At 42.8% G+C, this 72,089-nt stretch overlaps 5 pseudogenes; all 5 read left to right on the top strand.

Moving 5' to 3' along the window:
• Positions 1 to 37,804: 37,804 nt before the first annotated feature.
• On the top strand, positions 37,805 to 37,923 carry LOC128651083 (uncharacterized; annotated as a pseudogene).
• Positions 37,924 to 38,254: 331 nt separating this feature from the next.
• On the top strand, positions 38,255 to 38,372 carry LOC128651078 (uncharacterized; annotated as a pseudogene).
• A 352-nt stretch (positions 38,373 to 38,724) lies between these two features.
• LOC128651008 (uncharacterized) lies at positions 38,725 to 38,843 on the top strand (annotated as a pseudogene).
• A 352-nt stretch (positions 38,844 to 39,195) lies between these two features.
• LOC128650909 (uncharacterized) lies at positions 39,196 to 39,314 on the top strand (annotated as a pseudogene).
• Positions 39,315 to 68,773: 29,459 nt separating this feature from the next.
• On the top strand, positions 68,774 to 68,892 carry LOC128651089 (uncharacterized; annotated as a pseudogene).
• Positions 68,893 to 72,089: the final 3,197 nt, after the last annotated feature.

The following is a 72,089-nucleotide window of genomic DNA, read 5'->3' as shown; positions in this document are numbered from 1 at the left end:
TGATGCAATCAGCCAATAGGATTGAGCTTGCTTTCTATTGGTTGTTCCAATCAGACAATAGAATGCGAGCTCAATCCTATTGGCTGATCCAATCAGCCAATAGGATTGAACTTCAATCCTATTGGCTGATCCAATCAGCCAATAGGATTTTTCCTATCTTAAATTTCTTAGAATTCTATCTTAGAATTCTATCAGCCAATCGGAATTCAAGGGACGCCATATTGGATGACGTCATTTAAAGGAATATTCATTCGTCGGGTAGTCATCGGTCTGGATGGATGCTCCACATCGGATGTCTTCAAGATGGACCCGCTCCGCTCCGGATGGATGAAGATAGAAGATGCCGCCTGGATGAAGGCTTCTGCCTGTCGGGAGGTCCTCTTCTGCCCGGATAGGATGAAGACTTCTGCCCCTCTGGAGGACCACTTGTGCCCGGCTGGGAGAAGACGTCTCACGGTAGGGTTATCTTCAAGGGGTTAGTGTTAGGTTTTATTAAGGGGGGATTGGGTAGGATTTAGAGTAGGGTTGGGTGTGTGGGTGGTGGGTTTTAATGTTGGGGGGGTATTGTATTTTTTTTTACAGGTAATAGAGCTGATTAATTTGGGGCAATGCCCCGCAAAAGGTCCTTTTAAGGGCTATTTGTAATTTAGTGTAGGGTAGGGATTTTTTTTTTTATTTTGGGGTCTTTTTATTTTAGATTAGGTGTAATAAGTTTAAAAAACTTGTAATTATTTTATTATTTTCTGTAATTTAGTGGGGGTTTTTTTTTTGTACTTTAGTTAATTTTAATTGTAATTAATTTATTTTAATTTAGGCAATTTATTTAATTATAGTGTAGTGTTAGGCGTAATTGTAACTTAGGTTAGGATTTATTTTACAGGTACTTTTGTATTTATTTTAGCTAGGTAGTTATTAAATAGTTAATAACTATTTAATAACTATTCTACCTAGTTAAAATAAATACAAAGTTGACAGTAAAATAAAAATAAACCTTAAGCTAGATACAATGTAACTATTAGTTATATTGTATCTATCTTGGGGTTTATTTTATAGGAAAGTATTTAGTTTTAAATAGGAATAATTTATTTAATGATAGGAATATTTATTTAGATTTATTTAAATTATATTTAAGTTAGGGGGTGTTAGAGTTAGGGTTAGACTTAGGTTTAGGGGTTAATAAATTTAATATAGTGGTGACAACGTTGGGGGCGGGAGATTAGGGGTTAATACATTTAATGTAGGTGGCAGTGGGGTCCGGTAGTGGCGGTTTAGGGGTTAAACATTTTATTTAGTTGTGGCGGGGTCTGGGTGGTGGTTTAGGGGTTAATACATATAATGTAGGTGGCGGCGGTGTCCATGAGCGGCGGTTTAGGGGTTAAACATTTTATTTATTTGCGGCGGGGTCCAGGAGCGGCGGTTTAGGGGTTAATACATATAATGTAAGTGGCGGCGGGGTCCGTGAGCAGCGGTTTAGGGGTTAAACATTTTACTTAGTTGCAGTGGGCTCCGTTTTACTTAGTTGCAGTGGGTAAATAGTTTAGTTTAGTGTGGGTGCTTAGTGACAGTATACCAAGAAAGCTGCGAATAAGCCGAAGAGCAGCGAGATTGATGACTATTAGTTAACAACAGTCCGCTGCTCATCACACCGTACTTGGTGCGCAGCTTCTTGACAGCTTTTTTGATAATTTTGGCGATCGTATTCAGGTCCGCGGCAGCTATGTTAGGCGAACTTAGGTGAGCGTATTGGTGCCGTTGAATGCAAGAAAGTCGACGGCTTGATAAGTAGGGGCCCATATTTTTTTTTAAACTTTATATAGCGAATCTAAACCAACACAACATGATCATCATCCATCACTGTATAAGGTAAGTGGCGCATATCTGTTTAAGTCCCACCCACCCCAAACCCATTGTACTAGTGATGTAGCAATAAATGTGTGGAATATTGAATTGTCAGGGTTCAGAACCACCACTGCAGCCTCCTCTGGGGCAATTGAATTACAGTAAAAGCTGCAAAATAAATAATAAAACCAAACTGCATAGGCTCTTTTTCCTTACTACACATATATTTATTGGAGAAGTCTCTCTCATTATATACAGTGATTCTAAACACCATCATTCAATCAGATAATTACTTGGTTGTGTTAGTTTTAAACCTTGTGCTTGTTTAGCTGCTGATATAAAATCCTCTCATCATCAAAAAGAGATGTATATCATTATACTTAAGGATTACTTTCACCTAGATTGCTTAACAGGCATTTATTTTTTTAAAACCAGGGGTATTGGTAGTAATCAAGAAGACACTTCAGGTCTCTAGGGTCAGCAGCAAGCGGCCAAGATTGCAAGAAATAAAGCCCATGGCATGGCTGCAGCCTGCCCAGTGCAGAAAAACAAATAGGCAGTAATTGAAATTGATTCAGATTTTCAGCCATTGCTAAGTAATTATAGAGCTTGATGAACCATCCAACCATTATGTAAATGCTATAATGTAATCCACTGGATTATTATATCGACTACTGCCTGCCTGGTGAATTATTGTGATCTGTGATGATCATGTCATCATGTTTGCTTTGCTAATTGCTTTTACATAACATTACTGTACTCACTCACCAGTGACAGTAGACAAACACCGACCTCCACCACCAGCCTAGCAGCAGCCTAAGTAATCTTGCTGCTTCTCAGCACTCCCTGACTCTGACTCTCACGAGTCACTGCAATCTTCTCTCGTCACGTGGGCTGTATGCAGCTGCAATTATATGATGCGCAGCTGCTGGGACTGACTCTCTGGGGAAGAAGACGGAAGTGATGAGTCAGGATGGAAGCGCTGAGCGGGAAATTTGGGGGCGGGCCGACAATGGCACTGATCTGATTTGATCATCTGCGAGTGACAGAGGAAATTAACACACACCCCCCTGATCAGCCGGCCGGGCGGTATTTCTATCAGACTGAGACGATTCACTCACAAACCAATTGCTTGGAAGTCAATCCAGGAATTAATCAATTTTAATTTAGCAGCCAGTCATAATAGCACATAAGCATTGTGCAAGCACACTGTGTCACTTATTATTTTGACTGTGTCAACATTAATTAACTGTCCCCTGCTCTTCTCAGCGGGCCAGCGGTGGCCCATTTCCACACTGTACAAAGAGGCTCAGGGACAATTGCCCCCCCCGCCCCCCGGCCCAGTCCGCACCTGCTTTAAGTCCTCTAAATTACACGAGGAACAAAAAGGGATTGGTGGTTCCACATTGGCATCAAAACATAAAGAACAAGTGACAGCTTGCAAAGACTCTTGGTCCATCTTAACTTTACAATAGGTCAAAAAATTTCCAAATAAAGAAAACCCAGATACTGTCTCTTTAAATGTTAAAACTTTCACTTCTTTACTTTTATTAGCGTATGTACTATAAATTTGGAATAGCCCTGCAGAACACCTCTACACCTCAGCAGTACTTTGCTGAGGTGCCTACCTGTCTGGAGAAGCGACCCTCACTGTGTAGACAGGAGCATTAAAAAAACAGGACTCTGCATCCAAATTAGTTCCCAGAGATGCGCAGCAGAATACAAACAAGCGCAGTCTTACTAAGTGCGCAGATATGACGAACAGGAAAGGAGGCCAAAAGAGTGCGCAATACTTTCCCCTAGAACCGCCCATCGCAGGCGTGCCAAATTCAGCCATCTCCCGGTCGCCTGTATAATTAAAAGCGTCGGGAGATGAGAACCACCAATGGCCAATGTGTCCAGCCCCAGTGCCTGCACCTTTACTGTCTAATAAAGTGCCCATATTCCCATGAGTCTCTTTATTACCCCATTATAAGTAAAGTGCCTCTGTCTCTGAGAACATTCCACCAGATACTAAGTCAGCACTTACCTCCTCATCTGCCCGACAGTGAAGCCAGCTCCCAGGTTTAAGAGGTCCTCTCCCTCCTATGGACCTGTGACAAAGAAAAAGACTGAGTAAGATCCCTCAGTTTTTTAGAAGTAGGGCAGCATCAATATGGGAGGCGCAGTGAGAATTATGTCCCACAAGTTCCCATCGCTCTAAAGCCACCACTGCTCTACTGAAGAGACTGATATGGACTACGGCTACACCCTAGGACAAAGCAGCACAATCTTATACTACTTTAAAAATAATAAACTCTTGATTAAAGAATCTTTTTTCAACACCTAATTTACCATCTCCTTGCACTTAACGTAGGCAAAGAGAATGACTGGGTTGGAAGGGAAGGGAGGTGATATTTAACAGCTTTGCTGCGGTGCTCTTTGCTGCCTCCTGCAGGGCAAGAGTGGTATTCCCAATAGTAATTAAGATGATCCGTGGACTCATTGTGTCATTAAAAAGAAATGGGGGTGTGGCTTTGGTACCAACCCCTATTTAAGAGTTTTGTATGTTCATTATGTGTACTGACATGATTAAGGACTGAGGTCCGAAACGTTGTTATTCTGTGCACCTTGGTGTTTCATTAAATTTCTGCATTTTTTGGATATGGTGAGTGCTGCTGCATTTTGGACTGTGTCACGACACTACATGTATCCAGAGGCCAAACAAAAATAGGGTGGGGGCATCTGCGGAGTATATTAAGCAAGTGAAACCACACTGTTATGGAGGAATTCCAAAAACTCTTAAGATCGCTCCTACAGGACCTTGAGGTCAAATCAGTTTGAAGATCTTATAAGGCTCGGCAAAGTGTGTAGAGGAGTTGCTCCCTTACTGGATGAAAACCTGCCTTCACCGGATAGCATCCCTGTCCCCTCCTCTCAACGTGATGTACAGACCCAGAGGGAGATCCTGTCTGAGGGACAAGGGGGGTTTTCCACTGTGCAAACATAGGGAACAGATGTATGTTACCGGCAACTGCAAAGATCCACAATAGCTCAACCTCACCCGACTGGGCCCTTTGCTGACACCGGGAGTGATGTGGCCGGCCTCCCTGGCTCAAGTGGAACACTGATACCCCAGATCGGCTTCCCAGGAAGTGGGATACAGCATCTAAGATTAGCCTCCTACACCTTCGTGATGAGCAGCCACTACACCCGATACTCACCCTACTAGTTTCACTACTCTCATGCCTATTGAGATAAGTTATGTCTACTTTTGAAGACATCCTATTATAATATATATCCCTATCTGAACCTCATGTCTCACATTAGGGCAACCCCTCTTTATCTGATATTCCCCAAGGCTTCCTTGATAATAACCTTTACTAAATATAACAAGATGGACTGACAAAATCCTTATTATCCTGCTAACCCATATTCACAGTAGCTACACAAATACCCTCCTTTATATAGCCACACACACCTTAGTGAACCCATCCAGGAGGTAACTTTTTCTGTCTAAAGACCTAAGTGACAAGAAAGTTCCCAGCTATGTATAACCAGCTTCCCTTGTCTGATCTCTGTGAATTTGGGCACATATGTCATCATGTTTAGAAGGATGTCCATGTATTAGGGCTACCCTTTACTCAATGTCTGGAATATTTTTCTGCTAAGGGCGGGCTTACTGCCTTTTTTACTCACATAAACTATCTCTCAGGGGCCCTAAGAATCTGGACTTAACTCACCTGTAGGCCTATTACTCCATGCCACATAAATACCTAGCAGATACACCTTATCCCCTACTCCTTCGCTTTAAATGGCCCCACTGTGATGGAGAACTCCTATACACCCCCCACCTCACTACCATTACAGGACCTTACTCCAAACCTCAACATAATCCCAACCTCTTTGTCCCTATTTGGTACCCATCTATCCTAGCTCATCTACTCATTGCCTCAGGTACCCTCACCCGCTCCTTTTATTAATCATGAACTTCTCCCATAGGACTCCTCCAAATGTCCTTATCCCACCACTACTAGACTTGACCTCTCGTATAAGCCTCTTCACACCCGTCTCATAATATTAACTAATCCCCCAAACCACTTTACCTCCCCCCCCCCCCCCTTACATAGAGCGGCTCTCGTCCGCTGTACCATTCCCCGCTAACTCCTATTATTAGCCCAGGGGTGACAGTCTTTACCAATTAAACTCCTCCCTAAAACCATTTACCTTTATTAGGGTCAAAAAGTGATCTCCCATATTAGGTTTGTTAATGCTTACCCTATGAAAAACGAGATTCCACTACAGCAAGACCATTTGCATATTCATCGATTGAAATTAGAGTTGACTATTAGATGTGCCTTCAGCACTTCTATAATTGAAAGTGTTTTTTCCTTTTTATACTCTGATATACAGGTACGGTTTGATACACAAAGATGTTTAGTTATACTTATTTCTTAAGAAGATGTTGGTATAGTCTTTCATTATTGTTATAGACCTACGAACCTGTTATGTAGCGAATTACCTATCATATCTCATTGTATATACTCTGTACCTTACATCTTGTTGTAAATGGACTAAGGCTTTATATTGTATCTGGCAAGTATCTCAATAAAAATTGTTTATAAAAAAAAAAAAAGTGAGTTAAATGGCGAAAGGTTTTGTCTTTGGCTCTTATACATTGTTTTCGTTTTCCTGTTTTCTGTTTTTAACCTTTGGTATATTCCAATTTTAATGCTAGGATATGCTATATGAATGCACAAATAACATAAATAGTAAACTAACAAAGTAACTAGTAATTGTAGCTCAGAGAACGTTTTTGCATTCAAGTAGCCTAATTTGACAAGTTTAACCCAGAGTTGAGCTTAATCATATGTGCTTATGGATTTTTTATTTTTCTGATTAGTATGGGAGAGAGGGAGGGTGGAGCTCGAGGGAAAGGGAAGGGGGGTGGATATGTGTTTTTTCTAGGGGAAACAGAACAGCCTATGTTTGGGCCGTTTTTCAGTGTTCTGTTTGATTGGAGGTCCACATCTGGAGCATCGCTTCGGGTGTCCCAATTTTTCAAAGTGCGTAAGTAGTGATATCTTTCTAGTTGCAAGGTCAGTGACATTTTAGTTCTCCACTCCTTAACAGTGGGAATATTGTTTGTTTTCCAACTGGCTGGTATGAGGCTTTTAGCACAGGCCAGCATTAAAACTAGGAGACATTTTATTCAGTTTGATTAGTTTCAGGTGTTCTAGGGATGTCGGTTTCTAAAATCTTATTCATTTCTGACCATACTGCTTTTTAGTAGTTCTCCACTAGGGGGCAGTCCCACCATATTTGTATTAGGGAGTCCTCTGCTCCACATCCCCTCCAACACCTGCCTGATGTTGTGGGGTAAATCTGTTTCAGCCTGGCTGGTGTAAGAGACCACCTGCTCAGTCGTTTGTAATGTGATTCTTGAGTATGAGCTGAGACTGAGACACTTCTTCCTAGTTTAAACAAGCGTCTCCATTCCTTAGATGTACAGGTAATACCTAATTCCTTGTGCCATTGGATGGTGTATATAGGGAGCAAGTCCTCTGAGGGTGTCAGCCGGATCTTATAAATGATGAAAATAAGGTGTTTAGGCATATGAGCCATGGTGCAAAGTGTCTCAAATGCGGTGGCGCATCTGAACAAGTGTTTTTTACTTCTGTGTATACTAAGGTAATGTTTAATTTGTGAACATGCGAACCATGATGCTGCGAGGGTAGGGTGATCGAGTTGTAATTCTTGTGGCGTTTTGAGTCTCTCTGCTTCTGTTACTGTATAGATGCAGTTTGTTGGAAAGATCGGCAGGGTCTGTGTTGGGTTGATATGTAGAGGGAGTTTGTGATTGCCATATATTGGTGTCAAAGGGGAGTGTGGGGTAGAAATGTGGAAGCTTCTGTGCGTTACTTTGTCCCACTCTGTAAGCATTTCTTCCAGAAGTGGGAAGTCTGAGATGTTAGTGGGTCTGTATTGTGCATTTGTCCATAATAGTGCGGCTAGATCCCTGGAGTTAAGGATCATGTTGTCTATGTGTTTCCATGCTTTAGGTGTTTCACTGTGGCACCATTCTTCTGCTCTTTGGAGCAGTGTGGCTCGCCTAAGTGATTTTTTTTGTTATTTGATCGAGTTTGGCAGTTAAATGGTGGCATGAAATATACCAAAATGGGCCTAGATCAATACTTTGGGTTGTCTACTAAAAAAAAAAAAAGATATATACACATGTGAGCGGTTATTCAGGGATTCCTAACAGATAATACAATGTATATTTTGCTATTTTTGAAAAAAATGGTTTGGCAACAGCAAAGTGCTACTTGTACTTATTGCCCTATAACTTACAAAAAAAGCGAAGAATATGTAAACATTGGGGATTTCTAAACTCAGGACAAATTTAGAAACTATTTAGCATGGGTGTTTTTGGTGGTTGTAGATGTGCAACAGATTTTATAATTTTTTATAGTAAATTATGATATAATGGTAATAATGGTATCTTTAGAAAGTCCATTTAATGGTGAGAAAAATGGTATATAATATGTGTGGGTACAGTAAATGAGTAAGAGGGAAAATTACAGCTCAACAGAAACACCGCAGAAATGTAAAACCAGCCCTGGTCCTTAATGTTAAGAAAATTGAAAAAATGGTCAGGTCACTAAGGGGTTAAGCCGCTTAACTAGAAGTAAGTGGAGATAGAAAACATTTGCCTTTTTCCTTTTTTTAGTCTGTTTAGTCTTAAAGAATAGTTTTTTCTATGTGTTGGCATGAAACAAGACAATATTTTTACACTGCAATTGGAGATACATGGATAACAACTGTGACATATTACTATTCCCTTCCTGTAATGTAACTTTCTGTGATCTCACTGAATATGCAAATTAGTTGGCAGGTCTTGGAGAAAGGCATGCTGGGAGTTATAATATTTGAAATTCAGGATCACAAAACAGTTTTTACTGTCTGTTTTTTTCAGATGAAAATGGCCAGTTTAGCAAGTTTAATGTTGCTCTGATATAGGGGTGAAATAAAACTCTTTGGAGTCTCCCTAAGTTAAAAATGTCCTGGATTGAGGACTATAAATACCAGTTAGGTTACTAAGGTTAATTGGCCAGGTAGCTTTCCTGCATTCTTGACTGGCTCAGCCTGATTGCTGCAGTATGTTTGATTCCCATTAGCTGCAGTGTTTAGAGTAGGGCAAATAACCCCCCACTGTAGATAAAGTGGCTGTTGGGTCAAAATGTGATGTTATTTCTAGAAACCCCTCCCTGAATGTGTGCAGATTGGGTGAGTAGGTAACAGGGACAGTGTAGCACCTTAAGGAGTTAGCAGTATAGGGACAGATATGTTGAATGTGGCAGTCTAATGGGGTTGAAGTCCATGTCAAGATGCTTGAAAGTGGCCATTGTTTTATATATATATCTGCAGTGAGAGACAGGGATGCTGGGAAATGTAATATTTAACATTCAGCATAGCAATATGGAAGATGTAGTGGGAGGACCTTAGGATTTACCCTTAGAATGTGATCAGAGGGTGGGGCTGCTACACTGCAGAAAATCATTTCCACAGCTGGAGGGAGTAACTTACGCTAGTATATCATCTTGCATGCGTAACTAAATATTCAACAAATGTTGAATTCTCACGTAAAAATCGTAACAAAAAATAAATAAATTAAACCGACACTTCAAAACACCATTCCCACATCTCAATCACTAATAAAAGTTATTAACCCCTAAACCGCAATCCCCCATCACAATCACTAATAAAAGTTATTAACCCCTAAACCGCCATCTCCCACATCGCAATCACTAATAAAAGTTATTAACCCCTAATCCGCCAAGCCCCCAAAATGCAAAGTATCTAATTAAACTATTAAACCCAATCCGCAAACCCCCCACAACGCAAAGTATCTAATTAAACTATTATCCCCTAAACCGCCAACCCCCCCAATACCAAGTATTAAGCTAATAACTAAGCCCCATAACCTAACACTCCCTAACTTAACCCCAATTAAAATACACTGAAATAAAATGACAAATATATTAATTACCTTAAAAAAAATACAAAATTACATAAATTAAAAAAACCTCATATTACTAAAAATAAAAAGCAGAAGGAAATCTTGGTAACTATAGTCTGATTGGAGGAGGGTAGAATGTGAATCTAGAAGAGGGGGTCAGCTTGGAGGAAAAGAAATAGGGTTAAGAATGGAGGAGCAGTCTGGCTAGAGATGAAAAACTGCATACCCAATCAGACTACACCCCCCAATTCATTTCCTGCCTTAGACCAGCATGACTACTCTCACAGCCACAAATTTTAACTCCACTAGCCCCTCTTTTTTCCTAATGAGCCCTCTCATTCCAGGCTCCACACCATCACATCTCTATCCTGCTTCCTAACTCAGTTCCTCCTGCTTCTATCCGGTCTACTCAAACACCTCTTCCTTCTGCATGCACATTCTTTTCTCCCACCCCAGACTACTCCTGCCCTTAACAGACCCACTCCCACATCACCTAGCCAGACTATTGCCGCACATTTCACTTCCAAATCCACATCCTATCTTTCCTAATCCCACACCACCCAGACTTCTCCCACCTTTGCCACACATGACCTTTTATGTCGTCAAGCTCCGGCCCCTTAAACCAACAAAACACCCCCATACCATCCTTCCAACAACCACCCTCATAAATAACAGACAACAGACTTAGCTTTGGTACAAATTGGCCGCAGCCCTTTATTCAATAAAACTTTGTAAAAACTTTAATAACTCGATAAATAAAAGTGCAAATAACTGTAAACATTTTACACATCAACCAACAGCGGTGCTAGTCCTGATTTCCATATCTTTTAACTATGACCGTAACTCCTTTTAATGGACCCAACCATGGATCGCCCGTCAGCGATCATCCATATAAGTTTCTAAGGAACCCCGTGCCCTTAGAAACCCCCATCTTGAATTCCCCCATGGGAATGCAAAATACCACCACACTTAATCATTGGCCATAGTTTTCCTGTAATTTAAGGGCTAGCACCCCCGCCTTCCAACTGCGACAGAAACCTAAAATGATAAATAAAACACGCCTCTCACACAAATATCAGGGACGGGTGGGAGGGAGATGTTTTCTCTACTCCTACAATAACAATCTGCTGGTTTTCCCGCTCAACCCACATCTTTAACACTTTGCCTCCAGCTCCTCCTCTAACACCTCCTACCCCATACAGGGGCCTCTTCCTCCCCAGATCAAAGCTCCCTCCATCTATACTTTGCAGCTTCCAGGAGCCACTTGACCTTTTATGTCGTTAAGCTCCGGCCCCTTAAACCAACAAATCACCCCCATACCATCCTTCCAACAACCACCCTCATAAATAACAGACAACAGACTTAGCTTTGGTACAAATAGGCCGCAGCCCTTTATTCAATAAAACTTTGTAAAAACTTTAATAACTCGATAAATCAAAGTGCAACTAACTGTAAACATTTTACACATCAACCAACAGCGGTGCTAGTCCTGATTTCCATATCTTTTAACTATGACCGTAACTCCTTTTAATGGACCCAACCGTGCAAGTGGTTGGGCCCGTCGGCGATCATCCATATAAGTTTCTAAGGAACCCCGTGCCCTTAGAAACCCCCATCTTGAATTCCCCCATGGGAATGCAAAATACCACCACACTTAATCATTGGCCATAGTTTTCCTGTAATTTAAGGGCTAGCACCCCGCCACCGACTGGCCTGAAACCTCAGCCCAGTCCCGCCAACCCTCCAACCGCACACAGTGCCTCCTTAAAATTAAAGATAAACAGCTACAGACCAAAGTCATTCAAATGCACCCCATCGGGCAGATAGAACTCACCCACTCCAACCTCAGCTAAGTCTGAGCAGTGAACCATCACACCAAGTCTCCGCACAAATGCCCCCATGATCCTTTTTACTAGACCCCATGAATCGTCGATTAACATCCCCATGAACTTTCATTTATCTAAAGCATTCAACACTTAAAGAATACACAGACACCTTATGTTTGGTAAAATACTGGCCACCGCCTATTTAGTAAATAACAAGTTTTAAAAAACACCAAATACATAACTCTTTAACCATGTAAACTCAGTCAACTAAGAAGATGCTAGCTCCCAAACTTAATTCACTAATCTCCATTTACTTGTTGACCAGGCCGTATATAAATTCACCTGGACTTAATAAGTCCGTTATTTCTTTAAAAACCCCAAGCTCCAAGGAGCCCAGTGTCCGAGAAGCTACTTAACCTGCTCTCCCACCCCGTGGGGAGGCTAACCCATTCACTTAAGGCCATAGTCCAATTGCAGACGTGAGGGAACTAGCACCCGCCAAAGACAGACAAAACATAAAACTGCAAATAACGGGAGGGATGGAAGGAGGGAAACTTGTTTGCTGTCTAAGAAGTAATTTTTCGAAAATAGCCGCCCACACACTTGCCTTACATAGCCTTTCCCTGATACCCATTCTACTCCCCAAATATGGGCCTAACTCCTCCCAGGGGTAACAGGCTCCCCTCCCCCTAAGTTCCTTCATGTCCTGGGGCTGTGTTGACCCCATGAGTCATTGATTAACGTCCCCATGAACTTTAATGTCCCAAAAGCATTCACTTAAAGAATACACAGACACCTGATGTTTGGTAAAATTACTGGCCACAGCCTGTTTATTAAATAACAAGTTTAAGACACCAAATACCTAACTCTGTAACCATATAAACTCTGTTAACTAAGAAGATGCTAGCTCCCAAACTTAATTCAGTAATCTCCATTTACTTGTTGACCAGGCCGTATATAAATTCACCTGAACTTAAATAAGTCCATTATTTCTTTAAAAAACCCCAAGCTCCAAAGAACCCCGTGTCCAAGAAGCTACTCAACCTACTATCCCACCCCGTGGGGAGGCTAACCCATTCACTTATGGCCATAGCCAATTGCAGACGTGAGAGAACTAGCACCAACCAATAACGTAACCATGGCTAACCACCCGATGGATAAAGGCTGGAAAGGCTCACACAACCTCTCCAACTACCTCTTAATCTAAAACACCAAGCCTCTCTGATACAAGAACCTAAATCAATACCTCCGGCCTGGACCCCCGGAGACAGGAACAGATCAGCGTAACCCACCACCAGCAGCAATCCGCAATCACATCTGAGGCCCCGTACTCCAAACCATTCAAAAGTATTTTTGCTTATCAAAAAACCCTGGCTGAAGGCCCTCCCTCTCAACCACAGCAGCACGCCTGTACCAATAAATGAAAGAGTGGCCCACCACCCACACGTGAACCGTAGCTACAAGGACATGCCCGGGACGGCCATAAACAAATTAAACGCTCAAATTCTTAAAACACTCATGCGGGAGAAGATTAAAAGAAATCTCCACCTAACCACACCTTGGATAACCTGTTCCCCTAAACCCACAACCACAGCTTCAGTGGGTACCTCAAATCTAAAGGAGGGCAACTTACAATTTCACTGCGATCAAAACCCAACTCCCCTAGATCTTTTGCAAAAAACTGACCAAAATTGAAACTGTAACAGCACCCCACCATATTTGCGTACAAATAGTGAACCATCAGAGGCCTAAGCCGTACAAAATTACATAGGGCTGCATAAGGACAAGCATCCGCCCTATCAGGGAACAACTTCAGACTGCCCCTTTTCTTTCAGTTGGACAGTTGTAGATATCCTGAGGTAAAAGAGCATCTGCGAGCCCATGGCAATCACATCTTCAGAACCCATTCCGAGTGGGACCAGTTATTACGACTGATCAAGCTCCAATGGAGAAAACATGGAAATTAAAATGTATTCCCTATCCCTTCAATACCCCACTGGGAGTGTAATTGTCTTCTCCTAGCTGTGTTAACATATCTTGACCTTGAGGTGAAGGATGGGTGGGATACCACAGGCGAAATACAATATTACATACGCCAGTACCCGGGTAATGAAAATGCCTGCAAACCATGTAATAACTCCAGCAAGCAAAATGGATCATTGTAATCAAATTAAAGGGACACTCAAGTCAAAATTACACCTCATGATTCAGATACAGCATGCAGTTTCAAACAACTTTCCAATCTACTTCCATTAACAAAATGTGCACAGTCTTTTGATATTTACACATTTTTTGAGTCACCAGCTCCTACTGAGCATGTGCAAGAATTCACAGCATATACGTATATACATTTGTCATTGGCTGATGACTGTCACATGATACAGGGGAAGCGGAAACAGACACAACTTTGAATTTATTCAGCAAAATCTACTGCTCATTTGAAGTTCAGACTAAGTGCTATTGCATTGTCTTCTTATCATGCATTTGTTGATCATGCAAATCTACAGCGTCGACTGGTCCTTTAAGGGTGGGAAACCCTTTAAGTAAACTGTCCCATCAAGATATAACGTAAAATCATTAAAGTTGCAACAGCCAACATAAATATATGGAATACCACATTATTATTATTATTCGGTATTTATAAAGCACCATGCCATGATTACGGCCAGAGGGCTGAAACATGAAAACGTTGGTGCTTTGCCCTCTGCCATTGTGGGATGCTTCCTACTTTTTAACTTTTGAACAATAACAACTGTATTCATCAGCAGTGGCTCCCCTCTTTGATCTCATTTATAAAGCGCCAACAGATTCCGCAGCGCTATAAATCTAGGTGGTACACAAGGAGACATTTATAGGCATCAAATGGGTAGAGGGCCCTGCCCAAAGTTTAATGTTGCAGTCCGCACTTATTAAAGTGATCTACAAACCGCTGGGCTCATAGGATATAAAAGTACCCTATTAGTGTCCCGAAGTTCAACATAAAAGAATGGAGGAAGCCACCGGCAGTGCAGTTTTCTCTTCATTATGAAAGAGTGTAATATTTGCACACCCGTACTACCACCTATATAAAAGAAAATCCCCCATATCCTAAATTAAATGCTTCCTAGAAATAAAAGTCAAAACATTGAAAATAATTTTTCAACAAAATAATTTTTTAACCACATATACAATGCCTATATTAAACATTATAAATGATAGAAATATTGGTATGACCTCAAATAACCATATAACATACATATATATATATATACACAAACCTACATTCTACATAGGCAACAAAACAGAAAATTATACAAAATCACAGTTAGCTGCCACTAGATGGCAGACAAAACAAAGGGATCCCTGGAAATAAAAACAAAACTTTCTAAACTCTTGAGGCAGAGCAGGGAGTGTAAACCAGCACACCATAAGAGTTAGTAGTAAACATGCAAAATTACAATACACATCTATATACACATACACATCTATATATACACACATACACATATATATAGTCTGTATATCCCCTATGGGAGCAAACTTCTTCCTGAGAAGATAAAACACAACACCAAACCTCTTCTGAAATGAGATAACCCCCTAATAGCTAAGAGATCCCCAACCTGGAGTATCATTTACATTCCTTTTTTTTTTTTTTTCCCAAATGTATAACAATTTTAACCACTACCTGACTGACTGCAGAATGTTTAGGCAAAATACATGGAACTGCCACAAACTGTCAGACAAAAAACAATGGATCCTATGACATAAAGCAAAAAATCACTCTAAGCTCTTAAGGCAGAGCAAAGAGTGAAAGACAACACAGCAAGAGAATTAGCATTAAATAAGCAATTAGTATTAATAAACGTGCAAATTATAAACATTTATATAATATGAAAATCCCCTAAAGAACCAAACTTGTCCTTGAGGAGAGAAAAAACACAAAACCCCTCTGAAAAGAAAACAATAGTAGGCCCTAAACTTGCCACTGGCCTAGAACAGCAAGATTGCGCCAAAATACCAGCGGCGGGAAAGTTAACCCTACCATCACGTATACACATAGGGCCTCCCCTCAGACAATCATCAAGCATAAGCATAGAACTCTATTAGAGTGCATTTGAAAGATTCACTTTATCTTCAAAAATACAGCACTATGCTCAGACTAAATAAATTCCCTTCACTGTGTGTACCCTTATTCCTAAGTATAGTAGCAGCGACAAACATAAAAGGTGCCATATAAACACTGCAATGACAGAGGAAATTCTCTATAGCACATGCAAATGTAAGGGACATGTACCCAAAGCGCTGGTAACAAACATTAAAGGACATACCCGGATTCCTAAAGAACAAAGAATCTTACCAGACTCCACAATCATTAAACGGAACAGCGGTAAATAAAGGAGCTGTTGATGACCTCACAGTTTGCAAATATCCTTTCGCTCCATATAGGCAGGGCATCCATAAAAAAAACACCCCACAATTATTAGGTCAGCTACCTGACTCCATCGTTCGTAGGTCTCAGGCTGAAGAAACATCCAGTGACAAATCACCACCCGTGGTCTTTATCCCCTGACTGCTGCTACCATGTGGGGACCCGGTGAGACTTACAAAGTGAAAAACCCCTGCTGCCTTTTGGATGCAGACCGCTCGGCCACGCTTCCTCGCTGAACAGAGCCTCTGATGGAAACAAACAGATGTAACCCACATCTGAAGAAAGGCGCTCACCCCTTCCACTATTGCCATTATTAAGACCCACTTTTAAGCAAAATAAAAGCGCTAGCTATTTCAAATAAAAAAAAGGGGGGGGGGGTGGAACAAGCAAAATCTTACACGGCTGCATGTCTATTAACCCCTATGCTGGGAGGGGGAAAACAGCCAGCTATAGCACTCTCCTATGCAGCAGAGTGAAAAACATCTATGCATAAACACAATCCTGCCCAGCATACACAGCCCCACACCAAATCCCAAAATTAATAGTTTATTAAAGGTTCCCCTGACTCCAATATCTTAAAGGAGGGGGATAAACCCCTAATGTGCTTGGCTTCTAACTAGAAGGAACAAGCAATTACCTTAGGGGCTCCAGCTGCAGGACAGGAAAACCATCAGATGTTTTCTCTACTCCTACAATAACAATCTGCTGGTTTTCCCGCTCAACCCACATCTTTAACACTTTGCCTCCAGCTCCTCCTCTAACACCTCCTACCCCATACAGGGGCCTCTTCCTCCCCAGGTCAAAGCTCCCTCCATCTATGCTTTGCAGCTTCCAGGAGCCACTTCCATATACTAATCCTATCATGTTTTGCATATCACCAGACCATATTCTAGATTAATCCCATACCCACTTCAGCACACTACTTTCAGGAGAACCACTAGCACATTATTTCCAGGGGAATCACAGGAAGTCGCTCTGTAAGTAGTGGCTGCAGTGTGGATTTGAACCACTGACTTAGTGCTTTCAAGCACAAGAACTTACCCCAGCTACCTAACAACTAACTGCAATCCAACATTGGAAATAATAGGTACTGTCATTATTATACCAGCTCACAAATCTATGGTGGCTTAGTGGGTTAAAAAGCAACCTTGCAAACGCACGGTTTAGAGTGTTAATCCTGCTGGGGGAACAGGGCTATTGTAGTGTATTGCATTCTAGGGACATATCACACCTAGATAAATAGTCATTTTATTTCCTGAAAGCAACTCACTGCTTATATACTATCGCTTCAAATATTGGTCTAAAACTAGAAAAATAATGGATGCAGATCCTGTCTTCCTTTGGCATTGCAAACCATTGTGGCTCAAGTACTTATATACTTTTACTTGCTTTAATGTTCTAAATTGGTCAAAGTAATGGGTAAAAGCCCTGCAAACTCCTGACAGGGTGTGTCATTGTGGTTGAGTGGTTTCTTCTTCCAAGCCAGTGGTTGTGGGTTTGATTCCAGCTATTGGTGCTAGACCGTGGCCTGTTTTATTTCCTTTAGACTACCCATTGCTTGTACGTTAAAAAAAGGTCAAACAATAAAAAGGAAATTTGTGCGTTGATGCAATAAGGGTAAAAAAACAAAACAAAAAACACTCGGGCACTGGGTTGTGCAAATGGAATGTAATTGTTTTTTAGTTTTTATTAAAGCTAGAAAAATGTCTTGGGGTGGCAAAGCTAGGGTGCTCTATAATCCTTAAAGGGATAGGAAAGTCAAAATGAAACGTACATGATTCTGATAGAGCTTGTCATTTTAAGAGACTTTAAAATTCACTTCTATTTTCAAATGTGCTTTGTTCTCTTGGTACCCCTTGTTGAAAAGGAATACGCACATATCCTACACTAGTGGGAGCTGCTGCTAATTGGTGCCTGCACACAATTGTCTTTTGTAATTGGCTGACTAGATGTGTTCATCTTGCTACCAGTAGTGCAATGCGGTTCCTTCAGCAAAGGATAACAAGAGAACAAAACAGATTTGATAATGGACAGCTCGTTATCAAATGTAACCAGAAGGACATGCAACGTAAGAAATGGCAGCTGTAGCCGGGTTGAAACTCACAACCGTTGGATTGTGACGCAGTTGACCTAAGCACTGAGCCGCAACAACCCTAAAGATTGAGGGCTTGCCGGGCCAGTACCAATTATTTTGCTGCTTTTACTCCAGCAATGCAATAAATATATAGTATATACAGTAAGTAGCAAAGAGTCCAGTTGACTAAAAGAAAAAAAGACATTTGGTAAAATACAATTCCACTACTAAACTACCAACTGTAGACAGGCAGAGCACCATGCAGAATAATAATAAAATAAAAATAAAAATGTGGACAACTAGTTGTGAAATATTACCAGAAGAACATGCAACATAAGAACTTAGTGACTGCAGCCAGCTTTATTGAGTTGTATCAATGAACAAAATAAAATAGAATACATTTTTGAATTTTGAATAACTAGTTAAAAAGGATGTTACTAAAAGGCCCCGATGACCATGGAACCATAGCTGGATGGAAAGCCTCAACCTTCCGTTCCAAAAGCAGCGGAGATAATCACTGAGCTGCAAAAGCCAGATACGTGGAGCGCCGACAGGACCAGTAGACATCATTTTTAGACAATAATAAATAGAAATAGTATATAAGCAGTGAGTTGTTTTAAGAAAATAAAATGGAATAAAATCAACAAATATCCAGCACCCATAGCAGGAAACAGACCCACAACCCTTTGCTTGCAAGAAAACGGACCAAACCACTCCGGCACGATGGCTAATTGTAAAATGCTACTAAAAAGCAAAGCATAACATCAGCCCTGCACCCATAGCAGGATTCAAACTATCTACCCTATGTTTACAAGGCTGCTTTCTAACCCACTAAGCCACAAAGGTGATCTGTGGGCGGGGCTAAAAATGACAGTACCCATTATCTCCATCTTTGACAACGCTAGCCAGAACACAACAAACCATTCCTGTAATATATTGGATATGGGGATCAGATAGAATGAGGAATGAGAAATATAGGGATAAGATAGAATGGGGAGGGTAAAGAAAAGTAATCTGGTTGGGGGAAATATGTCAACCTAGAGGGAAAATACTTGCAGGGTGTCTGGCTAGGGAATATACGATATGGGGGATGTGGGCTCTGTGAAGGAGCAGAAGTAATCTGGGTAGCTTTAGTCTAGTTGGAGGAGGGTAGAATGGGAATCTAGAAGATACCACAGATGCACAAACACCAACAGTGTACACAGCCTTAAAGGGACAGTATACACTCATTTTCATATAACTACATGTAATAGACACTATTATACAGAATAAGATGCACAGATACTGATATAAAAATCCAGTATAAAACTGTTTAAAAACTTACTTAGAAGCTGTCCGTTTGGCTCTGTTGAAAAGGCAGCTGGAAAGCCCACTGCAAGTGGGAAATAAGACACTCCCCCCTCCCCCTTCTTTAGCATATGAAAAGACCCTTTACACAAACAGGAGCAAGCTGGAGAAGGTAGCTGACAGTATTCACATAAAACTTTGGGGCTTGGTTAGGAGCCTGAAAATCAGAGCAATGTTATTAAAAAATAAGCAAAACTATACATTTTTTTAAAAAAAAAACCTTTATGGGCTATATAAATAGATCATCTATAAAACATTTATGCAAAGAAAAAATGAGTGTATAATGTCCCTTTAAAGGGACACTAAACCCATTTTTTTCTTTAATGATTCAGACAGATCATGTAACTTTAAGCAACTTTCTAATTTACTCCTATTATCAATTTTTCTTCATTCTCTTGCTATCTTTATTTAAAAAGCAGGAATGTGATGCATAGGAGCCGACCCATTTTTGGTTGAGAACCTGGGTTATGCTTGATTATTGGTGGGTAAATGTCAGCCTCCAATAAGCAAGCACTATCCATGGTTCTGAACCTAAAATGGGCTGGCTGCTAAAGATTTACATTCCTGCTTTTAAAATAAAGATAGCAAAAGAATGAAGAAAAACTGATAATAGGAGTAAATTAGCAAGTTGCTTAAAATGTCATGCTCTATCTGAATCATGAAAGAAAACATTTTGGTTCAGTATCCCTTTAAAGGAGAAGCACATTCAACATGCACACAGCCTTAAAGGGACCGGGAAAGCCAATATGACTATTGCCTAGGAGTGTGTCTGAAAGTTAAAGGGACAGTCTACACCTATAGCAACATAACTTCAAACCATAGATCGATTATTTAACTCTCCCTCACTACCATAACGAGTCCTCTACACCAACTGAGTTATTCGAATTCAAAAGTTAGATTTCTATTGTTAGAAATGGCCGTCAAGCTCCTCCTATAAATGACATCATAGACTCTCTTATTTTCAACGATCCAATCAAAAGTTGACCACAGGTTAAAAATCTGTCCTGCGCTTTTGTTTTTTCGCGCATGCGCAGCAGCATATGAGCAAAAAACCCCAGAACTCAAACATATGTTAAATTTGAACACAAATCAAATTATTCTGTGGAAAAGCTATTTAGAGTGTAAGTATAGATTGAAGCGACGATCAAATTAATGAATTAAATATTATTTTGCAATTGTTTAAATCCTAATTTTATTCAAGCGCAATATGCTGTTGTTCTTTTGCGGAGGCTGTAGGTTCCAGATGCGGGGACGGACTTCCGGTTACACAAAACACAAAAGATTCACAGGCGTGTTAGGAGGCTCATTATGTCACTTTGTGCTACATGCACGAGTATGAGCTAACTTAAGAACAGGACAACAAGGTAGGAGGAGAAGGGATTGGGCGGAGTTTATCGGCCATTTCTAACGTCCAAAATCAAACTTCTTATTTCTAATAACTCGCTTTGTGTAGCAGACTCGTTAGGGTAGAGGGGGTGAGTTAGAACAATCGGAACCCGATCTATGGTTTGAAATGATGTTGCTATAGGTGTAGACTGTCCCTTTAAGAAATTTTGGATCATGATCAAAGATTGGATCTCTAAAATACTAACTCCAGATGCTGATTAATTTATTAGACATAATTTTCCTAAAAGGAAATGGAAAAATGACTTATTAATGTAAAATGTATTAACTTTGTTATCCTATGTGGTCGTAATGTAATCTTCTCTACTTGGAAGTAGAAGAGACCCCCAAGTTTAAAAAAAATCACGGAACTAGTTATGAGTAAAATGATAATATAACAATTCGATGCACGATATAACGACTGACGTTTCTACCTTTTTTTAAAAATGGGGGGATTTTATTAGGACTCATCCTCCAGATATACAGAAACAGATAATCTTTCCATTTCAAATACAGTTTATATACAGAAAGCAATTCTAAGAGGGGGGTTCCAGATCATTTAAGCTTCAAATGAAAATAGGAGGGTGAGAGGGGATTGGGATCAGACACATGATTTATTTTTGTTTCGCTGTACTCTTATCAGATAAAATCAAAATGTTAACTTCTCATACTGAGTGTAGATGTACAAATTGCAGCATTTATTGTTTGTATTTTACCCCCCCCCCCCTTTGTGAAAGGAATCACTGTGTAAATAATGTACTCATTGTACTCTTATCAGATTAAACTAACTTTTTGGCTAAAGGGGAAGGAACCAGGGGGTTTCAAGTTTCATAACTCTAATCAAGCAGGTATATAAAATTAGAACAACACCAACAAATCAAAAAATAAGCCATTATGAATAATGTAACTGCCGTGATGCTACCTGTCCGTCCGCAATGACAATTAATTCTTGGTAGATATAATTAGGATATGGGCAGGCTGCTTAGTGTGGTTTCTACTGGGTAGATAGCAGAGTTATAACATTAAAGGGATAAGAACACATACACATTTCTTTCTCATAGCAATCATGAGCTAGGTAAGTTAAGCTAACAGCATACATCAAAGGAAAGGGAGGGAGAAAAAAGAAAGAAAAGGAAAAAACAAACAAATCTAAAACAAATATGTAAAATCAGGCAGTCTGGCATGTTCAACTTATATGTAAAGTCCATTGAGTATGCATATTTAATTATAAAGATAAGCAGCATTGGAGTTTTATAGCAGCATTCATATTCACTGAAATTAAATGATATTAGCATTATGCATCGCTACATATGAATCTCCTTGTTTGAGGTAGCGGGTTTGATTATGCTGAGACAGAGGAAAGGTTTATTGTTTAGCCAATACCCCTAGCAAAATGGATCTTACACTGCTTCCAACAGCGGGGTATCTTGCGGATACCATAACGGAGTGATTTCAGCCAGTCCATATCGTGTCTCCCCTTTGTGAGTCTCCCCTCCAGTTGAACAGATCTGTGCAGCGGGGATTTGATGGCAACGTGTGCCGGCATTATTTTAACAATATCTACCTCTTGTAAGGCCCCATATACAATGAGACACAAGTGTAAGGAGCTGAGAGATACATCCTCCGCCATTGCTGAGTTGAAAGTGATGTTGGCGACTCTTTCTGGATCATATTGTGCAGGAGTGCTAGGCCACATGTCCGCTTGTTTTAGACATGGAGGGAGCAAGACAAGGTCCGTCTCTGGAACTGCACACAGAAAGTGCCATCGCGGTCTGTCGGTATGTAGTGTGTCCCAGTCCGGCAGAATAGAGGCATGATCTTCATTCCCTTCCATAGCCTTATCGTGTACACAGTTCTCCCCGTTGTTAATGTGCAGTGTCAGGGAAGGTTCCCCGGTGCCGCTGCATTCTGCTCAGTATAATACAGCGCGGGGTCGATTTTCTCCACTGAGTTTCTTCCGTCTTCTAGTGCTATTTTCGCTCTTTCTGCAATGGTGTTATCACAGGGGGTAGATGTGGGGGGGAACTCACAATCGAAACCAGTACAGTCATAACTAGTTTCGGGCACGCAAGAAGCGTCATCTTTAACAAGCAAACTCTTAGAAGACCGGGCTTCCCGTATTAAGTTCTCAAGTGAGTGTTGTAGCCCATCAAGTAGCGGTAGAAGTAGTAGCGTTAGGTCATTAAGACTGCGCGCCATCTTGGTAGTGTGCTGCTTTACAGATTAAACGCCAAACTGCTTCAAACTTGTTAATTGACTTCACGGAGGCCAGACGTTGGAATGTCTGATCCACAAAAGTTTCCGGGCACCTAAACTGCCAAGGAGGATAGGATGGCGTAGAGTGTAGCCACAGCTATGCTCAAAAAAGTAGAGAATTTACTTGGAGCTCTGTCTTTCAGTGGCCATCTTGCAGCACCGCCAACCGGAAGTCCCGGGAGAAAGGTTTTACAGGCAGTGGTACCTTCTGTTTAAGTACCTGCCTTGTCCCTCCCTTCATCCGTGTACTTTAGCTTTGGTATTGGTATCCCACAAGTAATGGATGATCCGTGGACTGGATACACCTTACAAGAGAAAACATAATTTATGCTTACCTGATAAATTTATTTCTCTTGTGGTGTATCCAGTCCACGGCCCGCCCTGTCATTTTAAGGCAGGTATTTTTTAACTTTAAACTACAGTCACCACTGCACCCTATGGTTTCTCCTTTCTCTTGCTTGTCTTCGGTCGAATGACTGGATATGGCAGTTAGGGGAGGAGCTATATAGACAGCTCTGCTGTGGGTGTCCTCTTGCAACTTCCTGTTGGGAAGGAGAATATCCCACAAGTAATGGATGATCCGTGGACTGGATACACCACAAGAGAAATAAATTTATCAGGTAAGCATAAATTATGTTTCTGCATGGTGATCTGCCTGTCTACAGTTGGTAGTTTAGTAGTGGAATTGTATTTTAGCAAATGTCTTTTTTTCTTTTAGTCAACTGGACTCTTTGCTACTTACTGTATATACCGTTTATTGCATTGCTGGATTAAAAGCAGCAAAATAATTGATACTGGCCCAGCAAGCCCTCAATCTTTGGGGTTGTTGCGGCTCAGTGGTTAGGACAACTGCGTCACAATCCAACGGTTGTGAATTTGAACTTGGCTACAGCTTCCATTTCTTACGTTGCATGTCCTTCTGGTCACATTTGATAACAAGCTGTCCATTATCAAATTTGTTTTGTTCTCTTGAAAACCTTTGCTGAAGGAACCGCATTGCACTACTGGCAGCAAGATGAACACATCTAGTCAGCCAATTACAAAAGACAATTGTGTGCAGGCACCAATTAGCAGCAGCGCCCACTAGTGTAGAATATGTGCGTATTCCTTTTCAACAAGGGGTACCAAGAGAACAAAGCACATTTGAAAATAGAAGTGAATTTAAAAGTTTATTAAAATGACAATCTCTATCAGAATCATGTACGCTTCATTTTGACTTTCCTATCCCTTTACGGATTATAGCGCACCCTAGCTTTGCCACCCAAAGACATTCTTCTAGCTTTAATAAAAACAAATAAACAAAAAAACTCCATTTGCACAACACAGTGCCAGAGGATCTTTTGTTTTGTTTTGTTTTTTTACCCTTATTGCATCAACGCACAAATGTCCTTTTTATTGTTTGACCTTTTTTAACATACAAGCAATGGGTAGTCTTAAATAAAACAGGCCATGGTCTAGCACCAATAGCTGGAATCAAACCCACAACCACTGGCTTGTAAGAAGAAACCACTCAACCACAATGGCACACCCTGTCAGGAGTTTGCAGGGCTTTTACCCATTACTTTGACCAATTTAGAACATTAAAGCAAGTAAAAGTATATAAGTACTTGAGCCACAATGGTTTGCAATGCCAAAGGAAGACAGGATCTGCATCCATTGTTTGTCTACTTTTAGACCAATATTTGAAGCGATAGTATATAAGCAGTGAGTTGCTTTCAGGAAATAAAATGATTATTTATCTAGGTGTGATATGTCCCTAGAATGCAATACACTACAATAGCCCTGTTCCCCCAGCAGGACTAACACTCTCAGCCGTGTGTTTACAAGGTTGCTTACAAGGTTGCTTTTTAACCCACTAAGCCACCATAGATCTGTGAGCTGGTATAAAAAACGACAGTACATATTATTTCCAATGTCGTATCACAGTTAGTTGCTAGGTAGCTGCTGGGATAAGTTATTGTGCTAGAAAGCACTCAGTCAGTGGTTCAAATCCACACTGCAAACAGTACTTACAGAGCGACTTCCAGTGATTCTCCTGGAAATAATGTGCTAGTAGTTCTCCTGAAAGTAGTGTGCTGAAGTGGGTATGGGATTATTCTGGAATATGATCCTGTGATATGCAAAACATGATGGGATTAGTATATGGATGTGCGGCAAGGGTGGGAGAAGTCTGGGTGGTGTGTGATTAGGGAAGAAAGGATGTGGATTTGGAAGTGGGGTGGGAATGTGGGGCAATAGTCTGGCTAGGTGACGTCGGAGTGGGTCTGTTAAGGGCGGGAGTAGTCTGGGGGGGTTGGGTAGGAAGGGAGAATAGAATGTGCATCCAGAAGGAAGAGGTGTTTGAGTAGACCGGATAGAAGCAGGAGGAACTGAGTTAGGAAGCAGGATAAAAATGTGATGGTGTGGAGCCTGGAATGAGAGGGCTCATTAGGAAAAAAGAGGGGCTAGTGGAGTTAAAATTTGTTGCTGTGGGAGTAGTCATGCTGGGCTAAGGCAGGAAATGAATTGGGTGGTGTAGTCTGATTGGGTATGCAGTTTTTCATCTCTAGCCAGACTGCTCCTCCATTCCTAACCCCTATTTTTTCCCTCCAAGCTGACCCCCTCTTCTAGATTCCCATTCTACCTTCCTCCAATCACACAATAGTTACCAAGATTTCCTTCTGCTTGTCATATTTTGTAATATTAGGTTTTTTTATTTTTGGAATTTTGTATTATTTTTTTAAGGTAATTAATATATTTGTCATTTTATTTCAGTGTATTTTAACTGGGGTTAAGTTAGGGGGTAATAAACAATGTAGTATTCAAAGGAGTTGTTACGGTTACCCTTAGTCTCGCTGAGAGATGGACCGCTTAGTAGCCTGGATCCCTATTGCTAAAGAGGGGAGAAGCTGCTTTCCATAGTATTCTATATGAGTCTCGCAAATATAGAATAATCTCCCTTAGCTGCAGTACAGCTAGGATACCCTTCTGCCCACAAAAACGAGTCAACGCTGCGATTGAGGGTCAAACAAGAACTCAGGACTGGGATGCCCAGCCTGCTTTTTATTAAGGTTACATGCACACAGGGCACTCCCAGGGGGGGGGGGGGAAAGCACAAAATCCCCCATCACACAGTTAGATAGAGAGCAATGTCCTTTGACAGGCCACAATAGGATTACAGTACTTAAGATAACAAGTTTACAAGTTCATCTTATCAATTAGCAGTCTGGCTCTAGAGGTGATTAGACAATAGTTTCTAAAAGCTGAAAAAAAGTTAACTCTTTATGAAATGATACTTGTTACGGTTTTCTTGGAGCCCTTCTTAGGCGCTGGCTTGGCTGGTTCAGGCATTGCTGCTGGGAAATAAGCTCTTCACAACAAAATAACTAATGCTTCTGTAACAGTGCTCCCTTTCTGTGGAACACTCTGGCAGACACGGTCTGACCCCTTTTCGGGGCAGACTAAGGCTGTCCAGACCGCTGGTTATGCGGGGCTGAGGTCGGTTTGTCTGGACAACCCGTCGGCGTTGCCATTCTGTTTCCCAGGTCTGTAAGTAATGGTGAAATTGAAGGGTTGCAACGATAAGCTCCAACGTAATAGCCTGCCGTTATCTCCAGAGACCTGGTTCAGCCACACCAACGGGTTATGGTCGGTGACCAGGGTGAACTCCTGACCATATAAATAGGGAGTCAATTTCTTTAATGCCCACACCAAAGCCAAACACTCCTTTTCGACCGCTGCATAGCTGACTTCGCGGGGCAGGAGCTTCCGGCTGATGTAGGCAACTGGATGCTCCCCTCCATCTTCGCCTACTTGGCTGAGGACGGCTCCCAGCCCGAACATGGAAGCATCTGTATGGACGATAAAACGTTTGTTAAGGGCTGGGGCCGCCAAGACAGGAGCGTTAATTAGAGCATTTTTGAGAGCCTGGAAAGCCGTTTCACAGTGGGGAGACCACAGGACCTGTCGAGGTAAGTTCTTCTTGGTCAAGTCAGTCAGGGGTTTGGCAAGTGTGCTGTAGTCTGGTACGAACCGTCTATAGTACCCTGCCGTGCCCAGGAAGGCTAGGACCTGAGTCTTAGTGATGGGGGTGGGCCAATTGGCGACAGCTTCTATCTTGGCCGGCTCTGGTCGCTGCTTTCCACACCCCACCCGGTGACCCAGGTACTGTACCTCGGCCATCCCAAAGTGGCATTTTTCTGGCTTCAGAGTCAGGCCAGCAGCCCGGATCTGATCCAGAACCATTCCTACATGAGCTAAGTGGTCCTCCCAGGACTCACTGTGGATCGCTATGTCGTCCAGGTAGGCGCAAGCAAAACTCTGGAAGCCATCCAGGAGCCTATCCACCAAGCGCTGGAATGTAGCTGGGGCATTCTTCATCCCAAACGGCATTACCCTAAACTGATATAAGCCGAATGGGGTGACGAATGCCGACTTGGGGATAGCCTCCGGGGCCAGGGGAATCTGCCAGTAACCTTTGCAGAGGTCAATAGTGGTCAGGTAATTTCCCCTGGCTATACGATCGAGTAGCTCGTCTACCCTGGGCATAGGGTAAGCGTCCGTCACGGTTTTTTCATTGAGCCTCCGATAGTCTACGCAGAACCGGGTGGTCCCATCTTTCTTGGGCACCAAGACAACTGGGGAGGCCCAGGGACTATCGGAGGGCTCAATTACCCTGAGCTGGAGCATCTCATCGATCTCCTTCTTCATTCCTGTCCTAACTGCTTCGGGGATTCGGTACGGAGCCTGGCGCAAGGGAGCTTGTCCCGGAGTATCTACCTGGTGGGTGGTTAAAGTAGTGTACCCTGGCTTCGGGGAGAAGGTGAGGTGTTTGGACTGGAGGAGTTGGCTGAGCTGCTCCCTTTCAGTGGGGCTAAGTCGGTCTCCTATCTGAACCTGAGCCACTATACCTGTGGGGAGACTCTTTTCTAATAGGTCTGGAATGGGTAGACTGTCGGGGTCTTCCTGAGGGGAACAACATACGGCCGTCACGTTCTCTGGTCGCTCAAAATATTCCTTGAGCATGTTTACATGGAATGTCTTTCTAAGATTGTTGTCATGGCAGCTAGCTATCACATAAGTGGTGTCTCCCCTTTTCTCTACGATCTGGTAGGGACCCTGCCAGGACGCCTGCAATTTGTCTGTCTTCACCGGCTTAAGTACTATGGTGAAGATTCTCTTTCGGGCCCCCCGATCGTACCATACTTTCTGTCTTCTCTGGGCCAACTGGAGATTAGCCCGCACGGATTTGGCTAATTGCTCCATTCGGTCCCTGAGTTCCAGCACGTATGGCACAATGGGGACACCGTCAGCCTCCATCTCTCCCTCCCAGTGCTCCCGGATCAGGTTTAGGGGTCCCCGTACCTTTCTTCCGGAGAGCAACTCGAAGGGAGAGAACCCTGTCGTTTCCTGGGGCACCTCCCGATAAGCAAATAGGAGGTGCGGCAGGAAGCGTTCCCAGTCTCGGTATTCCTGAGTGAACGTCTTGAGCATTTGCTTGAGGGTCCCATTGAACCTCTCACACAGCCCGTTCGTCTGGGGGTGGTATGGGGAGCTCAGGAGGGACTTAATTTTGCAAACCTGCCAGAGTTGTTGGGTCAATTCAGCCGTAAATTGGGTGCCTCGGTCGGATAGGATTTCTTTTGGAAATCCTACCCGGGAGAACACCTGTACTAGTGCATTCGCTACCGTATCCGCTTGTATGTTGGATAGGGCGACAGCCTCTGGGTACCTGGTAGCGTAGTCCACTACGGTAAGAATGTAGCGCTTACCGGAGGGACTAGGGGTAGCCAGTGGTCCCACTAGGTCAATAGCAACCCGGCTGAAGGGTTCCTCTACAATGGGCATATTTACTAGATGGGCTTTAGGGTGATCGCCTCGCCTTCCTACTCGTTGACACACATCGCAGGTGTTACAGTAAGTTCTAACGTCAGCGTGCACCCCTGGCCAAAAGAACGTGTGAGTAATGCGGTGTAGGGTACGGGTTACGGCTAGGTGGCCTGCTAAGGGGATGTCGTGGCCTATCTTGAGGATTTCTTGACGGTATTTGTGGGGCACTACCAGCTGTCGCCTACGCTGTCCCCTTTTCTCTGTCCAGCGGTATATTTTCCTTTTTTCCCATAAGAATGTTTCGTTATCTGCCCCGCCCCCTCCGGTCTCTGCTCGTTCCCGGTACTTTTGTAAAGTCGGGTCAGTCTTAGACTCTGTCTCGAAAGCATCTTGGGTGTCCCAGGGTATGGGGCCTAACATGTCAGGCAAGGTCGGGGTAGGTCTTACCTGTGTCTCCCGCACTGGTGAGAGCTCTCGCTCCATCCGGGCTTGGGCCCGTGTAGTCACTGGGTCCGCCTCGTTGTTGCATACTGGAGCATAGGCAGAAGTCATGGGGCCCAAATCGTTGCCCAGTAGTACTTCGGCAGGTAAATTATCCATTATGCCCACGTTCACAGCCCCCTTTCCCGCTCCCCAATCAAGATGCACTTGAGCTGTTGGAATTTTGTACACATCCCCCCCCGCCACTCTAACGGCCACAGTCTGTCCGGATCGCTTGTGCTCTGGCACCAAATGACTCTGTACCAGCGTGATAGTAGCCCCTGTGTCTCTCAATCCCTCTGTAGATCGCCCCTCGAGCCATACCTTCTGCCGATGGTGCTGGCGGTTATCTGAGGCAGCATATACAGGGTCCACCTCGTGAAGCGGCCCCACATATCCCTCCATAGGGGCCTCTTGGTTAACACAGAGGGCCCGGGCCGGACGATAGGACCCAGAGGGGTAATTGTAATTCCTGGGTGTCTGGTGCGTATTAAGGGGGCAGCTAGCCATGAAATGCCCTGGTTGCTTGCATCGGTGGCAAGTCGGTCTGGGACGCTCAGAGCTGTTATTGTGTGGTCCTGAGTGTCGGACGGGCCCTGTGGGCACCGGGGCTCGGAATTCAGCACGAGGGGGTGCACGGTAAACCTCTCTGGGTTCGACCCGTGCTGGAGCTCGGTAGTTCATGGGTTCATGAAGACGGGAGTCATAATGTTCATCGGCCAATTTGGCTGCTTCTTCTAAGGTAGAAGGCCGCCTGTCTCGCAGCCATTCCTTCCCTTGCTGTTCCATGCCATTATAAAAATGTTCTAAGAGAAACAATTGTAAAATTTCCTCACCAGTCACCGCTTTACTTCCGCTCAGCCAGTGATTTGCCGCTCTCCGCATTCGGTGCGCCCATTCCATATGGGTATCGTTAGGCTTCTTTTTCGTGCCCCGAAACTGTCGGCGATACGTGTCCGGAGTTACAGCGTACCGTCGCAACAGTGTCTCCTTAACTAGCTCATACTGTGTCACTTCCTCAGCACCCAGAGTACGAAAGGCTTCCAGGGCTCGCCCGGATAGTTTCCCAGACAATATCGTGGGCCACTCTCTGTTGGGAATCTGGTGCAGGGCACATTGCCTTTCGAAGTCCGCCAAATATTCATCAATCCCTGTCCCGCTCTCTAGGAAGGGTCGAAATGCCGCATAGGGTATCTTGGGCCTCCCAGCATTTTCGACAGGGATGATTACCTGCGGGGCTTCAGCATTGCGGTGTGCGTTCGCTAGGATGAGTTCGTGGGCTCGAGTCTCTCGTATATCCTCGTCCGCCTCCGCCATCAACTGCTGTACCAATTCCATGGAGGGGTTCGGCCCGTATAATGAGAGCCTTTCCCGAACAATCCTGGTTTTTTCGTCACTAATCGTGGTCGGTGTTTCCGCCATTGTGAAGCTCTGATCCAGTTCGGTCAATTCTGCGATCAGCTCTCTCCCCAGCCGGTTGCTGGCGTACCCCCCTCTGCTTTCAAGTAAATCCTTTAGGGTTGTACGCTTCAATTTTTCGTAAGGGCTCTCCATCCGTTCTGTACCTCTCCTAGGAAATCCAGGAAAGTCCCGCCACTGCCGCCAAATGTTACGGTTACCCTTAGTCTCGCTGAGAGATGGACCGCTTAGTAGCCTGGATCCCTATTGCTAAAGAGGGGAGAAGCTGCTTTCCATAGTATTCTATATGAGTCTCGCAAATATAGAATAATCTCCCTTAGCTGCAGTACAGCTAGGATACCCTTCTGCCCACAAAAACGAGTCAACGCTGCGATTGAGGGTCAAACAAGAACTCAGGACTGGGATGCCCAGCCTGCTTTTTATTAAGGTTACATGCACACAGGGCACTCCCAGGGGGGGGGGGAAAGCACAAAATCCCCCATCACACAGTTAGATAGAGAGCAATGTCCTTTGACAGGCCACAATAGGATTACAGTACTTAAGATAACAAGTTTACAAGTTCATCTTATCAATTAGCAGTCTGGCTCCAGAGGTGATTAGACAATAGTTTCTAAAAGCTGAAAAAAAGTTAACTCTTTATGAAATGATACTTGTTACGGTTTTCTTGGAGCCCTTCTTAGGTGCTGGCTTGGCTGGTTCAGGCATTGCTGCTGGGAAATAAGCTCTTCACAACAAAATAACTAATGCTTCTGTAACAGGAGTAATCCGGAAATTACAGTAGCTATTATTCTATTGGCTATTCAAATCAGCCAATAGAATTACAGTAGCTCTCATCCGATTGACTGATTTGAATTTGAAGGCTCAAATCAGCCAATAGGAATTCAAGGGACGCCATTTTTAATCGCGTACCTTGAATTCCTATTCAGTGTACGGCGGAGATCGTATGAAGAGGATCCTCCACGCTCCATGGCTCCGAAGTCTTCAGTTCCAGCGTCGCCGATCTTCAGTTCCAGCGTGGCTAGTCTTCAGTTCCAGAGTCGACGGTCTTCAGCTCCGTGGTCATCGGTCTTCAACTCCTCCGCTCCGTGCCAGCTGGATCCTGGAAGAAGAAGAGGTCGCCGCTTGGAAGAAGACTTCTCCGCCTGGAACAGGACCTTCTCCGCCGGTCTTTAGGACAGGTAAGGACCACTTGGGGGTTAGACTTAGGTTTTTTTAACGGGGGATCGGGTGGGTTTTAGAGTAGGGGTGTGTGGGTGGTGGGTTGTAATGTGGGGGGGGGTTGTTCTTTTACTTTAGGGCAATTCCCCGCAAAAGGCCCTTTTAAGGGCTGGTAATAGAGCTGATTACTTTTGTAATTTAGTTTAGGGTAGGGAAATTTTATTATTTTGGGGGGCTTTTTTTTTATTAGGGGGTTTAGATTAGGTGTAATTAGCTTAAAATGCTTGTAATATTTTTTTATTTTTTGTTATTTAGTGTTTGTTTGTTTGTTTTTGTAATTTAGTTTAGTTTATTTAATTGTATTTTAGTTTATATAATTGTAGTTTATTTAATTAATTTAATGATAGTGTAGTGTTAGGTGTATTTGTAACTTAGGTTAGGTTTTATTTTACATGTAATTTTGTAATTATTTTAACTAGGTAGCTATTAAATAGTTATTAACTATTTAATAGTTATTGTACCTAGTTAAAATAAATACAAAGTTACTTGTAAAATAAATATAAACCTTAAAATAGCTACAATGTAATTATTAATTATATTGTAGCTATCTTACGGCTAGATTTAGAGTTTTGTCGGTAAGGACCCGCGTAGCTAACGCTGGCTTTTTTTTGGCCGCACCATAAAAATAACTCTGGTATTGAGAGTCCACATAAAGGCTGCGTTAGGCTCCAAAAAAGGAGCGTAGAGCATATTTAACGCAGCTTCAACTCTCGATACCAGATTTGCTTACGGACGCGGCCAGCCTCAAAAACGTGCTTGTGCACGATTCCACCATAGGAAACAATGGGGCTGTTTGAGCTGAAAAAAACCCTAACACCTGCAAAAAAGCCGCGTTCAGCTCCTAACGCAGCCCCATTGTTTGCTATGCGGAAACACTTCCTACGTCTGCACCTAAAACTCTAACATGTACCCCGAGTCTAAACACCCCTAACCTTACACTTATTAACCCCTAATCTGCCGCCCCCGCTATCGCCACCCCTGCATATTATTATTAACCCCTAATCTGCCGCTCCGTAAACCGCCACTACTTACATTATCCCTATGTACCCCTAATCTGCTGCCCTAACATCGCCGACCCCTATATTATATTTATTAACCCCTACTCTGCCCCCCACAACGTCGCCTCCACCTGCCTACACTTATTAACCCCTAATCTGCCGACCGGACCTGAGCGCTACTATAATAAAGTTATTAACCCCTAATCCGCCTCACTAACCCTATAATAAATAGTATTAACCCCTAATCTGCCCTCCCTAACATCACCAACACCTAACTTCAATTATTAACCCCTAATCTGCCGACTGGAGCTCACCGCTATTCTAATAAATGTATTAACCCCTAAAGCTAAGTCTAACCCTAACACTAACACCCCCCTAAGTTAAATATAATTTACATCTAACGAAATTAATTATCTCTTATTAAATAAATTATTCCTATTTAAAGCTAAATACTTACCTGTAAAATAAACCCTAATATAGCTACACTATAAATTATAATTATATTATAGCTATTTTAGGATTTATATTTATTTTACAGGTAACTTTGTAATTATTTTAACCATGTTAAATAACTATTTAATAGTTACCTAGTTAAAATAATAACAAAATTACCTGTAAAATAAATCCTAACCTAAGTTACAATTAAACCTAACACTACACTATCAATACATTAATTAAATACAATATCTACACATAACTACAATGAAATAAACTAACTAAAGTACAAAAAATAAAAAAGAACTAAGTTACAAAAAAATAAAAAAATATTTGCAAACATAAGGAAAATCTTACAACAATTTTAAACTAATTACACCTACTCTAAGCCCCCAAATAAAATAACAAAGCCCCCCAAAATAAAAAATGCCCTACCCTATTCTAAATTACTAAAGTTCAAAGCTCTTTTACCTTACCAGCCCTGAACAGGGCCCTTTGCGGGGCATGCCCCAAGAAGTTCAGCTCTTTTGCCTGTAAAAAAAAACATACAATACCCCCCCCAACATTACAACCCACCACCCACATACCCCTAATCTAACCCAAACCCCCCTTAAATAAACCTAACACTAAGCCCCTGAAGATCATCCTACCTTGTCTTCACCATACCAGTTTCACCGATCCGTCCTGGCTCCAAAATCTTCATCCAAGCCAAGCGGGGGCTGGCGATCTATCTTCCGGCGGCTGAAGAGGTCCAGAAGAGGCTCTAAAGTCTTCATCCTATCCGGGAAGAAGAGTAGATCCGGACCGGCAACCATCATCTTCCAAGCGGCATCTTCTATCTTCATCCGATGAGGACCGGCTCCATCCTGAAGACCTCCACCGCGGACCCATCTTCATCCGGCGACGTCCAACTGAAGAATGACGGTTCCTTTAAGGGACGTCATCCAAGATGGCTTCCCTCGAATTCCAATTAGCTGATAGGATTCTATCAGCCAATCGGAATTAAGGTAGGAATATTCTGATTGGCTGATGGAATCAGCCAATCAGAATCAAGTTCAATCCGATTGGCTGATCCAATCAGCCAATCAGATTGAGCTCGCATTCTATTGGCTGTTCCGATCAGCCAATAGAATGTGAGCTCAATCTGATTGGCTGATTGGATCAGCCAATCGGATTGATCTTGATTCTGATTGGCTGATTGCATCAGCCAATCAGAATATTCCTACCTTAATTATTTCATTGTAGTTATTTGTAGATATTGTATTTAATTAATGTATTGATAGTGTAGTGTTAGGTTTAATTGTAGGTAATTGTAGATATTTTATTTAATTAATTTAATGATAGTGTAGTGTTAGGTTTAATTTTAACTTAGGTTAGGATTTATTTTACAGGTAATTTTGTTATTATTTTAACTAGGTAACTATTAAATAGTTATTAACTATTTAATAGCTATTGTACCTGGTTAAAATAATTACAAAGTTACCTGTAAAATAAATATTAATCCTAAAATAGCTATAATATAATTATAATTTATAGTGTAGCTATATTAGGATTTATTTTACAGGTAAGTATTTAGCTTTAAATAGGAATCATTTATTTAATAAGAGATAATTAATTTCGTTAGATGTAAATTATATTTAACTTAGGGGGGTGTTAGTGTTAGGGTTAGACTTAGCTTTAGGGGTTAATACATTTATTAGAATAGCGGCGAGATTCGGTCGGCAGATTAGGGGTTAATAATTGAAGTTAGGTGTCGGCGATGTTAGGGAGGGCATGTTAGGGGTTAATAAATATAATATAGGGGTTGGCGGTGTTAGGGGCAGCAGATTTGGGGTACATAGCTATAATGTAGCTGGCGGCTCTTTGCGGTCGGCAGATTAGGGGTTAATTATTGTAGGTAGGTGGCGGCGACGTTGTGGGGGGCAGGTTAGGGGTTAATAAATAATAATATAGGGGTTGGCGATATTAGGGCAGCAGATTAGGGGTACATAGGGATAATGTAGCTGGCGGCGGCGTGCGGACGGCAGATTAGGGGTTAATAAGTGTAGGTAGCTGGCGGCGACGTTGTGGGGGGCAGATTAGGGGTTAATAAATATAATATAGGGGTTGGCGGTGTTAGGGGCAGCAGATTAGGGGTACATAAGGATAACGTAGGTGGCGGTCGGCAGATTAGGGGTTAAAAAAATTTAATCGAGTTGCAGCAATGTGGGGGGACCTCGGTTTAGGGGTACATAGGTAGTTAATGGGTGTTAGTGTACTTTAGAGTACAGTAGTTAAGAGCTTTATGAACCGGCGTTAGCCCAGAAAGCTCTTAACTACTGACTTTTTTCTGCGGCTGGAGTTTTGTCGTTAGATTTCTAACGCTCACTTCAGCCACGACTCTAAATACCGGAGTTAGAAAAATCCCATTGAAAAGATAGGATACGCAATTTACGTAAGGGGATCTGCGGTATGGAAAAGTCGCGGCTGAAAAGTGAGCGTTAGACCCTTTTTTGAGTGACTCCAAATACCGGAGGTAGTCTAAAACCAGCGTTAGGAGCCTCTAACGCTGGTTTTCACAGCTACCGCCAAACTCTAAATCTAGGCCTTAGGGTTTTATTTTAAAGGTAAGTATTTAGTTTTAAATAGGAATAATTTAGTTAATAATATTAATATTATTTAGATTTATTGAAATAATAATAATAAGTTAGGGGGTTTAAGGGTTAGACTTAGGTTTAGGGGGTAATATAGTTAATATAGGTGGCGGCGGTGTAGGGGGCTCAGATTAGGGGTTCATATAGGTGGCGGCGGTGTAGGGGGCTCAGATTAGGGGTTAATATAGTTAATATAGGTGGCGGCAGTATAGAGTGGTCAGATAAGGGGGTAATACATATAATATAGGTGACGGCGGTGTAGGGGGTCATTTTAGGGGGTAATACATATAATATAGGTGGCGGCGGTGTAGGGGGATTAGATTAGGGGTTAATACATTTAATATAGGTGGCGGCAGTGTAGGGGGGGTCAGATTAGGGGGTAATACATTTAAAATAGGTGGCGGCCGTGTAGGGGGATTAGATTAGGGGTTAATATATTTAATATAGGTGGGGGGGTGTAGGGGGATTAGATTAGGGGTTAATATATTTAATATAGGTGGCGGCGGTGTAGGGGGGTTAGATTAGGGGGTAATACATTTAATGTAGGTGGCGGTGGGGTCCGGGAGCGGCGGTTTAGGTGTTAAACACTTTATTAGGTTTTGCGGTGGGGGATTGTGGTTTACAGGTAGATAGACATTGCACATGCGTTATGTGTTAGGTTTTATTTTGCAGGCAGTTTAGGAAGTTACGGGGCTCCAATACTCAGCGTAAGGCTTACTACGCCTGCATTTTGTGGCGAGGTGAAAATGGAGTAAGATTTCTCCATTTTCACTACCTAAGTCCTTACGCTGTATATTGGATACCAAACTGCACGGCTTTTCTATACCAGTCTATGGGTCAAGAAACTACGGCCGAAGGGTGAAATATACGAGCGTAACTTCTATGTTACGCCGTATATAGGATACCAAACCAGTGCAAAATTTGGCGTCGCCGGCTTTTGCGGGCGACGCTGCATATCGGATCGGGCCCTACATTTGTATTTCACCTGATTTAAAGCTAGAGATACTGAGGAATCAGATCTAAATAACCCTATGTTGCAATTCCTCATTATAATACTACTCTATGCTAGACTTAAAGGGACATGAAATCCAAAATGTTTTCTTTCATAATTCTGATAGAGAATACAATTTTAAACAACATTCCAATTTACTACCATTATTTAATTTGCTTCATTCTTTAGATACATTTATATACAGTTATCAATCAGTAGCCACTGAGCATATTTAGATATGCTTTTCAACAAATGATATCAATAGAATGAAGCAAATTGAACAATAGAAATACAGTTGTTTAAAACTGGAACACCGAGTGCGGGTAGGCTTTTTTCTTTGATTTTTCTTTAGATTTTTTAAAACAACTATGCATGCGTAATATCTCCTGAAAGTGGCGATATTCTTTGAAACAACTGTATCTTGCAATTCCTTAAAAAACACGTCAATTTGAAATAAAGATAATTATCTTTTGTAAAGACAGACAGACTGGAAGGCAGGCAGACAGACAGAGAGGCACGTATAACCTTATCAGTGCATACTTTTTGTCATGGGACAGCAAGTTATTCTGGGCCTGTACTGGCATTTTTTATTTATTCGTTTGCGGTCAAACTTTTTTCCCCATTTTAGCTGCTCCACTGCTTACAATGCTGTGAATGAAGGCATGAGCAAGCTTAATTCATGCTGGGTACGCCTACCGCCATACTACTCTGAATGCACCCGATCCTGTCTGATCTCGGAAATTAACCAGGGTCAGGCCCAGACATTACCTGGATGTGTGACTGCCTGGGAAAACTGAGTCCGGTAGGCTCTTTTCTTTGATTTGTTAAAACAACTATGCATGAGTAATATCTCCTGAAAGTGGCGATATTCATTGAAACAATTGTATCTTGCAATTCCTTAAAAAACACGTCCATTTGAAATAAATATAATTATCTTTTGTAAAGACAAACAGACTGGCAGGCAGGCAGACAGAGAGGCCTTTTTGTCATGGGACAGCGAGTTATTCTGGGCCTGTACTGGCATTTTTTATTTATTCATTTGGGTTAAAATGTTATCCCCATTTTAGCTCTTCCACTGCTTACAATGCTGTGAATGAAGGCATGAGCAAGCTTAATTTACGCTTGGTACAAACAGAAAATGCTTACCGCCATACTACACTAAATGCACCCAATCCCGTCTGATCTTGGAAGTTAAGCAGGGTCAGGCCGGACAGTACCTGGATGGGTGACTTCCTGTGCACACAGAGTGCAGTAGGCTTTTTCTTTGATTTTTTTAAAACAACTATGCATGCGTAATATCTCCTGAAAGTGGGGATATTCATTGAAACAACTGTATCTTGCAATTCCTTAAAAAACACGTCAATTTGAAATAAAGATAATTATCTTTTGTAAAGACAGACAGACTGGCAGGCAGACAGACAGAGAGGCAGGTAACCTTATCCGTGTATACTTTTTGTCATGGGTCAGTGAGTTATTCTGGGCCTGTACTGGCATTTTTTATTTATTCATTTGCGGTCAAAATTTTAACCCCATATTAGCCCTTCCATTGCTTATAAAGCTGTGAATGAAGGCATGAGCAAGCTTAATTCACGCTGGCTACAAGCAGAAAACGATTCCGCCATACTACTCTGAATGCACCCGATCCCGTCTGATCTCGGAAGTTAAGCAGCGTCAGGCCCTGACAATACCTGGATGGGTGACCGCCTGGGAACACTGAGTGCGGTAGGCTTTTTTCTTTGATTTTTTTAAAACAACTATGCATGCGTAATATCTCCTGAAAGTGGCGATATTCATTGAAACAATTGTATCTTGCAATTCCTTAAAAACACGTCAATATCAAATAAAGATATTTATCTTTTGTAAAGACAGACAGACTGGCAGGCAGACAGACAGAGAGGCAGGTAACCTTATCCGTGTATACTTTTTGTCATGGGTCACCGAGTTATTCTGGGCCTGTACTGGCATTTTTTATTTATTCATTTGGGTTAAAATGTTATCCCCATTTTAGCTCTTCCACTACTTTCAATGCTGTGAATGAAGGCATGAGCAAGCTTAATTCATGCTGGGTACAAGCAGAAAATGCCTACCGCCATACTACTCTGAATGCAACCGATCCCATCTGATCTCGGAAGTTAAGCAGGGTCAGGCCCGGACAGTACCTGAATGGGTGGCAACCTGGGAACACCGAGTGAGGTAGGCTTTTTGCTTTAATTTTTTAAAACAACTATGCATGCGTAATATCTCCTGAAAGTGGAAATATTCATTGAAACAATTGTATCTTGCAATTCCTTAAAAAACACGTCAATTTGAAATAAAGATAATTATCTTTTGTAAAGACAGACAGACTAGCAGGCAGACAGACAGAGAGGCAGGTAACCTTATCCGTGTATACTTTTTGTCATGGGTCAGCGAGTTAGTTATTCTGGACCTGTACGGGCATTTTTATTTTTTCATTTGCGATCAAAATTTTATCACCATTTTAGCTCTTCCACTGCTTACAATGCTGTGAATGAAGGCATGAGCAAGCTTAATTAATGCTGGGTACAAACAGAAAATGCCTACCGCCATACTACTCTGAATGCACCCGATCCCATCTGATCTCTGTAGGTTAAGCAGGGTATCCTGTTGTTTGTTACATTAAAGTTGATTAAAAAAAAAACTTTGAGTGGAGGTCACATGTTTCCTGTCTAAAGCAGAGCTCCAGTCTGCAGCTAGAATTTTTTGCAGGGGAGCGCTACAGACACCATAGAGAGGGGGATCTCTGCACCACAGGGTAGAACTACAGACACCATAGAGAGGGGGATCCATGCACCACAGGGGGAAATCTGCAGGTACCATAGAGAGGGGGGAGACAGGCAGCACGGGTTGGGTAGTGTGCCCTAGACACCGCACAGTCACACACACACATTTTATTATTGCAACATAAAATTAGGCAGGATTACTAGAAAAATAAATTATTTTTTTTAAAAAATAGATTATTTTGCTACATGGCCTGGAGTGGCTCCCTCTTTTCATTCAGCTAAGAGTTACTTCCCTCATACAGGCAGTGCTGCTGATGAGGCCCCAGATCTGCACCCCTACCTGCAGCCACTAAACTTGTATGCCAGGAACTGAGCAAAATTATGCGCTATGCGCATAAACCTCGCTATGTGGTTTCCCTTTGCTCAGCTGGTTACCAAATGATGTGGTCCTGCACTGCAGCGGCCCACCAGGAAAAGTTCTGGCATCCAGGCCAGCCAATCCGGCCCTGTTTAGATGCCTTAAAGGGACACGAAATCCCCAAATGTTCTTTCATGATTTGGATAGAACATACAATTTTAAACAACTTTCCAACTTACTTCCATTATCACATTTGCTTCATTCTCTTGTTATCCTTTGCTAAATGAACAGCATTGTCCTACTGGCAGCAAAATGAGCACATCTAGTCAGCCAATTACAAAAGACAATTGTGTGCAGGCACCAATTAGCAGCAGCGCCCACTAGTGTAGAATATGTGCGTATTCCTTTTCAACAAGGGGTACCAAGAGAACAAAGCACATTTGAAAATAGAAGTGAATGTAAAAGTGTCTAAAAATGACATGCTCTATCAGAATCATGCAGGTTTAATTTAGACTTTCCGATTCCTTTAAGGGCCACATATACATTTATGGGTATTAAACACACAAATACTCACCTTGAGTATGGAGTGCAGTTCTGGGGAACAATCTAAAAAAAAAAACGACTTTGCAGACTTAGACAAAGCTCAAAGAAGGGCCACAAAGCTAATAATGGGAATAGGGAATTTAAGCTATGATGAGAGGTTAGCCAAACTGGGTCTGTTTTCTCTAGAAGAAATGCACTTGGGAGTTGACGTGATTACTTTATATAACTACTAGTCCTAAATCCTGTTCACACGGGCCATTTTTTGCAGTACATCGGTCCCACCCCTTGCTCTCTCTCTCCCCCTCTCTTTTGCGCTCTCTCCCCCTCTCTTTTGCACTCTCTCCCCCTCTCTTTTGCGTTCTCTCTCGCTCCACCTCTCTTTTGCTCTCTCTCGCTCCACCTCTCTTTTGCTCTCTCTCTCCCCCCTCTTTTTTGCTCTCTCTCCCCCCTCTCTTTTGCTCTCTCTCTCCCCCCTCTCTTTTGCTCTCTCTCCCCCTCTCTTTTGTGCTCTCTCCCTCTTTTGCCCTCTCTCCCCCTCTCTTTTGCTCTCTCTTTCTCCTTTTCTCTGTTGCTCCCTCTCTCCCCCTCTATTTTGCTCTCTCTCCACCTCTCTTTTGCTCTCTCTCCCCTTTCATTTTCTTTCTCACCCCCCTCTCTTTTGCTCTTCCCATCTCTTTTGCGCTCTCTCTACCACCTCTTTTTTACGTTCTCTCTCCCCCTTCTCTTTTGCATTCTCACTTTTGCGCTCTCTCTCCCACTCTCTTGTGCGCGCTCTCTCTACCCCTCTCTTTTGTGCTCTCTCTCTCCCCCTCTCTTTTGCGCTCTCTCTCTCCCCCTCTCTTTTGTGCTCTCTCCCCCCTCTCTTTTGTGCTCTCTCTCTCGCCCCCTCTCTTTTGCGCTCTCTCTCCCCCTTCTCTTTTGCGTCTCTCTCCCCCTCTCTTTTGCCCTCTCTCCCCCTCTCTGTTGAGCTCTCTCTCCCTCTCTCTTTTGCTCCCTCTCTCCCCCTCTCTTTTGCTCTCTCTCCCCCTCTCTTTTGCTCTCGCTCCCCCTCTTTTTTGCTCTCTCGCTCCCCCTCTCTTTTGCGCTCTCTTTCTCCCCCTCTCTTTTGCGCTCTCTCTCCCCTCTCTTTTGCGCTCTCTCTCCCCCTCTCTTTTGTGCTCTCTCTCTCCCCCCTCTCTTTTGCGCTCTCTCACTCCCCCTCTCTTTTGTGCTCTCTCTCTCCCCCCTCTCTTTTGCGTCTCTCTCCCCCTCTCTCCCCCCTCTCTTTTGCGCTCTCTCTCCCCTCTCTCTTTTGCTCCCTCTCTCCCCCTCTCTTTTGCTCTCTCTCCCCCTCTCTTTTGCTCTCTCTCTCTACCCCTCTCTTTTGCTCTCTCTCTCTACCCCTCTCTTTTGCGCTCTCTCCCCCTCTCTTTTGCGCTCTCTCTCTCCCCCTCTCTTTTGCGCTCTCTCTCTCCCCCCTCTCTTTTGCGCTCTCTCCCACCTCTCTTTTGCGTCTCTCTCCCCCTCTCTCCCCCCTCTCTTTTGCGCTCTCTCTCCCCACTCTCTTTTGCTACCTCTCTCCCCCTCTCTTTTGCTCTCTCCCCCTCTCTTTTGCTCTCTCTCCCCCTCTCTTTTGCTCTCTCGCTCCCCCTCTCTTTTGCTCTCTCTCTCTACCCCTCTCTTTTGCTCTCTCTCTCTACCCCTCTCTTTTGCGCTCTCTCCCCCTCTCTTTTGCGCTCTCTCCCCCTCTCTTTTGCGCTCTCTCTCTCCCCCCTCTATTTTGCTCTGTCTCTCCTTTTGTTTTGCTCTCTCTCTCCATCTCTCTCTTTTGCTCTCTCTTTCCCCCTCTCTTTTGCTCTCTCTCTCCCCTCTCTCCCCCCTCTCTTTTGCTCTCTATCTCCATCCCTCTCTTTTGCTCTCTCTCTCCCCCTCTCTATTGCTCTCTCTCCCCCCTTTCTTTTTCTCTCCCTCCCCCTCTTTATTGCTCTCTCTCCCCCCTCTTTTGCTCTCTCTCCCCTCTCTTTTTCTCTCTTTTCCCTCTATTTTGCTCTTTCCCCTCTCTTTTGCTCTTTCCCCTCTATTTTGCTCTCTCTCCCCCTCTTTTCTGCACTTTCCCCTCTCTTTCCTATCTCTTTTTGTCTCTCCCCCTCTCTTTCTATTTCTCTCCCTTCTCTCACGCTGACCGCGCCCGGCCACGCCCCCACCGCACACCCTGACCACACCCTTGTTCCCGTCCGGCCACGCCCACACTTCCGTCCGGCCACGCCAACTTTCATTGCAACAGCATGTCAGGTTAGGCCAGGTGTGTTTGTCCTCGTGCTGTCTCTACTGCGCATGACAGCTTCGGACAAACACACTTGGCCTTTTATATAATAGAATATTCAAGGCCCATTTATTTCATTAAAATTATTTGTGACAAGAGGTCACAATTTAAGGCTGGAGAAAATGAGATATAGAGGCCCATTTATTAAGCTCTGTATGGAGCTTGTGGGCCCGTGTTTCTGGCAAATCTTCAGACTCGTCAGAAACAGCAGTTATGAAGCAGCGGTCTAAAGACATATTGCTCTCCGCATTTAGCGAGGTCGCACTAATCAACCACAACCTGCTTATAGGCGGGTTACTGTAGAATTCCTAATATCAGTAATAAAGATATCTCTAGGTGAACCCTATCCCTCCTATAGTCCACCCGCCCACCTATTCCCGTCCCCATGTAATTTAAAACAAACATGGCGTAACCTCTTGTACATACTCATTAGGAACTAGTACATCAGAAAGTACTTTAAAATAATGTGAATAATTGAAAGTTAAATTCCATGCTTTATCATGAAAAAAAACATTCACACAAACACACACACATTATATATATATATATACACAGGGAGTGCAGAATTATTAGGCAAGTTGTATTTTTGAGGATTAATTTTATTATTGAACAACAACCATGTTCTCAATGAACATGCGTTACAGGGAGGTGGTGGAGATGGCTGCGAGGAAAAAAGGACCTGCAAAGCAAAGACAGGAGCCTGAGTCAGAAGATGTGGTACCCCCCACTCCCCAAAAATCCTCACCTGCTAGGAGTTTTAATAAGGGAGAGGGGAAAGCTGGGGGAACCGCAGGGGGTACAGGCCCTAAGGGGAAGGCCCAGACTAGTGGGGTTAAGGAGGTAGCATCCAGCCCTGGGCCGCAGCCCGGCAGGGTTATCCCAACTTTGAGGGGTTCTATGGTGGGAACTGAGAGGGGGTCAAATCCGGTGGCCCCAGCGGATGCAGGGGCCAGCCTAGCAGGGCAGATTGCGGCCTTGCCGCCGGCGGCCTTGGTGGCAGTCTTGGCCTTGGCCCAGTCTTTCACTGGGGGCTCTCCTCAGGGGGATCAGGGCCTTGGCGTGGCTGGCGTGGGGGCCGGCGGTGGTATGGGACCAGGCCCAGAGTGCAGCCACATTGCAGAGTGCGCAGCGGAGTCTGGCCCTTCGGGTGGCGGTTCCCGCGAGATCACCTCCTCCGAGAGTTCTGAGGATGAAGGAGATCGCGGCCGCCATTTTGAGGGAGGACATGGAGGAGAACGGACCGGCTCGCGCGACCGGAGCCCCGAAGGTAACTTGGGGGGACTCCGGGTCACGAGCGGGTCACCAGGGGGGCAGGCAGGGAGCAGTGGGGGCCACTTACCGGGCAGGAGTATGTCTGATGGTCCGGGTGCCGGGAGGAGAACGAGTGGCGCAGTTGGTCCCCAGGTGGGTATGCCTGTTGATAGTGCACATGCGCTCATTGCAGTAGATCGCGGTCCTCATGCGGGCCCATCAGGTGTGTCAGGCAGATCAGTGTGTTCAGGTGAAAGGCCTTCAGAGCGGCCTAGCACGAGTGCACAGGTGGTGGCTACAGATAGAGGCAATGAAGGGCAAAGGCCCGCGGTTGTTGTGAGAGAGAGTGGAGACACATTACGGAGCGCTGGTAGAGGGGTCACATCGGGACAAGCTTGCATGAGGGGGGGGTATGAACCTGAGATTTGCAGGCGCAGATGCGGTATCAGAGGCCTGTGGGCCTATGGGGGCATATGGTCGATTGGAGACTGGAATGAGTTATGAACCACATAGGGGTTGGGGACATGCGGGGATAACGCATGTATATGAGGGAACTTCTCAGTTTAGGGCTGGGGGAGTTGTGAGACCGAGTGATGTGCCGAATGATATGCAGTATGACAGGGGGCAGATCCCTAGAGGTGGTCAGACACATAGTGGGGTGGATGAGGATATGATCAGGAGAGCTGTTGAGGCAGCGCTACGTGCAAGGGATACTGCGAGGCCCCAGCCTGGGTTTAGTGGTTTCGCCCGGGAGGGGGCTGCGCAGGAGGCAATTATTAGGAATGCTGTGGCTAATGTGCTCGGTATGTCAGTTGGGGGGAGGCAGGGGGAGGGGAGAGAGGGAGTTTCACCTGTTGCCCCTTTCGCAGACCAGAGTACCCCCCAAGTTGTTTTGTCTCAACAGGTTCAGGCGAGCACAGCAGAGATGGCATCAAGCCCAAGCAGCGCCCTGGCAGTGGCAGGGCCCAGCGGAATCCAGAGTGCTGCAAGTCAAGCAACCCATTCTGGAGCAGGGATACAAGGCGAGGGTGAGTGCAATGCACCAGACATCATGCACACTGACACAGGGTCATCCTCTAGTGAGTCAGGATCAGATAGCGGGGAGGATCTCGGATTAGTGGGGAAGGGTCAGCGCAGGATGTTTAGGTGGATAAAGAAGATGGCATCGGCGCAAGCTAAAGACAAGGCAGGCGCTAGGGATCAGGCACTTGAGCTGCAGGGGTCGCAATCTTTAGGGGGCGCTATAATGCAAGTGGGACCAGTGCCACGTAAAGTCACGGCACAAGGGGATACATACCCCTGTTTGGTCCACTCGCTTTACGGCCATTTGAAAGCGAAGGTCGTTAAAAAGATACAGGAGGGAAGGTACGTTAATGTATTTGAGCTCTCTCTAGACGCGTTTAGGGCCAAAGAAAGAGCGGCTGACGGCTCAGGCCCAAAGAAAGTGCATAGGCCGGAGACGTACGAGGAATGGCCTGCCTTGTCTTTAGCTTGCGCCGATGCCATCTTCTTTATCCACCTAAACATCCTGCGCTGACCCTTCCCCACTAATCCGAGATCCTCCCCGCTATCTGATCCTGACTCACTAGAGGATGACCCTGTGTCAGTGTGCATGATGTCTGGTGCATTGCTGGCTGCGTGTTATGTTGACAGATGGCCGTTGCAGGGGCACAACCTGTTTAAGTACCAGGATACCATAGAGGATATCCATACGAGATTTAAGGAAGGTGCATGGCGTGAATACGACATGGCCTTCAGGAGAAAGATGGTAGGGAACCCCCTACTGCATTTTGGGACGCAGGATATGCACTTGTGGTCCAAACTGGGAGTGGAGGGCGGTTCCCCCTCCCCCGTGGCGTCACATCAAGCACCACCGCGCCAAGGTCCGCGGCTGGACAGGAAGGGGAGGGAATGCTGGAAATTCCAGGATAGGCAGTGTGATAGGGGGAGCAGTTGCTCCTTTCGTCACATCTGCAAGTTCTGTGCAGGGCCTCACCCAGGAGCCGATTGCGGAAAACTAAAGGACCAGGGACAGCCCAAAATCACGCCTAAGTCGGGAGTTACAGTCAAGGGCACCAACCCCGCTTAGGTTGAAGGCCATGTTGATATGGCTGGCGAACTACCCCGACATAGAGGCAGCTGAGCTGCTGAGGTCGGGGTTGGAATGGGGTTTCCGGATACCGGTCATGGGACGGGTGGTGGGTTCTTCAGTGCACAGAAATTTGAAAACGGCCTACGAATTCCCACACGTAGTTCGGGAAAAGTTGGCAAAGGAGGTGGCGCTGGGCAGGGTGTCAGGGCCATTCTCCACCTGCCCGATGGAAGATCTGGTGATCTCCCCATTGGGAGTGGTGCCCAAGAAAGAGGAAGGGAAGTTCAGGTTAATACATCACCTTTCTTTCCCGAAAGGGGAGTCAGTTAACGACGCAATTGACCCAGTATTGAGTTCTGTGCACTATCAATCATTTGATCGTGCGCTGAACGTGGTCAGGGCGTGCGGGCCGGGGGCGTTGTTGGCGAAGCTAGACATTGAGTCGGCCTTCCGCCTACTGCCGCTGCACCCCTCGGCATTCAGACTCATAGGCATGAAGTTTGAAGTGGAATATTATGTGGACAGGTGTTTGCCGATGGGCTGCTCATTGTCCTGTTCCCTCTTCGAGTGTTTTAGCTCGATCCTGCATTGGGTAGTGTACAAGGCGTCCAGTGGGGGAGCAGTGGCACACTACTTGGACGATTTCTTGTTGGTTGGGAGGGCCGGTTCCACAGAGTGTGAACGGCTTATGGAAGTCATGCAGGACATGATGTCACGCTTTGGAGTGCCGCTCGCGGACGACAAAACGCAGGGGCCTTGCACCTGTTTCACATTTCTGGGGATAGAAATAGACACAGTGCAGTCGGAATGCAGGCTGCCCATGGACAAGGTTATCCGGATGTTGGATGCGGTCCGAAGGCTGAAAGGGGCAAGCAGGGTGGCAATAAAAGAGGTGCAGTCACTGCTGGGCCTCCTGAATTTTGCGGGTAGGGTGATCCCGATGGGAAGAGCATTTAACCGCAGATTGGAGGGCCTTCTGAAAGGCCCTACCGGTCTGGCGAAATGGTCAAGCATTTCGGCAGACGTCAGGGAGGACCTGGAGATATGGGAAAAATTCTTGGTGAATTTTAACGGGGTGTGCCTATGGAGGGGTAGGAAAGTACCTAACTAGGCAATAAACTTGTACACGGATGCAGCGGGGGTTTTCGGGTATGGAGCATACCTGGATGGTGAATGGAGCGCTGCTCCATGGCCGAGGGGCTGGATAGCTGCGGGATACACCAAAAACCTGACGCTTTTGGAATTATTTCCGATAGTGGTGGCTGTGGAAATTTGGCGGGATAGATTGGCTAATAAAGCGGTGGTGTTCTGGACGGACAACCTGAGTGTGGTGTACGCCATTAACAGGCTGTCTGCGTCATCGCCAGCGGTTGTGTGCTGCCTGCGGCATCTGGTGTTACGATGCTTGCAGTGCAATATACATTTTACCGCCAAACACGTCCCGGGAGTGCAGAACATTATTGCGGATGCACTCTCTCGATTTAAATGGGAGCAGTTTAGAGCAGCGGCACCCATGGTGGCAGAGGAGGGGTTAACATGCCCTTCTTTTCTTTGGCAGCTGGTGAAGGTTGGATGAGCATACTGGCCTTGGTTAAGGCATCCTTGGCGCCAAGGACATGGTCAGCTTATAAGAGTCACTGGGACTGCTGGGAGGCGTTCTGTCAATGCAGAGGTGTGCAGGTACAAAGGGCTTCTAGAGTACTGGTGTTAGATTGGTTGGCTTTATTGCGGACAGAAGGGGTCAGTAAGGCTGGCGCGAGCGGTAGGCTATCGGCGTTGGCTTTCTTTAACAAGGCGCTTGGCTTTGAGGACCACTCTGGAACATGCCTAGTAAGGAAGGTGTTGAAAGGGTGGGGCAGGTTGGCCCCCCGTCAAAAACATCGGAGGGAACCCATTACCCAGGAGCGGCTGAGGGCATTGGCAAAGGGCGTGGCAAAGGTTTGCACCTCAGATTACGAGCAGCTTCTTTTTAGAACGGCATTTGCATTGGCGTTTGTAAGAGCGCTCAGGGTGGGGGAGCTTGTGGCGTCGTCCAAAGATAAGGGCCGCGGTGGAATACAGTTAGAGCACGTCCGTTTGATGGACGGGGGGCTCCTGCTGTTTGTACCCAGGTCCAAGACAGACCAGGAGGGGGTGGGGGCATGGTTACCCCTAGAACGACAGGAGTTTGAGGATTGCTGCCCGGTGTTTTGTGTGGAGCAATACCTTAAGGTGAGGCCGGAGGTAGGGCAACTGCTTCTGATACATGAGGACGGTTTGGCCCTGTCGGTCTTTCAATTCCGCCAGGTACTGGCAAAGACGGCTAAACATGCAGGGCTGGATCCGAGCAGGATCGCCCCGCATTCTTTTAGAATAGGCGCAGCGACCAACGCAGCTCAAACTGGAGTTGCTGTGGCGGAGATTAAGCGCTTGGGTAGATGGAAATCCTCCCAGTACAAAACGTATATTAGACCGGCAAAAGGGCACTGCTAGAGCGCAGGCATGTTAAGGGTCAATATTCCAAGGAGGGGGTTTTTCTTGGGGGACCCAGGCTGTGCAGGGGCAGTTTTGTTCATGGTGGTGTACTCTGTTTCATCAGGTGTTGAGAATGTGAAAGCGCCTCCAGTTCGTGTATGGATAGTAGGCCATTCATACATCCACTGGGCTCATCTCAGGGCGTTGCGATCGCCGGAGGGACAGCAACTTGGATTCCCAACGTCCAAGGCAAGCTTTCGGTGGTTAGGGCGCAGGAGATTGTCGTGGGCCGATTTGCCGGCACTCTTACAGTAGGCGCACAAAAGGTGGGGGCAGCCTAACATTTTAGTGCTGCACCTCGGGGGAAATGACTTGGGGGCATTGCCCGCGCTGGATTTGATCAAGAGAATGACAGCGGATGTGCAATGGATGCACACTTGGTTGCAGGGTGTGACTTTGGGGTGGTCAAATATAGTTGCTCGACTGCACTGGCGGCACATTGTCACACAGAGGGCTGCATATAATGTGCGCAAGAAGGTGAACAGGGAGATGGGAAGAGCGGTCACGGGCATTGGGGGTTTCGTGGTTAGGCACGAAATGATAACGGCCGACAAAAGGGACCTATTTAGGCCAGATGGAGTACACCTTACGGACGTAGGGTTGGATATGTTCCTAAGGGACATCAGGGGAGCATTGTTGGGAATTATTCGTTAATATAAGTGCTGAAATGGTTGGTGTTGCAATCTGTTAAATCGTTATATTGTTATTGTTATGTTAGTTAAATTATAGTTAATTACTGGGTTCCTGTTGGTTTTGTTTGGCGGCAAGAGTTCGCCTGGCTCTTGTGGCGGGTGGTCAATGCCCTGGGGAGCGGGCACAAGGAGAGAAGAGTGACGGTCCTGGAAAAGGGAGGGATTATGCCTGCCAGGCGCCGGCCTGGGGGTCCTCTCCCTCGCAATGGGACCGAAGACCTCTGAACATCACAGCTCTCTCTGAGTGCCATGGGGCGTGACAGCCGGGTGTCACGCTGCAGGTATCGAAAGGGGCCTTGACCATCTGCTAGTAGGGGCTAGGTTAGGGTGAGATGCCGCCAACGTTTAGGATCACGAACTTGTTGCCAAGTTTCGTTGATAGGTTGATCAAGTGCCTAAGGGTAATTTGAATGACGCTTGGGCACAAGTTAAAGCGTTTATTTAATAAACGTGAACCGTGACCGGTTCTTTCTCCCAAACAAGTGGTGTTGTGTCTTATTTACTAGATAAGGTATTAGACAGTAAGAAGGACGGAATAGATGGTTTAAACCTTAATATTTTTGGAAGTAGTTTTTAGTTTGTTTTTAGTTTTAGCTATTTTAGGGGGATATCTGTGTGTGCAGGTGACTATAACTGTGCATAATTATTAGGCAACTTAACAAAAAACAAATATATACCCATTTCAATTATTTATTTTTACCAGTGAAACCAATATAACATCTCAACATTCACAAATATACATTTCTGACATTCAAAAACAAAACAAAAACAAATCAGTGACCAATATAGCCACCTTTCTTTGCAAGGACACTCAAAAGCCTGCCATCCATGGATTCTGTCAGTGTTTTGATCTGTTCACCATCAACATTGCGTGCAGCAGCAACCACAGCCTCCCAGACACTGTTCAGAGAGGTGTACTGTTTTCCCTCCTTGTAAATCTCACATTTGATGATGGACCACAGGTTCTCAATGGGGTTCAGATCAGGTGAACAAGGAGGCCATATCATTAGATTTTCTTCTTTTATACCCTTTCTTGCCAGCCAAGCTGCGGAGTACTTGGACGCGTGTGATGGAGCATTGTCCTGCCAATCACAATCAATATAAATATGCAGCCACCAATCAACAGCTAGAACCTAGGTTCTCTGCTGCTTCTGAGCTTGCATAGATAAACCTTTTAGCAAAGGATAACAAGAGAAGGAAACAAATTTTAATGATAGAAGTAAATTGGAAAGTTGTTTAAAATGGTATTCTCTATCTGAATCATGAATGAAAATTTTTGGGTTTCATGTCCCTTTAACTCAACAAGTTACACAGGCAGCTGAGCTTTCCCTGACTGAAAGTAATTTTTTTTTAGTTGACACCATGGCCTCTATTTATCAAGCTGTCAACCGCAAATACTCTGGAATTCCACAGCGTATTTGTGGCGAGCCTGATTTGCTGTAGTTATCAAACCCTACAGACCGGCAAAAGTAGAATATAGTGACGTAACATACGAGCCATCGGACTCAGTCCAACACAGATCTATGGTTACGTCACTACAGATACACCTAACACACTAACATGAACCCCGAGTTTAAACACCCCTAATCTGCCCCCTACACCTCCGCAACGAAATAATGTGTTTAACCCCTAAACCGCCGTTCACGGAGCCCACCGCAACTAAATAAAATATTTAACCCCTAAACCGCCGCTCCCGGACCCCACCGTCACCTACATTAAATTTATTAACCCCTAATCTGACCCCCTTACACCGCTGCCATCTACATTGAATTTATTAACCCCTAATCTCCCGCCCCCAACGTCACCGCCACTATATTAAATGTATTAACCCCTAAACCTAAGTCTAACCCTAACACCCCCTAACTTAAAGATAATTTAAATTAATCTAAATAAATATTCCTATCATTAAATAAATTATTCCTATTTAAAACTAAATACTTACCTATAAAATAAACCCTAAGCTAGCTACAATATAACTAATAGTTACATTGTATCTAGCTTAGGGTTTATTTTTATTTTACAGGCAAGTTTGTATTTATTTTAACTAGGTAGAATAGTTATTAAATAGTTATTAACTATTTGATAACTACCTAGTTAAAATAAAGACAAAAGTACCTGTAAAATAAATCCTAACCTAAGTTACAATTACACCTAACACTACACTATCATTAAATTAATTCCCTAAATTAAAATAAATGAATTACAATTAAATAAAATTAACTAAAGTACAAAAAAAAAACAACCCTAAATTACAGAAAATAATAAAATAATTACAAGAATTTTAAACTAATTACACCTAATCTAATCCCCCTAATAAAATAAAAAAGCACCCCAAAATAATAAAAAGCTGTACCTTATACTAAATTACAAATAGTCTTTAAAAGGGCCTTGCTCTTTTACCTGTAAAAAAAAAATACTATACCTCCCAACATTACAACCCACCACCCACACACCCAACCCTACTCTAAAACCATCCAATCCCCCTTAATAAAACCTAACACTACCCCTTGAAGATCACCCTACCTTGAGACGTCTTCACCCAACCGGGCAGAAGTGGTGCTCCAGACGGTCCGAAGTCTTCATCCATTCCGGGCAGAAGAGGTTCTCCAGACGGGCAGAAGTCTTCATCCAGGCGGGATCTTCTATCTTCATCCATCCGGTGAGGAGCGGCTCCAACGCGGAGCATCCATCCAGACCGACGACTACCCGACGAATGAATATTCCTTTAAATGACATCATCCAAGATGACGTCCCTTGAATTCCGATTGGCTGATAGAATTCTATCAGCCAATCGGAATTAAGGTAGGAAAAATCCTATTGGCTGATGCAATCAGCCAATAGGATTGAGCTTGCTTTCTATTGGTTGTTCCAATCAGACAATAGAATGCGAGCTCAATCCTATTGGCTGATTGGATCAGCCAATAGGATTGAACTTCAATCCTGTTGGCTGATCCAATCAGCCAATAGGATTTTTCCTATCTTAATTCCGATTGGCTGATAGAATTCTATCAGCCAATCGGAATTCAAGGGACGCCATATTGGATGACGTCATTTAAAGGAATATTCATTCGTCGGGTAGTCATCGGTCTGGATGGATGCTCCGCATCGGATGTCTTCAAGATGGACCCGCTCCGCTCCGGATGGATGAAGATAGAAGATGCCACCTGGATGAAGGCTTCTGCCTGTCGGGAGGTCCTCTTCTGCCCGGATAGGATGAAGACTTCTGCCCCTCTGGAGGACCACTTGTGCCTGGCTGGGAGAAGACGTCTCACGGTAGGGTTATCTTCAAGGGGTTAGTGTTAGGTTTTATTAAGGGGGGATTGGGTGTGATTTAGAGTAGGGTTGGGTGTGTGGGTGGTGGGTTTTAATGTTGGGGGGGTATTGTATTTTTTTTTACAGGTAATAGAGCAGATTACTTTGGGGCAATGCCCCGCAAAAGGTCCTTTTAAGGGCTATTTGTAATTTAGTGTAGGGTAGGGATTTTTTTTTTATTTTGGGGGGCTTTTTTATTTTATTAGGGGGATTAGATTAGGTGTAATTAGTTTAAAAAACTTGTAATTGTTTTATTATTTTCTGTAATTTAGTGGGGGGGGGTTTGTACTTTAGTTAATTTTAATTGTAATTAATTTATTTTAATTTAGGTAATTTATTTAATTATAGTGTAATGTTAGGTGTAATTGTAACTTAGGTTAGGATTTATTTTACAGGTACTTTTGTATTTATTTTAGCTAGGTAGTTATTAAATAGTTAATAACTATTTAATAACTATTCTACCTAGTTAAAATAAATACAAAGTGGGGGGAACTTCCGGGCAGCGGCCATGATCGGTCGCACCTCTGCTAGCTGCTCCAGCTTTCTACTATAATCCTCACATTACCGTTATATATAGGAAGCACCTTAAGCAGAAATTGACATGAGAACAATCTACAAACGAAAAGCTACCTATTGAGCCTACTCTCAACAAGATCGCTGTTAGCTTCAGAGCCCGGAGCTACTTTTACAGATGTGGCCTTTAACACCAGCCACGTGAACTACCCCCCGGCAGGACGCTGTTTGGCTCTTGTCGTTAGTTTGCACAGTAAGTGCAATTACAATATAGATCAAGGTGACAGCTGCCTACATAAGTTCTTTTAAGATATACCATGGAGGGCATGTTCTTGCTAAACGGCATTAAAATGTTGCTAGCAGAGCACTTTCACAAAATGGAGGAGCGCCTGAGTACAATCCTACAACCGTACCCAGTGAACAGTGAGCTTATCCCCTCTCCCGCTGCGCAAGATGTGGATTCAGTAGCAGATGATGGCTCAGAGGGGGAGAGCGGGTCTTTTCCATCTCTGCCATTCGAGTCGGCTGGGCGAGCAGACACAGCTGCAGCCGCTCCCATGCCAGAGTGTGAGTTTCCGACCCTTGCTTCCAGCGTGTCATATGGAACCCAGCTACAGCAACTACAGCTTCTAACTAGTGCCCATGAGGAGCCTAGCCTGCATATACCCATGGAACTAGATGACCCTATATGCAACACTTCGCGCCACTATACCTCTGGATGCAGCATGGGACACGCACCTCATGTTCCGCACAAGCCCTACATTAAAAGCGAAGCCGGATCCTACAGTTATCCCTTCTCATTCTCTGATGCGCACAAACTGCAATACGAGAGGCTGGCGGGGATCATAGGTGGCCTGTTTGCACGCAAGAAGATCAGTACTCTCAGGTTTTCTTTGATTCACAGAATCGGTGTTGGGTGAGAGGAGAGAGTGATGGAGGTGGAGCGGTTACGCTTGTTGACTTTATCTCTGTGACTTATTGCCCTAACAGTATAACCACCATAGACTTGCTTAATGAAGCTCCAGGGCTGATCATTCTTTGTAACTGCAAGTGGTAATACCTTATTATAGTTAAGTGCATACTCAGTGTTCTAAACGTGTTTGTGATTTCCCTACTGTTCAACTTTTAAACATAAGAGCTGGGGTCTGTTACATTTTACTATTTGCTAGTCCCAATATAAGAAGTCAGTCTATTAACTTTAATGTCTGCATAAACTTTGACGCATAGGTCATAATTACCATATCTTTGTAGCTGGATTGTTGGTTGGGAGAAGCAGCATGTTACAGTGCTAGTTTGTTTTTGTAAATCCCTATTCTACATAGAGTATTTATTAATAGGACATGTGCTGTGGTTTTTATAACTAAAAAAACACCCCCTTTGAGTGCATGGTAGCATGGTATTTTTACTAGTATGCTCTCTCTTACAGGCACCCCTGGAACAGTTATTCACTATGTTACTCTCAAGTATAAGAGTTTCTTGTGAGGTTTCATTTCTTTGTATGTTTTTTATTTATCTTTCATACATGTTGTTTATATATTCATATATATGGCGTATGACGATTGTTAACTATTTCACACGCATAGGATCTCTTAGGCACGTTGGCCAAATTATATGTTTACCAGTCTGCTTGTTATTAAGAGCACCCCTAGAGCACTAACTACTCATCTCTGCTCAATCCTCTAATACATTTATTTTCTCTTTTTTTGATGGCAAGGAGCTATTTGAGGCCAAAATTAATATTTAACTTCCTTCTTTAAAGTGAAGGCAGAGGCGATTGGAGTGACTGGGCTGTCTGCGGCCGGGATGGCCTGGTATACTCCCTCCCACTGATCCTACATACTTGCTGCTATCATAGGCAAATGCTCATAAGTCTCATATGGCCCTAATGTCTACCAGATTAGCACGCCAAACAATTACCAGTGCCTACACATATAGTAATTCAGTGACATATAGTGTAAGTCTTCTAACTCTTATTTGCTGACTCTTCCTCTAACACATGGGAGTCCCACTAATTTTAATTTAAATGACTGAAGTACTAGCTCTGCAAGCTATAAACTACCAGTAGTGCCCTAATGTTAATTCAGGGAGACGATAGTACATGGACATAGGCGTCAAATTATGTTGATTTATACTAATACTACTAGGATACCACATAGAGGGAATCCGTAAAGGCAATAACATTGTTCTCCTATAGTTACTAGGCAGCTGTTGGCGCTTCTATCACCTTTATCAACTTTTCCACCTTTTTTGCTTTTTACACCTATTTCAGCCCCTTTTTATAAGTTCTCCCCTACAATATCTAATAAGTTTAATTGAGCCCGGGACTGACCCTTTAAGAAGGTGGGGAGAATCATATTATAACACACCAGTTCGCTAAATGGCTGTTAAGAAACAAAAACTAAATAGAAGTTCAACATATGAGATCCAAGAGTGGTCTCTTCCAATCAGCAAGTTCCTCCTGTAGCTTTGCTTTCTCCTTATTACTAGGAGGTCCATGAGTGGCCTCATTTATCAAATAGGAGGTATACAGTTACGAAAGGCAAGCATTATATCTATACCCCCATGATAGGTCATTATATACTGTTTAATCTATTTTCTTATTGCTTGTATGTTTATTACCAGTTCATCTATGTTTTCTTTTTGATGACATGACTTGCATGTAAGCCTTTAATTGAACTTCAATAAAAATATAAAAAAAAAAATTAAAAAAAATAAATAAATACAAAGTTGCCAGTAAAATAAAAATAAACCCTAAGCTAGATACAATGTAACTATTAGTTATATTGTATCTATCTTGGGGTTTATTTTATAGGTAAGTATTTAGTTTTAAATAGGAATAATTTATTTAACAATAGGAATATTTATTTAGATTTATTTAAATTATATTTAAGTTAGGGGGGTGTTAGAGTTAGGGTTAGACTTAGGTTTAGGGGTTAATAAATTTAATATAGTGGTGGCAAACTTTGGGGCGGGAGATTAGGGGTTAATACATTTAATGTAGGTGGCGGTGGGGTCCGGTAGTGGCGATTTAGGGGTTAAACATTTTATTTAGTTGCGGCGGGGTCCGGGTGGTGGTTTAGGGGTTAATACATATAATGTAGGTGGGGGCGGTGTCCGTGAGCGGCGGTTTAGGGGTTAAACATTTTATTTATTTGCGGCGGGGTCCAGGAGCGGCGGTTTAGGGGTTAATACATATAATGTAAGTGGCGGCGGGGTCCGTGAGCAGCGGTTTAGGGGTTAAACATTTTATTTAGTTGCGGTGGGCTCCGGGAGTAGCGGTATAGGGGGTAAATAGTTTAGTTTAGTGTGGGTGCTTAGTGACAGTATACCAAGAAAGCTGCGAATAAGCCGAAGAGCAGCGAGATCGATGACTATTAGTTAACAACAGTCCGCTGCTCATCGCACCGTACTTGGTGCGCAGCTTCTTGACAGCTTTCTTGATAATTTTGGCGATCGTATTCAGGTCCGCGGTAGCTATGTTAGGCGAACTTAGGTGGTGCCGTTGAATGCAAGAAAGTCGATGGCTTGATAAGTAGGGGCCCATATTTTTTTTTAAACTTTATATAGCGAATCTAAACCAACACAACATGATCATCATCCATCACTGTATAAGGTAAGTGGCGCATATCTGTTGTAAGTCCCACCCACCCCAAACCCATTGTACTAGTGATGTAGCAATCAATGTGTGGAATATTGAATTGTCAGGGTTCAGAACCACCACTGCAGCCTCCTCTGGGGGAATTGAGTTACAGTAAAAGCTGCAAAATAAATAATAAAACCACAATGCAGAGGCTCTTTTTCCTTACTACACATATATTTATTGGAGAAGTCTCTCTCATTATATACAGTGATTCTGAACACCATCATTCAATCAGATAATTACCTTGGCTGTGTTAGTTTTAAACCTTGTGCTTGTTTAGCTGCTGATATAAAATCCTCTCATCATCAAAAAGAGATGTATATCATTATACTTAAGGATTACTTTCACCTAGATTGCTTAACAGACATTTATTTTTTTAAAACCAGGGTTATTGGTAGTAATCAAGAAGACACTTCAGGTCTCTAGGGTCAGCAGCAAACGGCCAAGATTGCAAGAAATAAAGCCCATGGCATTGCTGCAGCCTGCCCAGTGCAGAAAAACAAATAGGCAGTAATTGAAATTGATTCAGATTTTCAGCCATTGCTAAGTAATTATAGAGCCTGATGAACCATCCAACCATTATGTAAATGCTATAATGTAATCCACTGGATTATTATATCGACTACTGCCTGCCTGGTGAATTATGGTGATCTGTGATGATCATGTCATCATGTTTGCTTTGCTAATTGCTTTTACATAACATTACTGTACTCACTCACCAGTGACAGTAGACAAACACCGACCTCCACCCCCAGCCTAGCAGCAGCCTAAGTAATCTTGCTGCTTCTCAGCACTCCCTGACTCTCACGAGTCACTGCAATCTTCACGCGTCACGTGGGCTGTATGCAGCTGCAATTATATGATGCGCAGCTGCTGGGACTGACTCTCTGGGGAAGAAGACGGAAGTGATGAGTCAGGATGGAAGCGCTGAGCGGGAAATTTGGGGGCGGGCCAACAGTGGCACTGGTCTGATCATCTGCGAGTGACAGAGAAAATTAACACACACCCCCCTGATCAGCCGGCCGGGCGGTATTTCTATCAGACTGAGACGAGTCACTCACAAACCAATTGCTTGGAAGTCAAGCCAGGAATTAATCAATTTTAATTTAGCTGCCAGTCATAATAGCACATAAGCATTGTGCAAGCACACTGTGTCACTTATTATTTTGACTGTGTCAACATTAATTAACTGTCCCCTGCTTTAAGTCCTCTAAATTACACGAGGAACAAAAAGGGATTGGTGGTTCCACATTGGCATCAAAACATAAAGAACAAGTGACAGCTTGCAAAGACTCTTGGTCCATCTTAACTTTACAATAGGTCACAAAATTTCCAAATAAAGAAAACCCAGATACTGTCTCTTTAAATGTTAAAACTTTCACTTCTTTACTTTTATTAGCGTATGTACTATAAATTTGGAATAGCCCTGCAGAACACCTCTACACCTCAGCAGTACTTTGCTGAGGTGCCTACCTGTCTGGAGAAGCGACCCTCACTGTCTAGACAGGAGCGTTAAAAAAACAGGACTCTGCAGGCTAAGACACGCATCCAAATTAGTTCCCAGAGATGCGCAGCAGAATACAAACAAGCGCTGTCTTACTAACGGCTAGATTTAGAGTTTTGTCGGTAAGGACCCGCGTAGCTAACGCCGGCTTTTTTCTGGCCGCACCATAAAAATAACTCTGGTATTGAGAGTCCACATAAAGTTTGCGTTAGGCTCCAAAAAAGGAGCGTAGAGCATATTTAACGCAGCTTCAACTCTTGATACCAGAGTTGCTTACGGACGCGGCCAGCCTCAAAAACGTGCTCGTGCACGATTCCCCCATAGGAAACAATGGGGCTGTTTGAGCTGAAAAAAAACCTTACACCTGCAAAAAAGCCGCATTCAGCTCCTAACGCAGCCCCATTGTTTGCTATGCGGAAACACTTCCTACGTCTGCACCTAACACTCTAACATGTACCCCGAGTCTAAACACCCCTAACCTTACACTTATTAACCCCTAATCTGCCGCCCCCGCTATCGCTGACCCCTGCATATTATTATTAACCCCTAATCTGCCGCTCCGTAAACCGCCGCTACTTACATTATCCCTATGTACCCCTAATCTGCTGCCCTAACATCGCCGACCCCTATATTATATTTATTAACCCCTAATCTGCCCCCCACAACGTCGCCTCCACCTGCCTACACTTATTAACCCCTAATCTGCCGACCGGACCTGAGCGCTACTATAATAAAGTTATTAACCCCTAATCCGCCTCACTAACCCTATAATAAATAGTATTAACCCCTAATCTGCCCTCCCTAACATCGCCGACACCTAACTTCAATTATTAACCCCTAATCTGCCGACTGGAGCTCACTGCTATTCTAATAAATGTATTAACCCCTAAAGCTAAGTCTAACCCTAACACTAACACCCCCCTAAATTAAATATAATTTACATCTAACGAAATTAATAATCTCTTATTAAATAAATTATTCCTATTTAAAGCTAAATACTTACCTGTAAAATAAATCCTAATATAGCTACACTATAAATTATAATTATATTATAGCTATTTTAGGATTAATATTTATTTTACAGGCAACTTTGTAATTATTTTAACCAGGTACAATAGCTATTAAATAGTTAATAACTATTTAATAGTTACATAGTTAAAATAATAACAAAATTACCTGTAAAATAAATCCTAACCTAAGTTACAATTAAACCTAACACTACACTATCATTAAATTAATTAAATAAAATATCTTCAATTACCTACAATTAAACCTAACACTACACTATCAATACATTAATTAAATACAATATCTACAAATAACTACAATGAAATAAACTAACTAAAGTACAAAAAATAAAAAAGAACTAAGTTACAAAAAATAAAAAAATATTTACAAACATAAGGAAAATCTTACAACAATTTTAAACTAATTACACCTACTCTAAGCCCCCTAATAAAATAACAAAGCCCCCCAAAATAAAAAATGCCCTACCCTATTCTAAATTACTAAAGTTCAAAGCTCTTTTACCTTACCAGCCCTGAACAGGGCCCTTTGCGGGGCATGCCCCAAGAAGTTCAGCTCTTTTGCCTGTAAAAAAAACATACAATACCCCCCCCCAACATTACAACCCACCACCCACATACCCCTAATCTAACCCAAACCCCCCTTAAATAAACCTAACACTAAGCCCCTGAAGATCATCCTACCTTGTCTTCACCATACCAGGTTCACCGATCCAAAATCTTCATCCAAGCCAAGCGGGGGCTGGCGATCCATCTTCCGGCGGCTGAAGAGGTCCAGAAGAGGCTCCAAAGTCTTCATCCTATCCGGGAAGAAGAGTAGATCTGGACCGGCAAAGATCATCTTCCAAGCGGCATCTTCTATCTTCATCCGATGAGGACCGGCTCCATCCTGAAGACCTCCACCGCGGACCCATCTTCATCCGGCGACGTCCAACTGAAGAATGACGGTTCCTTTAAGGGACGTCATCCAAGATGGCGTCCCTCGAATTCCGATTGGCTGATAGGATTCTATCAGCCAATCGGAATTAAGGTAGGAATATTCTGATTGGCTGATGGAATCAGCCAATCAGAATCAAGTTCAATCCGATTGGCTGATCCAATCAGCCAATCAGATTGAGCTCGCATTCTATTGGCTGTTCCGATCAGCCAATAGAATGCGAGCTCAATCTGATTGGCTGATTGGATCAGCCAATCGGATTGAATTTGAATCTGATTGGCTGATTCCATCAGCCAATCAGGATTTTCCTACCTTAATTCCGATTGGCTGATAGAATCCTATCAGCCAATCGGAATTCGACGGACGCCATCTTGGATGACGTCATTTAAAGGAACCGTCATTCAGCTAGTAGGCGTCGTTAGAAGAGGATGGATCCGCGTCGGCTGGGAAGAAGATGGCTCCGCTCCGCTCCGGAAGAAAGAAGATTGAAGATGCTGCTTGATAGAAGACTTCATCCCGATGATGGACTTCCGACTTCAGCCCGATGATGGATTTCTTCAGCCGCCGCTTGGATCCAGACTTCAGCCCGAGGATGGACGTCACTCTTCAGCCCCCCGCTTGGGCTAGGATCAACACTTCCGAGGCTTGGATCAAGACTTCTGAGGACGGATCAGTGAACCTGCATGGTGAAGATAAGGTAGGAAGATCTTCAGGGGCTTAGTGTTAGGTTTATTTAAGGGGGGTTTGGGTTAGATTAGGGGTATTTGGGTGGTGGGTTGTAATGTTGGGGGGGGGTATTGTATGTGTTTTTTTTACAGGCAAAAGAGCTGAATTCTTTGGGGCATACCCCGCAAAGGGCCCTGTTCAGGGCTGGTAAGGTAAAAGAGCTTTGAACTTTTTTAATTTAGAATAGGGTAGGGCATTTTTTTATTTTGGGGGGCTTTGTTATTTTATTAGGGGGCTTAGAGTAGGTGTAATTAGTTTAAAATTGCTGTAATATTTTTCTAATGTTTGTAAATATTTTTTTATTTTTTGTAACTTAGTTCTTTTTTAATTTTTTGTACTTTAGTTAGTTTATATCATTGTATTTATTTGTAGATATTGTATTTAATTAATTTATTGATAGTGTTGTGTTAGGTTTAATTGTAACTTAGGTTAGGATTTATTTTACAGGTAATTTTGTAATTATTTTAACTAGGTAACTATTAAATAGTTATTAACTATTTAATAGCTATTGTACCTGGTTAAAATAAATACAAAGTTGCCTGTAAAATAAATATTAATCCTAAAATAGCTACAATATAATTATAATTTATATTGTAGCTATATTAGGATTTATTTTACAGGTAAGTATTTAGCTTTAAATAGGAATAATTTATTTAATAAGAGTTAATTTATTTCGTTAGATTTAAATTATATTTAATTTAGGGGGGTGTTAGGGTTAAAGTTAGACTTAGCTTTAGGGGTTAATACATTTATTATAGTAGCGGTGAGCTCCTGTCGGCAGATTAGGGGTTAATACTTGAAGTTAGGTGTCAGCAATGTTAGGGAGGGCAGATTAGGGGTTAATACTATTTATTATAGGGTTATTGAGGCGGGAGTGAGGCGGATTAGGGGTTAATACATTTATTATAGTAGCGCTCAGGTCCGGTCGGCAGATTAGGGGTTAATAAGTGTAGTTAGGTGGAGGCGACGTTGGGGGCAGCAGATTAGGGGTTAATAAATATAATATAGGGGTCGGTGATGTTAGGGCAGCAGATTAGGGGTACATAGGGATAATGTAGGTGGCGGGGGTGTACGGAGCGGCAGATTAGGGGTTAAAAATAATATGCAGGGGTCAGCGATAGCGAGGGCGGCAGATTAGGGGTTAATAAGTGTAAGGTTAGGGGTGTTTAGACTCGGGGTACATGTTAGAGTGTTAGGTGCAGACGTAGGAAGTGTTTCCCCATAGAAAACAATGGGGCTGCGTTAGGAGCTTAACGCGGCTTTTTTGCAGGTGTTAGTTTTTTTTTCAGCTCAAACAGCCCCATTGTTTTCTATGGGGGAATCGTGCACGAGCACGTCTTTGAAGCTGGCCGCGCCCGTAAGCACCGCTGGTATCGAGAGTTGCAGTGGCGTTAAATTATGCTCTACGCTCCCTTTTTGGAGCCTAACGCACTGAAAACCCAGCCATTCTGTGAACTCTAAATACCAGCGGTATTTAAAAGGTGCGGGGGAAAAAAAGCACGCGTAGCTAACGCACCCCTTTGGCCGCCAAACTCTAAATCTAGCCGATAGGGTTTTATTTTAAAGGTAAGTATTTAGTTTTAAATAGGAATAATTTAGTTAATAATATTAATATTATTTAGATTTATTGAAATAATAATAATAATAATAATAAGTTAGGGGGTTTAAGGGTTAGACTTAGGTTTAGGGGGTAATATAGTTAATATAGGTGGCGGCAGTGTAGGGGGCTCAGATTAGGGGTTAATATAGGTGGCGGCGGTGTAGGGGGCTCAGATTAGGGGTTAATATAGTTAATATAGGTGGCGGCAGTATAGAGGGGTCAGATTAGGGGGTAATACATATAATATATAAATAACCCTATGTTGCAATTCCTCATTATACTACTACTCTATGCTAGACTTAAAGGGACATGAAATCCAAAATGTTTTCTTTCACAATTCTGATAGAGAATACAATTTTAAACAACATTCCAATTTACTACCATTATTTAATTTACTTCATTCTTTAGATACATTTATATACAGTTATCAATCAGTAGCCACTGAGCATATTTAGATATGCTTTTCAACAAATGATATCAATAGAATGAAGCAAATTGAACAATAGAAATACAGTTGTTTAAAACTGGAACACTGAGTGTGGTAGGCTTTTTTCTTCGATTTTTCTTTAGATTTTTTAAAACAACTATGCATGCGTAATATCTCCTGAAAGTGGCGATATTCTTTGAAACAACTGTATCTTGCAATTCCTTAAAAAACACGTCAATTTGAAATAAAGATAATTATCTTTTGTAAAGACAGACAGACTGGCAGGCAGGCAGACAGACAGAGAGGCACGTAACCTTATCAGTGCATAATTTTTGTCATGGGACCGCGAGTTATTCTGGGCCTGTACTGGCATTTTTTATTTATTCATTTGCGGTCAAACTTTTTTCCCCATTTTAGCTCCTCCACTGCTTACAATGCTGTGAATGAAGGCATGAGCAAGCTTAATTCACGCTGGGTACAAATAGAAAATGCCTACCGCCATACTACTCTGAATGCACCCAATCCTGTCTGATCTCGGAAATTAACCAGGGTCAGGCCCGGACATTACCTGGATGTGTGACTGCGTGGGAACACTGAGTCCGGTAGGCTCTTTTCTTTGATTTGTTAAAACAACTATGCATGAGTAATATCTCCTGAAAGTGGCGATATTCATTGAAACAATTGTATCTTGCAATTCCTTAAAAAACACGTCCATTTGAAATAAAGATAATTATCTTTTGTAAAGACAAACAGACTGGCAGGCAGGCAGACAGAGAGGCCTTTTTGTCATGGGACAGCGAGTTATTCTGGGCCTGTACTGGCATTTTTTATTTATTCATTTGGGTTAAAATTTTATCCCCATTTTAGCTCTTCCACTGCTTACAATGCTGTGAATGAAGGCATGAGCAAGCTTAATTTACGCTTGGTACAAACAGAAAATGCCTACCGCCATACTACACTGAATGCACCCAATCCCGTCTGATCTTAGAAGTTAAGCAGGGTCAGGCCGGACAGTACCTGGATGGGTGACTTCCTGTGCACACAGAGGCCTAAATTTAGAGTTTGGCGTTAGCCGTGAAAACCAGCGTTAGAGGCTCCTAACGCTGGTTTTAGGCTTCCTCCGGTATTTGGAGTCACTCAAAAAAGGGTCTAACGCTCACTTTTCAGCCGCGACTTTTCCATACCGCAGATCCCCTTTCGTAAATTGCGTATCCTATCTTTTCAATGGGATTTTTCTAACTCCGGTATTTAGAGTCGTGTTTGAAGTGAGCGTTAGAAATCTAACGACAAAACTCCAGCCGCAGGAAAAAAGTCAGTAGTTAAGAGCTTTATGGGCTAACGCCGGTTCATAAAGCTCTTAACTACTGTACTCTAAAGTACACTAACACCCATAAAATACCTATGTACCCCCCACATCGCCGCAACTCGATTAAATTTTTTTAACCCCTAATCTGCCGACCGCCACCTACGTTATCCTTATGTACCCCTAATCTGCTGCCCCTAACACCGCCGACCCCTATATTATATTTATTAACCCCTAATCTGCCCCCCACAACGTCGCCGCCAGCTACCTACACTTATTAACCCCTAATCTGCCGTCCGCACGCCGCCGCCAGCTACATTATCCCTATGTACCCCTAATCTGCTGCCCTAACATCGCCGATCCCTATATTATATTTATTAACCCCTAACCTGCCCTCCCTAACATCGCCGACACCTAACTTCAATTATTAACCCCTAATCTGCCGACCGAATCTCGCCGCTATTCTAATAAATGTATTAACCCCTAAAGCTAAGTCTAACCCTAAAACTAACACCCCCCTAAATTAAATATAATTTTAATCTAACGAAATTAATTAACTCTTATTAAATAAATTATTCCTATTTAAAGCTAAATACTTACCTGTAAAATAAATCCTAATATAGCTACAACATAAATTATAATTATATTATAGCTATTTTAGGATTAATATTTATTTTACAGGTAACTTTGTATTTATTTTAACCAGGTACAATAGCTATTAAATAGTTAAGAACTATTTAATAGCTAAAATAGTTAAAATAATTACAAATTTACCTGTAAAATAAATCCTAACCTAAGTTACAATTAAACCTAACACTACACTATCAATAAATTAATTAAATAGAATACTTACAATTACCTACAATTAAACCTAACACTACACTATCAATAAATAAATTAAATACAATACCTACAAATAACTACAATGAAATAAACTAACTAAAGTACAAAAAATAAAAAAGAACTAAGTTACAAAAAATAAAAAAATATTTACAAACATAAGAAAAATATTACAACAATTTTAAACTAATTACACCTACTCTAAGCCCCCTAATAAAATAACAAAGCCCCCCAAAATAAAAAAAAGCCCTACCCTATTCTAAATTACTAAAGTTCAACGCTCTTTTACCTTACCAGCCCTGAACAGGGCCCTTTGCCTGTAAAAAAAACATACAATACCCCCCCCCCAACATTACAACCCACCACCCACATACCCCTAATCTAACCCAAACCCCCCTTAAATAAACCTAACACTAAGCCCCTGAAGATCATCCCACCTTGTCTTCACCATACCAGGTTCACCGATCCGTCCTGGCTCCAAAATCTTCATCCAACCCAAGCGGGGGCTGGCGATCCATCTTCCAGCGGCTGAAGAGGTCCAGAAGAGGCTCCAAAGTCTTCATCCTATCCGGGAAGAAGAGTAGATACGGACCGGCAACCATCATCTTCCAAGCGGCATCTTCTATCTTCATCCGATGAGGACCGGCTCCATCCTGAAGACCTCCACCGCGGACCCATCTTCATCCGGCGACGTCCAACTGAAGAATGACGGTTCCTTTAAGGGACGTCATCCAAGATGGCGTCCCTCGAATTCCGATTGGCTGATAGGATTCTATCAGCCAATCGGAATTAAGGTAGGAATATTCTGATTGGCTGATGGAATCAGCCAATCAGAATCAAGTTCAATCCGATTGGCTGATCCAATCAGCCAATCAGATTGAGCTTGCATTCTATTGGCTGATTGGAACAGCCAATAGAATGCGAGCTCAATCTGATTGGCTGATTGGATCAGCCAATCTGATTGAACTTGATTCTGATTGGCTGATTCCATCAGCCAATCAGAATATTCCTACCTTTATTCCGATTGGCTAATAGAATCCTATCAACCAATCGGAATTCGAGGGACGCCATCTTGGATGACGTCCCTTAAAGGAACCGTCATTCGTCGGGAAGTCGTCGTCGGAAGAAGATGGGTCCGCGGTGGAGGTCTTCAGGATGGAGCCGGTCCTCATCGGATGAAGATAGAAGATGCCGCTTGGAAGATGATGGTTGCCGGTCCGGATCTACTCTTCTTCCCGGATAGGATGAAGACTTTGGAGCCTCTTCTGGACTTCTTCAGTGGATGTCTAGCCCCCGCTTGGGTTGGATGAAGATATCGGAGCCAGGACGGATCAGTGTGATACCCGGTGAGGTGAAGACAAGGTAGGATGATCTTCAGGGGCTTAGTGTTAGGTTTATTTAAGGGGGTTTTGGGTTAGATTAGGGGTATGTGGGTGGTGGGTTGTAATGTTGGGGGGGTATTGTATGTTTTTTTTTACAGGCAAAAGAGCTTAACTTCTTGGGGCATGCCCCGCAAAGGGCCCTGTTCAGGGCTGGTAAGGTAAAAGAGCTTTGAACTTTAGTAATTTAGAATAGGGTAGGGCATTTTTTATTTTGGGGGTCTTTGTTATTTTATTAGGGGGCTTAGAGTAGGTGTAATTAGTTTAAAATTGTTGTAAGATTTTCCTTATGTTTGTAAATATTTTTTTATTTTTTGTAACTTAGTTCTTTTTTATTTTTTGTACTTTAGTTAGTTTATTTCATTTTAGTTATTTGTAGGTATTGTATTTAATTTATTTATTGATAGTGTAGTGTTAGGTTTAATTGTAGGTAATTGTAGATATTTTATTTAATTAATTTAATGATAGTGTAGTGTTAGGTTTAATTGTAACTTAGGTTAGGATTTATTTTACAGGTAATTTTGTTATTATTTTAACTAGGTAACTATTAAATAGTTCTTTACTATTTAATAGCTATTGTACCTGGTTAAAATAATTACAAAGTTACCTGTAAAATAAATATTAATCCTAAAATAGCTATAATATAATTATAATTTATAGTGTAGCTATATTAGGATTTATTTTACAGGTAAGTATTTAGCTTTAAATAGGAATAATTTATTTAATAAGAGATAATTAATTTCGTTAGATGTAAATTATATTTAACTTAGGGGGGTGTTAGTGTTAGGGTTAGACTTAGCTTTAGGGGTTAATACATTTATTAGAATAGCGGTGAGCTCCAGTCGGCAGATTAGGGGTTAATAATTGAAGTTAGGTGTCGGCGATGTTAGGGAGGGCAGATTAGGGGTTAATACTATTTATTATAGGGTTAGTGAGGCGGATTAGGGGTTAATAACTTTATTATAGTAGCGCTCAGGTCCGCTCAGCAGATTAGGGGTTAATAAGTGTAGGCAGGTGGAGGCAACGTTGTGGGGGGCATATTAGGGGTTAATAAATATAATATAGGGGTCGGCGATGTTAGGGCAGCAGATTTGGGGTACATAGGGATAATGTAAGTAGCGGCGGTTTACGGAGCGGCAGATTAGGGGTTAATAATAATATGCAGCGGTCAGCGATAGCGGGGGCTGCAGAATAGGGGTTAATAAGTGTAAGGCTAGGGGTGTTTAGACTCGGGGTACATGTTAGGGTGTTAGGTGCAGACGTAGGAAGTGTTTCCGCATAGCAAACAATGGGGCTGCGTTAGGAGCTGAACGCGGCTTTTTTGCAGGTGTTAGGTTTTTTTTCAGCTCAAACAGCCCCATTGTTTTCTATGGGGGAATCGTGCACGAGCACGTTTTTGAGGCTGGCCGCGTCCGTAAGCAACTCTGGTATCGAGAGTTGAAGCTGCGTTAAATATGCTCTACGCTCCTTTTTTGGAGCCTAACGCAGCCTTTATGTGGACTCTCAATACCAGAGTTATTTTTATGGTGCGGCCAGAAAAAAGCCGGCGTTAGCTTTTCGGGTCGTTACCAACAAAACTCTAAATCTAGCCGAGAGTGCAGTAGGCTTTTTCTTTGATTTTTTTTAAAACAACTATGCATGCGTAATATCTCCTGAAAGTGGCGATATTCTTTGAAACAATTGTATCTTGCAATTCCTTAAAAAACACGTCAATATAAAATAAAGATATTTATCTTTTGTAAAGACAGACAGACTGGCAGGCAGACAGACAGAGAGGCAGGTAACCTTACCCGTGTATACTTTTTGTCATGGGTCACAGAGTTATTCTGGGCCTGTACTGGCATTTTTTATTTATTCATTTGGGTTAAAATGTTATCCCCATTTTAGCTCTTCCACTACTTTCAATGCTGTGAATGAAGGCATGAGCAAGCCTAATTCATGCTGGGTACAAGCAGAAAATGCCTACCGCCATACTACTCTGAATGCAACCAATCCCGTCTGATCTCAGAAGTTAAGCAGGGTCAGGCCCGGACAGTACCTGAATGGGTGGCAACCTGGGAACACTGAGTGAGGTAGGCTTTTTGCTTTCATTTTTTAAAACAACTATGCATGCATAATATCTCCTGAAAGGGGAAATATTCATTGAAACAACTGTATCTTGCAATTCCATAAAAAACACGTCAATTTGAAATAAAGATAATTATCTTTTGTAAAGACAGACAGACTAGCAGGCAGACAGACAGAGAGGAAGGTAACCTTATCCGTGTATACTTTTTGTCATGGGTCAGCGAGTTAGTTATTCTGGACCTGTACTGGCATTTTTATTTTTTCATTTGCGATCAAAATTTTATCCCCATTTTAGCTCTTCCACTGCTTACAATGCTGTGAATAAAGGCATGAGCAAGCTTAATTAATGCTGGGTACAAACAGAAAATGCCTACCGCCATACTACACTGAATGCACCCAATCCCGTCTGATCTTAGAAGTTAAGCAGGGTCAGGCCGGACAGTACCTGGATGGGTGACTTCCTGTGCACACAGAGGCCTAGATTTAGAGTTTAGCGTTAGCCGTGAAAACCAGCGTTAGAGGCTCCTAACGCTGGTTTTAGGCTACCTCCGGTATTTGGAGTCACTCAAAAAAGGGTCTAACGCTCACTTTTCAGCCGCGACTTTTCCATACCGCAGATCCCCTTACGTAAATTGCGTATCCTATCTTTTCAATGGGATTTTTCTAACTCCGGTATTTAGAGTCGTGTCTGAAGTGAGCGTTAGAAATCTAACGACAAAACTCCAGCCGCAGGAAAAAAGTCAGTAGTTAAGAGCTTTATGGGCTAACGCCGGTTCATAAAGCTCTTAACTACTGTACTCTAAAGTACACTAACACCCATAAACTACCTATGTACCCTTAAACCGAGGTCCCACCACATCGCTGCAACTCGATTAAATTTTTTTAACCCCTAATCTGCCGACCGCCACCTACGTTATCCTTATGTACCCCTAATCTGCTGCCCCTAACACCGCCGACCCCTATATTATATTTATTAACCCCTAATCAAATACAGTTTATATACAGGAAGCAATTCTAAGAGGGGGGTTCCAGATCATTTAAGCTTCAAATGGAAATAGGAGGGTGAGAGGGGATTGGGATCAGACACATGATTTCTTTTTGTTTCGCTGTACTCTTATCAGATAAAATCAAAATGTTAACTTCTCATACTGAGTGTAGATGTACAAATTGCAGCATTTATTGTTTGTATTTTACCCCCCCCCCCCCTTTGTGAAAGGAATCACTGTGTAAATAATGTACTCATTGTACTCTTATCAGATTAAACTAATTTTCTCATACTGAATGAAGATGCATAAATTGTAGCATATATTGTTTGTATTTTACACAGTGTATCAATTAAAAATTATATTTTTAAAAAATATATATATAGTATAAAATAAAAGGGACAGAACATTAAAGTAGACAAAAAAGTCTTAAAGGGATAGTTAACAGTATGCACAAACATGCATAAAGTAGTGATAAAGCGACAAGCCTACTATTACCATGAACATTAACAGAACATTAACAGAACCTTAAAGGGATACTGAACATAACAATTTGTATTTCATGATTCAGAGAGAGCATGCAATTTTAAGCAACTTTCTAATTTACTCCTATCATTAGTTTTCTTTTGTTCTCTTGGTATATTTATTTGAAAAAGCAAGACTGTAAGGCCCATTTTAGGTTCAGCACCCTGGATAGCTCTTGCTGATTGGTGGGCTGCATTTAGCCACCAATCAGCAAGCGCTACCCAGGTGCTGAACAAAAGATAGGCTGGCTCATTAGCTTACATTCCTGCTTTTTCCAATAAAGACACCAAGAGAATGAAGAAAATAGGAGTAAAATAGAAATCTGTTTAAAATTGCATGCTCTATCTGAATCATGAATGAGAAAAAATTGGGTTCAGTATAGCCTTTAACGCCTGCACAAAATAGTATTACTTGGACAAATCATACTAATCACAAAGACACACAGAGGGGCCTATTTATCAAGCCGTCAACCGCAAATACGCTGGAATTCCGCAGCTTAATTGAGGAGAGCTTGATTCGCCTTATTTATCAAAGCCTACAGACCGGCAACTTACGGCTAGATTACGAGTTGTGCGTTAAGGTAAAAAAGCAGCGTTCAGAGGTCCTAACGCCGCTGCTATTACGAGTCTTGCAGGTATAGGGGCACCGCACACTTCTTTGGCCTTACCGTAAAACGACTTACGCAAACTTTGTAAAGTCTTTTTTCTATGGGACTTCCATAGCACTGATATTACAAGTCTGTCCTGGGAGGCCAAAAAGTGATCGGTACACCCTCTACCTCCAAGATCCCTAACGCATTTAAAAGTCAGTAGTTAAGAGTTTTATGGTACAACGCCGTAACATAAAAATCATAACTAAAGTGCTAAAAAGTACACTAACACCCATAAACTTCCTATTAACCACTAAACCGAGGCCAGCATTGCAAACACTAAAATAAATGTTTTAACCCCTAAACTACCACACCGGACATTGCCGCAACTATAATAAACATATTAACCCCTAAACGCCTCCCGCCTCGCAAACATTAGTTAAATATTATTAACCCCTAATCTACCGTCCCTAACATCGCCGCCACTTACATACATTTATTAACCCCTAATCTGCCTCCCCCAACGTCGCCGCCACTATATTAAATTTATTAACACCTAAACCTAAGTATAACCCTAACACCCCCTAACTTAAAGATAATTACAATAAATCTAAATAAAAATGAATATTATTACCTGAATTATTCCTATTTAAAACTAAATACTTACCTATAAAATAAACCCTAAGCTATCTACAATATAACTAATAGTTACATTGTATCTAGCTTAGGGTTTATTTTTATTTTACAGGCAAGTTTGTATTTATTTTAACTAGGTAGAATAGTTATTAAATAGTTATTAACTATTTAATAACTACCTAGCTAAAATAAATACAAAAGTACCTGTAAAATAAAACCTAACCTAAGTTACAATAACACCTAACCTAACCCTACAATTAAATAAATTAAAGGAACACTAAACCCAAATTTTTCTTTCATAAGTCAGATAGAGCATGCAATTGTAAGCAACTTTCTAATTTACTCCTATTATCAAATTTTCTTTGTTCTCTTGCTATCTTTATTTGAAAAATAAGGCATCTTAGCTAAAGAGCCAGTCAATTTTTTGTTCAGCACTCTGGACAGCACGTGTTTGTTGGTGCTGTCCAATCAGCAAG

The sequence above is a fragment of the Bombina bombina genome, chromosome 2 (assembly GCF_027579735.1).
Source record: "Bombina bombina isolate aBomBom1 chromosome 2, aBomBom1.pri, whole genome shotgun sequence".
NCBI classification, from domain to species: domain Eukaryota; kingdom Metazoa; phylum Chordata; class Amphibia; order Anura; family Bombinatoridae; genus Bombina; species Bombina bombina.
The sequence above is the reverse complement of the archived record's forward strand: the minus strand, read 5'-3'. Positions and strand labels throughout refer to the sequence as shown.